This window comes from Heterodontus francisci, chromosome 29 (assembly GCF_036365525.1).
Source record: "Heterodontus francisci isolate sHetFra1 chromosome 29, sHetFra1.hap1, whole genome shotgun sequence".
In the NCBI taxonomy this organism is placed as follows: Eukaryota; Metazoa; Chordata; class Chondrichthyes; order Heterodontiformes; family Heterodontidae; genus Heterodontus; species Heterodontus francisci.
In genome coordinates, this window is record NC_090399.1 from 44270060 (window position 1) to 44342148 (window position 72089).

The window sequence follows — 72089 nt, forward strand, 5'->3', positions numbered from 1 at the left end:
CCTATACTGGGACAGGTACTGTTTAATATTACAACACACTGGTTACACAGTGAATGCTGTATCCAGTCCTATACTGGGACAGGTACTGTTTAATGTTACACCAGACTAGTGACACAGTGAGTGCTGTATCCAGTCCTATACTTGGATAGGTACTGTTTAATATTACACCAGACTAGTGACACAGTGAGTGCTGTATCCACTCCAATACTGGGACAGGGACTGTTTAATATTACACGAGACTAGTGACATAGTGAGTGCTGTATCCAGTCCTATACTGGGACAGGTAGCGTTGAATATTACACCAGACTAGTGACACTTTGGGTGCTGTATCCAGTCCTATACAGGGCCAGGTACTGTTTAATATTACACCAGACTAGTGACACTGTGAGTGCTGTATCCAGTCCTATACTGGGACAGGTAATGTTTAATATTACACGAGACTAGTGACACAGTGAGTGCTGTATCCAGTCCTATACTGGGACAGGTAGTGTTAAATATTACACCAGACTAGTGACACTGTGAGTGCTGTATCCAGTCCTATAATGGGACAGGTACTGTTTAATATTACACGAGACTAGTGACACAGTGAGTGCTGTATCCAGTCCTATATTGGGACAGGTAGTGTTTAATATTACACCAGACTAGTGACTCTGTGAGTGCTGTATCCAGTCCTATACTGGGACAGGTAGTGTTTAATATTACACCAGACTAGTGACTCTGTGAGTGCTGTATCCAGTCCTATACTGGGACAGGTACTGTTTAATATTACACCAGACTAGTGACACAGTGAGTGCTGTATCCAGTCCTATCCTGGGACAGGTACTGTTCAATATTACACCAGACTAGTGACACTGTGATTGCTGTATCCAGTCCTATACTGGGTCAGGTACTGTTTAATATTACACCAGACTGGTTACACAGTGAATGCTGTATCCAGTCCTATACTGGGACAGGTACTGTTTAATGTTACACCAGACTAGTGACACAGTGAGTGCTGTATCCATCCTATACTGGGACAGGTACTGTTTAATATTACACCAGACTAGTGACACAGTGAATGCTGTATCCAGCCCTATACTGGGACAGGTACTGTTTAATGTTACACCAGACTAGTGACACTGTGAGTGCGGTATCCAGTCCTATACTGGGACAGACACTGTTTAATATTATACCAGACTAGTGACACAGTGAGTGATGTATCCAGTCCTATACTGGGACAGGTACTGTTTAATATTACACCAGACCAGTGACACAGTGAGTGCTGTATCCAGTCCTATACTGGGACAGGCACTGTTTAATATTACACCAGACTAGTGACACAGTGAATGCTGTATCCAGTCCAATACTGGGACAGTTACTGTATAATGTTACACCAGACTAGTGACACAGTGAGTGCTGTATCCAGTCCTATACTGGGACAGACACTGTTTAATATTACACCAGACTAGTGACACAGTGAGTGCTGTATCCAGTCCTATACTGGGACAGGTACTGTTTAATATTACACCAGACTAGTGACACAGTGAGTTCTGTATCCAGTCCTATACTGCGACAGGTACTGTTTAATATTACACCAGACTAGTGACACAGTGAGTGCTGTATCCAGTCCTATACTGGGACAGGTACTGTTTAATATTACACCACAGTGGTGAAACAGTGAGTGCTGTATCCAGTCCTATACTGGGACAGGTGCTGTTTAATATTACACCAGACTAGTGACACAGTGAGTGCTGTATCCAGTCCTATACTGGGACAGACACTGTTTAATATTACACCAGACTAGTGACACGGTGAGTGCTGTATCCAGTCCTATACTGGGACAGGCACTGTTTAATATTACACCAGACTAGTGACACAGTGAGTGCTGTATCCAGTCCTATACTGGGACAGACACTGTTTAATATTACACCAGACTAGTGACACGGTGAGTGCTGTATCCAGTCCTATACTGGGACAGGCACTGTTTAATATTACACCAGACTAGTGACACAGTGAGTGCTGTATCCAGTCCTATACTTGGATAGGTACTGTTTAATATTACACCAGACTAGTGACACAGTGAGTGCTGTATCCACTCCAATACTGGGACAGGGACTGTTTAATATTACACGAGACTAGTGACATAGTGAGTGCTGTATCCAGTCCTATACTGGGACAGGTAGCGTTGAATATTACACCAGACTAGTGACACTTTGGGTGCTGTATCCAGTCCTATACAGGGCCAGGTACTGTTTAATATTACACCAGACTAGTGACACTGTGAGTGCTGTATCCAGTCCTATACTGGGACAGGTACTGTTTAATATTACACGAGACTAGTGACACAGTGAGTGCTGTATCCAGTCCTATACTGGGACAGGTAGTGTTAAATATTACACCAGACTAGTGACACTGTGAGTGCTGTATCCAGTCCTATAATGGGACAGGTACTGTTTAATATTACACGAGACTAGTGACACAGTGAGTGCTGTATCCAGTCCTATATTGGGACAGGTAGTGTTTAATATTACACCAGACTAGTGACTCTGTGAGTGCTGTATCCAGTCCTATACTGGGACAGGTAGTGTTTAATATTACACCAGACTAGTGACTCTGTGAGTGCTGTATCCAGTCCTATACTGGGACAGGTACTGTTTAATATTACACCAGACTAGTGACACAGTGAGTGCTGTATCCAGTCCTATCCTGGGACAGGTACTGTTCAATATTACACCAGACTAGTGACACTGTGATTGCTGTATCCAGTCCTATACTGGGTCAGGTACTGTTTAATATTACACCAGACTGGTTACACAGTGAATGCTGTATCCAGTCCTATACTGGGACAGGTACTGTTTAATGTTACACCAGACTAGTGACACAGTGAGTGCTGTATCCATCCTATACTGGGACAGGTACTGTTTAATATTACACCAGACTAGTGACACAGTGAATGCTGTATCCAGCCCTATACTGGGACAGGTACTGTTTAATGTTACACCAGACTAGTGACACTGTGAGTGCGGTATCCAGTCCTATACTGGGACAGACACTGTTTAATATTATACCAGACTAGTGACACAGTGAGTGATGTATCCAGTCCTATACTGGGACAGGTACTGTTTAATATTACACCAGACCAGTGACACAGTGAGTGCTGTATCCAGTCCTATACTGGGACAGGCACTGTTTAATATTACACCAGACTAGTGACACAGTGAATGCTGTATCCAGTCCAATACTGGGACAGTTACTGTATAATGTTACACCAGACTAGTGACACAGTGAGTGCTGTATCCAGTCCTATACTGGGACAGACACTGTTTAATATTACACCAGACTAGTGACACAGTGAGTGCTGTATCCAGTCCTATACTGGGACAGGTACTGTTTAATATTACACCAGACTAGTGACACAGTGAGTTCTGTATCCAGTCCTATACTGCGACAGGTACTGTTTAATATTACACCAGACTAGTGACACACTGAGTGCTGTATCCAGTCCTATACTGGGACAGGTACTGTTTAATATTACACCACAGTGGTGAAACAGTGAGTGCTGTATCCAGTCCTATACTGGGACAGGTGCTGTTTAATATTACACCAGACTAGTGACACAGTGAGTGCTGTATCCAGTCCTATACTGGGACAGACACTGTTTAATATTACACCAGACTAGTGACACGGTGAGTGCTGTATCCAGTCCTATACTGGGACAGGCACTGTTTAATATTACACCAGACTAGTGACACAGTGAGTGCTGTATCCAGTCCTATACTGGGACAGACACTGTTTAATATTACACCAGACTAGTGACACGGTGAGTGCTGTATCCAGTCCTATACTGGGACAGGCACTGTTTAATATTACACCAGACTAGTGACACTGTGAGTGCTGTATCCAGTCCTGTACTGGGACAGGCACTGTTTAATATTACACCAGACTAGTGACACAGTGAGTGCTGTATCCAGTCCTATACTGGGACAGGTACTGTTTAATATTACACCAGACTAGTGACACTGTGAGTGCTGTATCCAGTCCTGTACTGGGACAGGCACTGTTTAATATTACACCAGACTAGTGACACAGTGAGTGCTGTATCCAGTCCTATACTGGGACTGGTACTGTTTAATATTACACCAGACTAGTGACACAGTGAGTGCTGTATCCAGTCCTATACTGGGACTGACACTGTTTAATATTACACCAGACTAGTGACACTGTGAGTGCTGTATCCAGTCCTATACTGGGACAGACACTGTTTAATATTACACCAGACTAGTGACATAGTGAGTGCTGTATCCAGTCCTATACTGGGACAGACACTGTTTAATATTACAACAGACTAGTGACACGGTGAGTGCTGTATCCAGTCCTATACTGGGACAGGCACTGTTTAATATTACACCAGACTAGTGACACAGTGAGTGCTGTATCCAGTCCTATACTGGGACAGGTACTGTTTAATATTACACCAGACTAGTGACACAGTGAGTGATGTATCCAGTCATATACTGGGACAGGTACTGTTTAATATTACACCAGACTAGTGACACAGTGAATGCTGTATCCAGCCCTATACTGGGACAGGTACTGTTTAATGTTACACCAGACTAGTGACACTGTGAGTGCTGTATCCAGTCCTATACTGGGACAGTTACTGTTTAATGTTACACCAGACTAGTGACACAGTGAGTGCTGTATCCAGTCCTATACTGGGACAGACACTGTTTAATATTACACCAGACTAGTGACACAGTGAGTGCTGTATCCAGTCCTATACTGGGACAGGTACTGTTTAATATTACACCAGACTAGTGACACAGTGAGTGCTGTATCCAGTCCTATACTGGGACAGGTACTGTTTAATATTACACCAGACTAGTGACACAGTGAATGCTGTATCCAGTCCTATACTGGGACAGGTATTCTTTAATATTACACCAGACTAGTGACACAGTGAGTGCTGTATCCAGCCCTATACTGTGACAGGTACTGTTTAATGTTACACCAGACTAGTGACACTGTGAGTGCTGTATCCAGTCCTATACTGGGACAGACACTGTTTAATATTATACCAGACTAGTGACACAGTGAGTGATGTATCCAGTCCTATACTGGGACAGGTACTGTTTAATATTACACCAGACCAGTGACACAGTGAGTGCTGTATCCAGTCCTATACTGGGACAGGCACTGTTTAATATTACACCAGAATAGTGACACAGTGAATGCTGTATCCAGTCCTATACTGGGACAGACACTGTTTAATATTACACCAGACTAGTGACATAGTGAGTGCTGTATCCAGTCCTATACTGGGACAGGTACTGTTTAATATTACACCAGACTAGTGACACTGTGAGTGCTGTATCCAGTCCAATACTGGGACAGTTACTGTTTAATATTACACCAGACTAGTGACACAGTGAGTGCTGTATCCAGTCCTATACTGGGACAGGTACTGTTTAATATTACACCACAGTGGTGAAACAGTGAGTGCTGTATCCAGTCCTATACTGGGACAGGTGCTGTTTAGTATTACACCAGACTAGTGACAAAGTGAGTGCTGTATCCAGTCCTATACTGGGACAGGTACTGTTTAATATTACACCACACGAGTGACACAGTGAGTGCTGTATGCAGTCCGATACTGGGACAGACACTGTTTAATATTCCACCAGACTCGTGACATAGTGAGTGCTGTATCCAGTCCTATACTGGGACAGACACTGTTTAATATTACACCAGACTAGTGACACGGTGAGTGCTGTATCCAGTCCTATACTGGGACAGGCACTGTTTAATATTACACCAGACTAGTGACACAGTGAGTGCTGTATCCAGTCCTATACTGGGACAGACACTGTTTAATATTACACCAGACTAGTGACACAGTGAGTGCTGTATCCAGTCCTATACTGGGACAGGTACTGTTTAATATTACACCAGACTAGTGACACTGTGAGTGCTGTATCCAGTCCTGTACTGGGACAGGCACTGTTTAATATTACACCAGACTAGTGACACAGTGAGTGCTGTATCCAGTCCTATACTGGGACTGGTACTGTTTAATATTACACCAGACTAGTGACACAGTGAGTGCTGTATCCAGTCCTATACTGGGACTGACACTGTTTAATATTACACCAGACTAGTGACACTGTGAGTGCTGTATCCAGTCCTATACTGGGACAGACACTGTTTAATATTACACCAGACTAGTGACATAGTGAGTGCTGTATCCAGTCCTATACTGGGACAGACACTGTTTAATATTACACCAGACTAGTGACACGGTGAGTGCTGTATCCAGTCCTATACTGGGACAGGCACTGTTTAATATTACACCAGACTAGTGACACAGTGAGTGCTGTATCCAGTCCTATACTGGGACAGGTACTGTTTAATATTACACCAGACTAGTGACACAGTGAGTGATGTATCCAGTGCTATACTGGGACAGGTACTGTTTAATATTACACCAGACTAGTGACACAGTGAGTGATGTATCCAGTCATATACTGGGACAGGGACTGTTTAATATCACACCACAGTGGTGACACAGTGAGTGCTGTATCCAGTCCTATACTGGGACAGACACTGTTTAATATTCCACCAGACTAGTGACATAGTGAGTGCTGTATCCAGTCCTATACTGGGACAGACACTGTTTAATATTACACCAGACTAGTGACACGGTGAGTGCTGTATCCAGTCCTATACTGGGACAGGCACTGTTTAATATTACACCACACGAGTGACACAGTGAGTGCTGTATCCAGTCATATACTGGGACAGACAGTGTTTAATATTCCACCAGACTAGTGACATAGTGAGTGCTGTATCCAGTCCTATACTGGGACAGACACTGTTTAATATTACACCAGACTAGTGACACGGTGAGTGCTGTATCCAGTCCTATACTGGGACAGGCACTGTTTAATATTACACCAGACTAGTGACACAGTGAGTGCTGTATCCATTCCTATACTGGGACAGGTACTGTTTAATATTACACCAGACTAGTGACATAGTGAGTGCTGTATCCAGTCCTATACTGGGACAGGTACTGTTTCATATTACACCACACGAGTGACACAGTGAGTGCTGTATCCAGTCCGATACTGGGACAGACACTGTTTAATATTACACCAGACTAGTGACATAGTGAGTGCTGTATCCAGTCCTATACTGGGACAGACACTGTTTAATATTACACCAGACTAGTGACACGGTGAGTGCTGTATCCAGTCCTATACTGGGTCAGGCACTGTTTAATATTACACCAGACTAGTGACACAGTGAGTGCTGTATCCAGTCCTATACTGGGACAGGTACTGTTTAATATTACACCAGACTAGTGACACAGTGAGTGCTGTATCCAGTCCTATACTGGGACAGACACTGTTTAATATTACACCAGACTAGTGACACGGTGAGTGCTGTATCCAGTCCTATACTGGGACAGGCACTGTTTAATATTACACCAGACTAGTGACACAGTGAGTGCTGTATCCAGTCCTATACTGGGACAGGTACTGTTTAATATTACACCAGACTAGTGACACAGTGAGTGCTGTATCCAGTCCTATACTGGGACAGACACTGTTTAATATTACAACAGACTAGTGACATAGTGAGTGCTGTATCCAGTCCTGTACTGGGACAGGTATTGCTTAATATTACACCAGACTAGTGACACAGTGAATGCTGTATCCACTCCTATACTGGGACAGGTACTGTTTAATATTACAACACACTGGTTACACAGTGAATGCTGTATCCAGTCCTATACTGGGACAGGTACTGTTTAATGTTACACCAGACTAGTGACACAGTGAGTGCTGTATCCAGTCCTATACTTGGATAGGTACTGTTTAATATTACACCAGACTAGTGACACAGTGAGTGCTGTATCCACTCCAATACTGGGACAGGGACTGTTTAATATTACACGAGACTAGTGACATAGTGAGTGCTGTATCCAGTCCTATACTGGGACAGGTAGCGTTGAATATTACACCAGACTAGTGACACTGTGGGTGCTGTATCCAGTCCTATACAGGGCCAGGTACTGTTTAATATTACACCAGACTAGTGACACTGTGAGTGCTGTATCCAGTCCTATACTGGGACAGGTACTGTTTAATATTACACGAGACTAGTGACACAGTGAGTGCTGTATCCAGTCCTATACTGGGACAGGTAGTGTTAAATATTACACCAGACTAGTGACACTGTGAGTGTTGTATCAAGTCCTATAATGGGACAGGTACTGTTTAATATTACACGAGACTAGTGACACAGTGAGTGCTGTATCCAGTCCTATACTGGGACAGGTAGTGTTTAATATTACACCAGACTAGTGACTCTGTGAGTGCTGTATCCAGTCCTATACTGGGACAGGTAGTGTTTAATATTACACCAGACTAGTGACTCTGTGAGTGCTGTATCCAGTCCTATACTGGGACAGGTACTGTTTAATATTACACCAGACTAGTGACACAGTGAGTGCTGTATCCAGTCCTATCCTGGGACAGGTACTGTTCAATATTACACCAGACTAGTGACACTGTGATTGCTGTATCCAGTCCTATACTGGGTCAGGTACTGTTTAATATTACACCAGACTGGTTACACAGTGAATGCTGTATCCAGTCCTATACTGGGACAGGTACTGTTTAATGTTACACCAGACTAGTGACACAGTGAGTGCTGTATCCATCCTATACTGGGACAGGTACTGTTTAATATTACACCAGACTAGTGACACAGTGAATGCTGTATCCAGCCCTATACTGGGACAGGTACTGTTTAATGTTACACCAGACTAGTGACACAGTGAGTGCGGTATCCAGTCCTATACTGGGACAGACACTGTTTAATATTATACCAGACTAGTGACACAGTGAGTGATGTATCCAGTCCTATACTGGGACAGGTACTGTTTAATATTACACCAGACCAGTGACACAGTGAGTGCTGTATCCAGTCCTATACTGGGACAGGCACTGTTTAATATTACACCAGACTAGTGACACAGTGAATGCTGTATCCAGTCCAATACTGGGACAGTTACTGTATAATGTTACACCAGACTAGTGACACAGTGAGTGCTGTATCCAGTCCTATACTGGGACAGACACTGTTTAATATTACACCAGACTAGTGACACAGTGAGTGCTGTATCCAGTCCTATACTGGGACAGGTACTGTTTAATATTACACCAGACTAGTGACACAGTGAGTTCTGTATCCAGTCCTATACTGCGACAGGTACTGTTTAATATTACACCAGACTAGTGACACAGTGAGTGCTGTATCCAGTCCTATACTGGGACAGGTACTGTTTAATATTACACCACAGTGGTGAAACAGTGAGTGCTGTATCCAGTCCTATACTGGGACAGGTGCTGTTTAATATTACACCAGACTAGTGACACAGTGAGTGCTGTATCCAGTCCGATACTGGGACAGGTACTGTTTAATATTCCACCAGACTCGTGACATAGTGATTGCTGTATCCAGTCCTATACTGGGACAGACACTGTTTAATATTACACCAGACTAGTGACACGGTGAGTGCTGTATCCAGTCGTATACTGGGACAGGCACTGTTTAATATTACACCAGACTAGTGACACAGTGAGTGCTGTATCCAGTCCTATACTGGGACAGGCACTGTTTAATATTACACCAGACTAGTGACACAGTGAGTGCTGTATCCAGTCCTATACTGGGACAGACACTGTTTAATATTACACCAGACTAGTGACACGGTGAGTGCTGTATCCAGTCCTATACTGGGACAGGCACTGTTTAATATTACACCAGACTAGTGACACTGTGAGTGCTGTATCCAGTCCTGTACTGGGACAGGCACTGTTTAATATTACACCAGACTAGTGACACAGTGAGTGCTGTATCCAGTCCTATACTGGGACAGGTACTGTTTAATATTACACCAGACTAGTGACACTGTGAGTGCTGTATCCAGTCCTGTACTGGGACAGGCACTGTTTAATATTACACCAGACTAGTGACACAGTGAGTGCTGTATCCAGTCCTATCCTGGGACAGGTACTGTTTAATATTACACCACCCGAGTGACACATTGAGTGCTGTATCCAGTCCGATACTGGGACAGACACTGTTTAATATTACACCAGACTAGTGACATAGTGAGTGCTGTATCCAGTCCTATACTGGGACAGACACTGTTTAATATTACACCAGACTAGTGACACCGTGAGTGCTGTATCCAGTCCTATACTGGGACAGACACTGTTTAATATTCCACCAGACGAGTGACATAGTGAGTGCTGTATCCAGTCCTATACTGGGACAGACACTGTTTAATATTACACCAGACTAGTGACACGGTGAGTGCTGTATCCAGTCCTATACTGGGACAGGCACTGTTTAATATTACACCAGACTAGTGACACAGTGAGTGCTGTATCCAGTCCTATACTGGGACAGGTACTGTTTAATATTACACCAGACTAGTGACACAGTGAGTGATGTATCTGTCCTAGACTGGGACAGGAACTGTTTAATATTACACCAGACTAGTGACACAGTGAGTGCTGTATCCAGTCCTATACTGGGACAGGCACTGTTTAATATTACACCAGACTAGTGACACAGTGAGTGCTGTATCCAGTCCTATACTGGGACAGGTACTGTTTAATATTACACCAGACTAGTGACACAGTGAGTGCTGTATCCAGTCCTATACTGGGACAGGTACTGTTTAATATTACACCAGACTAGTGACACAGTGAGTGCTGTATCCAGTCCTATACTGGGACAGACACTGTTTAATATTACACCAGACTAGTGACACGGTGAGTGCTGTATCCAGTCCTATACTGGGACAGGCACTGTTTAATATTACACCAGACTAGTGACACAGTGAGTGCTGTATCCAGTCCTGTACTGGGACAGGCACTGTTTAATATTACACCAGACTAGTGACACAGTGAGTGCTGTATCCAGTCCTATACTGGGACAGGTACTGTTTAATATTACACCAGACTAGTGACACTGTGAGTGCTGTATCCAGTCCTGTACTGGGACAGGCACTGTTTAATATTACACCAGACTAGTGACACAGTGAGTGCTGTATCCAGTCCTATACTGGGACTGGTACTGTTTAATATTACACCAGACTAGTGACACAGTGAGTGCTGTATCCAGTCCTATACTGGGACAGGTACTGTTTAATATTACACCAGACTAGTGACACAGTGAGTGATGTATCCAGTCATATACTGGGACAGGTACTGTTTAATATTACACCAGACTAGTGACACAGTGAATGCTGTATCCAGCCCTATACTGGGACAGGTACTGTTTAATGTTACACCAGACTAGTGACACTGTGAGTGCTGTATCCAGTCCTATACTGGGACAGTTACTGTTTAATGTTACACCAGACTAGTGACACAGTGAGTGCTGTATCCAGTCCTATACTGGGACAGACACTGTTTAATATTACACCAGACTAGTGACACAGTGAGTGCTGTATCCAGTCCTATACTGGGACAGGTACTGTTTAATATTACACCAGACTAGTGACACAGTGAGTGCTGTATCCAGTCCTATACTGGGACAGGTACTGTTCAATATTACACCAGACTAGTGACACAGTGAATGCTGTATCCAGTCCTATACTGGGACAGGTACTCTTTAATATTACACCAGACTAGTGACACAGTGAGTGCTGTATCCAGCCCTATACTGTGACAGGTACTGTTTAATGTTACACCAGACTAGTGACACTGTGAGTGCTGTATCCAGTCCTATACTGGGACAGACACTGTTTAATATTATACCAGACTAGTGACACAGTGAGTGATGTATCCAGTCCTATACTGGGACAGGTACTGTTTAATATTACACCAGACTAGTGACACAGTGAGTGCTGTATCCAGTCCTATACTGGGACAGACACTGTTTAATATTACACCAGACTAGTGACACGGTGAGTGCTGTATCCAGTCCTATACTGGGACAGGCACTGTTTAATATTACACCAGACTAGTGACACAGTGAGTGCTGTATCCAGTCCTGTACTGGGACAGGCACTGTTTAATATTACACCAGACTAGTGACACAGTGAGTGCTGTATCCAGTCCTATACTGGGACAGGTACTGTTTAATATTACACCAGACTAGTGACACTGTGAGTGCTGTATCCATTCCTGTACTGGGACAGGCACTGTTTAATATTACACCAGACTAGTGACACAGTGAGTGCTGTATCCAGTCCTATACTGGGACTGGTACTGTTTAATATTACACCAGACTAGTGACACAGTGAGTGCTGTATCCAGTCCTATACTGGGACAGGTACTGTTTAATATTACACCAGACTAGTGACACAGTGAGTGATGTATCCAGTCATATACTGGGACAGGTACTGTTTAATATTACACCAGACTAGTGACACAGTGAATGCTGTATCCAGCCCTATACTGGGACAGGTACTGTTTAATGTTACACCAGACTAGTGACACTGTGAGTGCTGTATCCAGTCCTATACTGGGACAGTTACTGTTTAATGTTACACCAGACTAGTGACACAGTGAGTGCTGTATCCAGTCCTATACTGGGACAGACACAGTTTAATATTACACCAGACTAGTGACACAGTGAGTGCTGTATCCAGTCCTATACTGGGACAGGCACTGTTTAATATTACACCAGACTAGTGACACAGTGAGTGCTGTATCCAGTCCTGTACTGGGACAGGCACTGTTTAATATTACACCAGACTAGTGACACAGTGAGTGCTGTATCCAGTCCTATACTGGGACAGGTACTGTTTAATATTACACCAGACTAGTGACACTGTGAGTGCTGTATCCAGTCCTGTACTGGGACAGGCACTGTTTAATATTACACCAGACTAGTGACACAGTGAGTGCTGTATCCAGTCCTATACTGGGACTGGTACTGTTTAATATTACACCAGACTAGTGACACAGTGAGTGCTGTATCCAGTCCTATACTGGGACAGGTACTGTTTAATATTACACCAGACTAGTGACACAGTGAGTGATGTATCCAGTCATATACTGGGACAGGTACTGTTTAATATTACACCAGACTAGTGACACAGTGAATGCTGTATCCAGCCCTATACTGGGACAGGTACTGTTTAATGTTACACCAGACTAGTGACACTGTGAGTGCTGTATCCAGTCCTATACTGGGACAGTTACTGTTTAATGTTACACCAGACTAGTGACACAGTGAGTGCTGTATCCAGTCCTATACTGGGACAGACACTGTTTAATATTACACCAGACTAGTGACACAGTGAGTGCTGTATCCAGTCCTATACTGGGACAGGTACTGTTTAATATTACACCAGACTAGTGACACAGTGAGTGCTGTATCCAGTCCTATACTGGGACAGGTACTGTTCAATATTACACCAGACTAGTGACACAGTGAATGCTGTATCCAGTCCTATACTGGGACAGGTACTCTTTAATATTACACCAGACTAGTGACACAGTGAGTGCTGTATCCAGCCCTATACTGTGACAGGTACTGTTTAATGTTACACCAGACTAGTGACACTGTGAGTGCTGTATCCAGTCCTATACTGGGACAGACACTGTTTAATATTATACCAGACTAGTGACACAGTGAGTGATGTATCCAGTCCTATACTGGGACAGGTACTGTTTAATATTACACCAGACTAGTGACACAGTGAGTGCTGTATCCAGTCCTATACTGGGACAGACACTGTTTAATATTACACCAGACTAGTGACACGGTGAGTGCTGTATCCAGTCCTATACTGGGACAGGCACTGTTTAATATTACACCAGACTAGTGACACAGTGAGTGCTGTATCCAGTCCTGTACTGGGACAGGCACTGTTTAATATTACACCAGACTAGTGACACAGTGAGTGCTGTATCCAGTCCTATACTGGGACAGGTACTGTTTAATATTACACCAGACTAGTGACACTGTGAGTGCTGTATCCATTCCTGTACTGGGACAGGCACTGTTTAATATTACACCAGACTAGTGACACAGTGAGTGCTGTATCCAGTCCTATACTGGGACAGGTACTGTTTAATATTACACCAGACTAGTGACACAGTGAGTGATGTATCCAGTCATATACTGGGACAGGTACTGTTTAATATTACACCAGACTAGTGACACAGTGAATGCTGTATCCAGCCCTATACTGGGACAGACACTGTTTAATATTACACCAGACTAGTGACACAGTGAGTGCTGTATCCATTCCTGTACTGGGACTGGTACTGTTTAATATTACACCAGACTAGTGACACAGTGAGTGCTGTATCCAGTCCTATACTGGGACAGGTACTGTTTAATATTACACCAGACTAGTGACACAGTGAGTGATGTATCCAGTCATATACTGGGACAGGTACTGTTTAATATTACACCAGACTAGTGACACAGTGAATGCTGTATCCAGCCCTATACTGGGACAGGTACTGTTTAATGTTACACCAGACTAGTGACACTGTGAGTGCTGTATCCAGTCCTATACTGGGACAGTTACTGTTTAATGTTACACCAGACTAGTGACACAGTGAGTGCTGTATCCAGTCCTATACTGGGACAGACACAGTTTAATATTACACCAGACTAGTGACACAGTGAGTGCTGTATCCAGTCCTATACTGGGACAGGTACTGTTTAATATTACACCAGACTAGTGACACAGTGAGTGCTGTATCCAGTCCTATACTGGGACAGGTACTGTTCAATATTACACCAGACTAGTGACACAGTGAATGCTGTATCCAGTCCTATACTGGGACAGGTACTCTTTAATATTACACCAGACTAGTGACACAGTGAGTGCTGTATCCAGCCCTATACTGTGACAGGTACTGTTTAATGTTACACCAGACTAGTGACACTGTGAGTGCTGTATCCAGTCCTATACTGGGACAGACACTGTTTAATATTATACCAGACTAGTGACACAGTGAGTGATGTATCCAGTCCTATACTGGGACAGGTACTGTTTAATATTACACCAGACCAGTGACACAGTGAGTGCTGTATCCAGTCCTATACTGGGACAGGCACTGTTTAATATTACACCAGAATAGTGACACAGTGAATGCTGTATCCAGTCCTATACTGGGACAGACACTGTTTAATATTACACCAGACTAGTGACATAGTGAGTGCTGTATCCAGTCCTATACTGGGACAGGTACTGTTTAATATTACACCAGACTAGTGACACTGTGAGTGCTGTATCCAGTCCAATACTGGGACAGTTACTGTTTAATATTACACCAGACTAGTGACACAGTGAGTGCTGTATCCAGTCCTATACTGGGACAGGTACTGTTTAATATTACACCACAGTGGTGAAACAGTGAGTGCTGTATCCAGTCCTATACTGGGACAGGTGCTGTTTAATATTACACCAGACTAGTGACACAGTGAGTGCTGTATCCAGTCCTATACTGGGACAGGTACTGTTTAATATTACACCACACGAGTGACACAGTGAGTGCTGTATGCAGTCCGATACTGTGACAGACACTGTTTAATATTCCACCAGACTCGTGACATAGTGAGTGCTGTATCCAGTCCTATACTGGGACAGACACTGTTTAATATTACACCAGACTAGTGACACGGTGAGTGCTGTATCCAGTCCTATACTGGGACAGGCACTGTTTAATATTACACCAGACTAGTGACACAGTGAGTGCTGTATCCAGTCCTATACTGGGACAGGCACTGTTTAATATTACACCAGACTAGTGACACTGTGAGTGCTGTATCCAGTCCTGTACGGGGACAGGCACTGTTTAATATTACACCAGACTAGTGACACAGTGAGTGCTGTATCCAGTCCTATACTGGGACAGGTACTGTTTAATATTACACCAGACTAGTGACACTGTGAGTGCTGTATCCAGTCCTGTACTGGGACAGGCACTGTTTAATATTACACCAGACTAGTGACACAGTGAGTGCTGTATCCAGTCCTATACTGGGACTGGTACTGTTTAATATTACACCAGACTAGTGACACAGTGAGTGCTGTATCCAGTCCTATACTGGGACTGACACTGTTTAATATTACACCAGACTAGTGACACTGTGAGTGCTGTATCCAGTCCTATACTGGGACAGACACTGTTTAATATTACACCAGACTAGTGACATAGTGAGTGCTGTATCCAGTCCAATACTGGGACAGACACTGTTTAATATTACACCAGACTAGTGACACGGTGAGTGCTGTATCCAGTCCACACTGGGACAGACACTGTTTAATATTACACCAGACTAGTGACACAGTGAGTGCTGTATCCAGTCCTATACTGGGACAGGTACTGTTTAATATTACACCAGACTAGTGACACAGTGAGTGATGTATCCAGTCATATACTGGGACAGGTACTGTTTAATATTACACCAGACTAGTGACACAGTGAGTGCTGTATCCAGTCCTATACTGGGACAGACACTGTTTAATATTACACCAGACTAGTGACACAGTGAGTGATGTATCCAGTCATATACTGGGACAGGTACTGTTTAATATTACACCACAGTGGTGACACTGTGAGTGCTGTATCCAGTCCTATACTGGGACAGACACTGTTTAATATTCCACCAGACTAGTGACATAGTGAGTGCTGTATCCAGTCCTATACTGGGACAGGTACTGTTTCATATTACACCACACGAGTGACACATTGAGTGCTGTATCCAGTCCGATACTGGGACAGACACTGTTTAATATTACACCAGACTAGTGACATAGTGAGTGCTGTATCCAGTCCTATACTGGGACAGACACTGTTTAATATTCCACCAGACTAGTGACATAGTGAGTGCTGTATCCAGTCCTATACTGGGACAGACACTGTTTAATATTCCACCAGACTAGTGACATAGTGAGTGCTGTATCCAGTCCTATACTGGGACAGACACTGTTTAATATTACACCAGACTAGTGACACGGTGAGTGCTGTATCCAGTCCTATACTGGGACAGACACTGTTTAATATTACACCAGACTAGTGACACGGTGAGTGCTGTATCCAGTCCTATACTGGGACAGACACTGTTTAATATTACACCAGACTAGTGACACCGTGAGTGCTGTATCCAGTCCTATACTGGGACAGACACTGTTTAATATTCCACCAGACTAGTGACATAGTGAGTGCTGTATCCAGTCCTATACTGGGACAGACACTGTTTAATATTACACCAGACTAGTGACACAGTGAGTGCTGTATCCAGTCCTATACTGGGACAGACACTGTTTAATATTACACCAGACTAGTGACACAGTGAGTGCTGTATCCAGTCCTATACTGGGACAGACACTGTTTAATATTACACCAGACTAGTGACACAGTGAGTGCTGTATCCAGTCCTATACTGGGACAGGTACTGTTTAATATCACACCACAGTGGTGACACAGTGAGTGCTATATCCAGTCCTATACTGGGACAGACACTGTTTAATATTCCACCAGACTAGTGACATAGTGAGTGCTGTATCCAGTCCTATACTGGGACAGACACTGTTTAATATTACACCAGACTAGTGACACAGTGAGTGCTGTATCCAGTCCTATACTGGGACTGGTACTGTTTAATATTACACCAGACTAGTGACACAGTGAGTGCTGTATCCAGTCCTATACTGGGACAGGTACTGTTTAATATTACACCAGACTAGTGACACAGTGAGTGATGTATCCAGTCATATACTGGGACAGGTACTGTTTTTTATTACACCAGACTAGTGACACAGTGAATGCTGTATCCAGCCCTATACTGGGACAGGTACTGTTTAATGTTACACCAGACTAGTGACACTGTGAGTGCTGTATCCAGTCCTATACTGGGACAGTTACTGTTTAATGTTACACCAGACTAGTGACACAGTGAGTGCTGTATCCAGTCCTATACTGGGACAGACACTGTTTAATATTACACCAGACTAGTGACACAGTGAGTGCTGTATCCAGTCCTATACTGGGACAGGTACTGTTTAATATTACACCAGACTAGTGACACAGTGAGTGCTGTATCCAGTCCTATACTGGGACAGGTACTGTTTAATATTACACCAGACTAGTGACACAGTGAATGCTGTATCCAGTCCTATACTGGGACAGGTACTCTTTAATATTACACCAGACTAGTGACACAGTGAGTGCTGTATCCAGCCCTATACTGTGACAGGTACTGTTTAATGTTACACCAGACTAGTGACACTGTGAGTGCTGTATCCAGTCCTATACTGGGACAGACACTGTTTAATATTATACCAGACTAGTGACACAGTGAGTGATGTATCCAGTCCTATACTGGGACAGGTACTGTTTAATATTACACCAGACCAGTGACACAGTGAGTGCTGTATCCAGTCCTATACTGGGACAGGCACTGTTTAATATTACACCAGAATAGTGACACAGTGAATGCTGTATCCAGTCCTATACTGGGACAGACACTGTTTAATATTACACCAGACTAGTGACATAGTGAGTGCTGTATCCAGTCCTATACTGGGACAGGTACTGTTTAATATTACACCAGACTAGTGACACTGTGAGTGCTGTATCCAGTCCAATACTGGGACAGTTACTGTTTAATATTACACCAGACTAGTGACACAGTGAGTGCTGTATCCAGTCCTATACTGGGACTGGTATTGTTTAATATTACACCACAGTGGTGAAACAGTGAGTGCTGTATCCAGTCCTATACTGGGACAGATGCTGTTTAATATTACACCAGACTAGTGACACAGTGAGTGCTGTATCCAGTCCTATACTGGGACAGGTACTGTTTAATATTACACCACACGAGTGACACAGTGAGTGCTGTATGCAGTCCGATACTGTGACAGACACTGTTTAATATTCCACCAGACTCGTGACATAGTGAGTGCTGTATCCAGTCCTATACTGGGACAGACACTGTTTAATATTACACCAGACTAGTGACATGGTGAGTGCTGTATCCAGTCCTATACTGGGACAGGCACTGTTTAATATTACACCAGACTAGTGACACAGTGAGTGCTGTATCCAGTCCTATACTGGGACAGACACTGTTTAATATTACACCAGACTCGTGACACGGTGAGTGCTGTATCCAGTCCTATACTGGGACAGGCACTGTTTAATATTACACCAGACTAGTGACACTGTGAGTGCTGTATCCAGTCCTGTACGGGGACAGGCACTGTTTAATATTACACCAGACTAGTGACACAGTGAGTGCTGTATCCAGTCCTATACTGGGACAGGTACTGTTTAATATTACACCAGACTAGTGACACTGTGAGTGCTGTATCCAGTCCTGTACTGGGACAGGCACAGTTTAATATTACACCAGACTAGTGACACAGTGAGTGCTGTATCCAGTCCTATACTGGGACTGGTACTGTTTAATATTACACCAGACTAGTGACACAGTGAGTGCTGTATCCAGTCCTATACTGGGACTGACACTGTTTAATATTACACCAGACTAGTGACACTGTGAGTGCTGTATCCAGTCCTATACTGGGACAGACACTGTTTAATATTACACCAGACTAGTGACATAGTGAGTGCTGTATCCAGTCCTATACTGGGACAGGCACTGTTTAATATTACACCAGACTAGTGACACGGTGAGTGCTGTATCCAGTCCTATACTGGGACAGGCACTGTTTAATATTACACCAGACTAGTGACACAGTGAGTGCTGTATCCAGTCCTATACTGGGACAGGTACTGTTTAATATTACACCAGACTAGTGACACAGTGAGTGATGTATCCAGTCATATACTGGGACAGGTACTGTTTAATATTACACCAGACTAGTGACACAGTGAGTGCTGTATCCAGTCCTATACTGGGACAGACACTGTTTAATATTCCACCAGACTAGTGACATAGTGAGTGCTGTATCCAGTCCTATACTGGGACAGGTACTGTTTCATATTACACCACACGAGTGACACAGTGAGTGCTGTATCCAGTCCTATACTGGGACAGGCACTGTTTAATATTACACCAGACTAGTGACACTGTGAGTGCTGTATCCAGTCATATACTGGGACAGACACTGTTTAATATTCCACCAGACTAGTGACATAGTGAGTGCTGTATCCAGTCCTATACTGGGACAGACACTGTTTAATATTACGCCAGACTAGTGACACGGTGAGTGCTGTATCCAGTCCTATACTGGGACAGGCACTGTTTAATATTACACCAGACTAGTGACACAGTGAGTGCTGTATCCATTCATATACTGGGACAGGTACTGTTTAATATTACACCAGACTAGTGACATAGTGAGTGCTGTATCCAGTCCTATACTGGGACAGGTACTGTTTCATATTACACCACACGAGTGACACAGTGAGTGCTGTATCCAGTCCGATACTGGGACAGACACTGTTTAATATTACACCAGACTAGTGACATAGTGAGTGCTGTATCCAGTCCTATACTGGGACTGACACTGTTTAATATTACACCAGACTAGTGACACGGTGAGTGCTGTATCCAGTCCTATACTGGGTCAGGCACTGTTTAATATTACACCAGACTAGTGACACAGTGAGTGCTGTATCCAGTCCTATACTGGGACAGGTACTGTTTAATATTACACCAGACTAGTGACACAGTGAGTGCTGTATCCAGTCCTATACTGGGACAGACACTGTTTAATATTACACCAGACTAGTGACACGGTGAGTGCTGTATCCAGTCCTATACTGGGACAGGCACTGTTTAATATTACACCAGACTAGTGACACAGTGAGTGCTGTATCCAGTCCTATACTGGGACAGGTACTGTTTAATATTACACCAGACTAGTGACACAGTGAGTGCTGTATCCAGTCCTATACTGGGACAGACACTGTTTAATATTACACCAGACTAGTGACATAGTGAGTGCTGTATCCAGTCCTGTACTGGGACAGGTATTGCTTAATATTACACCAGACTAGTGACACAGTGAATGCTGTATCCACTCCTATACTGGGACAGGTACTGTTTAATATTACAACACACTGGTTACACAGTGAATGCTGTATCCAGTCCTATACTGGGACAGGTACTGTTTAATGTTACACCAGACTAGTGACATAGTGAGTGCTGTATCCAGTCCTATACTTGGATAGGTACTGTTTAATATTACACCAGACTAGTGACACAGTGAGTGCTGTATCCACTCCAATACTGGGACAGGGACTGTTTAATATTACACGAGACTAGTGACATAGTGAGTGCTGTATCCAGTCCTATACTGGGACAGGTAGCGTTGAATATTACACCAGACTAGTGACACTGTGGGTGCTGTATCCAGTCCTATACAGGGCCAGGTACTGTTTAATATTACACCAGACTAGTGACACTGTGAGTGCTGTATCCAGTCCTATACTGGGACAGGTACTGTTTAATATTACACGAGACTAGTGACACAGTGAGTGCTGTATCCAGTCCTATACTGGGACAGGTAGTGTTAAATATTACACCAGACTAGTGACACTGTGAGTGCTGTATCCAGTCCTATAATGGGACAGGTACTGTTTAATATTACACGAGACTAGTGACACAGTGAGTGCTGTATCCAGTCCTATACTGGGACAGGTAGTGTTTAATATTACACCAGACTAGTGACTCTGTGAGTGCTGTATCCAGTCCTATACTGAGACAGGTAGTGTTTAATATTACACCAGACTAGTGACTCTGTGAGTGCTGTATCCAGTCCTATACTGGGACAGGTACTGTTTAATATTATACCAGACTAGTGACACAGTGAGTGCTGTATCCAGTCCTATCCTGGGACAGGTACTGTTCAATATTACACCAGACTAGTGACACTGTGATTGCTGTATCCAGTCCTATACTGGGTCAGGTACTGTTTAATATTACACCAGACTGGTTACACAGTGAATGCTGTATCCAGTCCTATACTGGGACAGGTACTGTTTAATGTTACACCAGACTAGTGACACAGTGAGTGCTGTATCCATCCTATACTGGGACAGGTACTGTTTAATATTACACCAGACTAGTGACACAGTGAATGCTGTATCCAGCCCTATACTGGGACAGGTACTGTTTAATGTTACACCAGACTAGTGACACTGTGAGTGCGGTATCCAGTCCTATACTGGGACAGACACTGTTTAATATTATACCAGACTAGTGACACGGTGAGTGCTGTATCCAGTCCTATACTGGGTCAGGCACTGTTTAATATTACACCAGACTAGTGACACAGTGAGTGCTGTATCCAGTCCTATACTGGGACAGACACTGTTTAATATTACACCAGACTCGTGACACGGTGAGTGCTGTATCCAGTCCTATACTGGGACAGGCACTGTTTAATATTACACCAGACTAGTGACACTGTGAGTGCTGTATCCAGTCCTGTACGGGGACAGGCACTGTTTAATATTACACCAGACTAGTGACACAGTGAGTGCTGTATCCAGTCCTATACTGGGACAGGTACTGTTTAATATTACACCAGACTAGTGACACTGTGAGTGCTGTATCCAGTCCTGTACTGGGACAGGCACAGTTTAATATTACACCAGACTAGTGACACAGTGAGTGCTGTATCCAGTCCTATACTGGGACTGGTACTGTTTAATATTACACCAGACTAGTGACACAGTGAGTGCTGTATCCAGTCCTATACTGGGACTGACACTGTTTAATATTACACCAGACTAGTGACACTGTGAGTGCTGTATCCAGTCCTATACTGGGACAGACACTGTTTAATATTACACCAGACTAGTGACATAGTGAGTGCTGTATCCAGTCCTATACTGGGACAGGCACTGTTTAATATTACACCAGACTAGTGACACGGTGAGTGCTGTATCCAGTCCTATACTGGGACAGGCACTGTTTAATATTACACCAGACTAGTGACACAGTGAGTGCTGTATCCAGTCCTATACTGGGACAGGTACTGTTTAATATTACACCAGACTAGTGACACAGTGAGTGATGTATCCAGTCATATACTGGGACAGGTACTGTTTAATATTACACCAGACTAGTGACACAGTGAGTGCTGTATCCAGTCCTATACTGGGACAGACACTGTTTAATATTCCACCAGACTAGTGACATAGTGAGTGCTGTATCCAGTCCTATACTGGGACAGGTACTGTTTCATATTACACCACACGAGTGACACAGTGAGTGCTGTATCCAGTCCTATACTGGGACAGGCACTGTTTAATATTACACCAGACTAGTGACACTGTGAGTGCTGTATCCAGTCATATACTGGGACAGACACTGTTTAATATTCCACCAGACTAGTGACATAGTGAGTGCTGTATCCAGTCCTATACTGGGACAGACACTGTTTAATATTACGCCAGACTAGTGACACGGTGAGTGCTGTATCCAGTCCTATACTGGGACAGGCACTGTTTAATATTACACCAGACTAGTGACACAGTGAGTGCTGTATCCATTCATATACTGGGACAGGTACTGTTTAATATTACACCAGACTAGTGACATAGTGAGTGCTGTATCCAGTCCTATACTGGGACAGGTACTGTTTCATATTACACCACACGAGTGACACAGTGAGTGCTGTATCCAGTCCGATACTGGGACAGACACTGTTTAATATTACACCAGACTAGTGACATAGTGAGTGCTGTATCCAGTCCTATACTGGGACTGACACTGTTTAATATTACACCAGACTAGTGACACGGTGAGTGCTGTATCCAGTCCTATACTGGGTCAGGCACTGTTTAATATTACACCAGACTAGTGACACAGTGAGTGCTGTATCCAGTCCTATACTGGGACAGGTACTGTTTAATATTACACCAGACTAGTGACACAGTGAGTGCTGTATCCAGTCCTATACTGGGACAGACACTGTTTAATATTACACCAGACTAGTGACACGGTGAGTGCTGTATCCAGTCCTATACTGGGACAGGCACTGTTTAATATTACACCAGACTAGTGACACAGTGAGTGCTGTATCCAGTCCTATACTGGGACAGGTACTGTTTAATATTACACCAGACTAGTGACACAGTGAGTGCTGTATCCAGTCCTATACTGGGACAGACACTGTTTAATATTACACCAGACTAGTGACATAGTGAGTGCTGTATCCAGTCCTGTACTGGGACAGGTATTGCTTAATATTACACCAGACTAGTGACACAGTGAATGCTGTATCCACTCCTATACTGGGACAGGTACTGTTTAATATTACAACACACTGGTTACACAGTGAATGCTGTATCCAGTCCTATACTGGGACAGGTACTGTTTAATGTTACACCAGACTAGTGACATAGTGAGTGCTGTATCCAGTCCTATACTTGGATAGGTACTGTTTAATATTACACCAGACTAGTGACACAGTGAGTGCTGTATCCACTCCAATACTGGGACAGGGACTGTTTAATATTACACGAGACTAGTGACATAGTGAGTGCTGTATCCAGTCCTATACTGGGACAGGTAGCGTTGAATATTACACCAGACTAGTGACACTGTGGGTGCTGTATCCAGTCCTATACAGGGCCAGGTACTGTTTAATATTACACCAGACTAGTGACACTGTGAGTGCTGTATCCAGTCCTATACTGGGACAGGTACTGTTTAATATTACACGAGACTAGTGACACAGTGAGTGCTGTATCCAGTCCTATACTGGGACAGGTAGTGTTAAATATTACACCAGACTAGTGACACTGTGAGTGCTGTATCCAGTCCTATAATGGGACAGGTACTGTTTAATATTACACGAGACTAGTGACACAGTGAGTGCTGTATCCAGTCCTATACTGGGACAGGTAGTGTTTAATATTACACCAGACTAGTGACTCTGTGAGTGCTGTATCCAGTCCTATACTGAGACAGGTAGTGTTTAATATTACACCAGACTAGTGACTCTGTGAGTGCTGTATCCAGTCCTATACTGGGACAGGTACTGTTTAATATTATACCAGACTAGTGACACAGTGAGTGCTGTATCCAGTCCTATCCTGGGACAGGTACTGTTCAATATTACACCAGACTAGTGACACTGTGATTGCTGTATCCAGTCCTATACTGGGTCAGGTACTGTTTAATATTACACCAGACTGGTTACACAGTGAATGCTGTATCCAGTCCTATACTGGGACAGGTACTGTTTAATGTTACACCAGACTAGTGACACAGTGAGTGCTGTATCCATCCTATACTGGGACAGGTACTGTTTAATATTACACCAGACTAGTGACACAGTGAATGCTGTATCCAGCCCTATACTGGGACAGGTACTGTTTAATGTTACACCAGACTAGTGACACTGTGAGTGCGGTATCCAGTCCTATACTGGGACAGACACTGTTTAATATTATACCAGACTAGTGACACAGTGAGTGATGTATCCAGTCCTATACTGGGACAGGTACTGTTTAATATTACACCAGACCAGTGACACAGTGAGTGCTGTATCCAGTCCTATACTGGGACAGGCACTGTTTAATATTACACCAGACTAGTGACACAGTGAATGCTGTATCCAGTCCAATACTGGGACAGTTACTGTTTAATGTTACACCAGACTAGTGACACAGTGAGTGCTGTATCCAGTTCTATACTGGGACAGACACTGTTTAATATTACACCAGACTAGTGACACAGTGAGTGCTGTATCCAGTCCTATACTGGGACAGGTACTGTTTAATATTACACCAGACTAGTGACACAGTGAGTGCTGTATCCAGTCCTATACTGGGACAGGTACTGTTTAATATTACACCAGACTAGTGACACAGTGAGTGCTGTATCCAGTCCTATAGTGGGACAGGTACTGTTTAATATTACACCACAGTGGTGAAACAGTGAGTGCTGTATCCAGTCCTATACTGGGACAGGTGCTGTTTAATATTACACCAGACTAGTGACACAGTGAGTGCTGTATCCAGTCCGATACTGGGACAGACACTGTTTAATATTCCACCAGACTCGTGACATAGTGATTGCTGTATCCAGTCCTATACTGGGACAGACACTGTTTAATATTACACCAGACTAGTGACACGGTGAGTGCTGTATCCAGTCGTATACTGGGACAGGCACTGTTTAATATTACACCAGACTAGTGACACAGTGAGTGCTGTATCCAGTCCTATACTGGGACAGGCACTGTTTAATATTACACCAGACTAGTGACACAGTGAGTGCTGTATCCAGTCCTATACTGGGACAGACACTGTTTAATATTACACCAGACTAGTGACACGGTGAGTGCTGTATCCAGTCCTATACTGGGACAGGCACTGTTTAATATTACACCAGACTAGTGACACTGTGAGTGCTGTATCCAGTCCTGTACTGGGACAGGCACTGTTTAATATTACACCAGACGAGTGACACAGTGAGTGCTGTATCCAGTCCTATACTGGGACAGGTACTGTTTAATATTACACCAGACTAGTGACACTGTGAGTGCTGTATCCAGTCCTGTACTGGGACAGGCACTGTTTAATATTACACCAGACTAGTGACACAGTGAGTGCTGTATCCAGTCCTATCCTGGGACAGGTACTGTTTAATATTACACCACACGAGTGACACATTGAGTGCTGTATCCAGTCCGATACTGGGACAGACACTGTTTAATATTACACCAGACTAGTGACATAGTGAGTGCTGTATCCAGTCCTATACTGGGACAGACACTGTTTAATATTACACCAGACTAGTGACACCGTGAGTGCTGTATCCAGTCCTATACTGGGACAGACACTGTTTAATATTCCAGCAGACTAGTGACATAGTGAGTGCTGTATCCAGTCCTATACTGGGACAGACACTGTTTAATATTACACCAGACTAGTGACACGGTGAGTCCTGTATCCAGTCCTATACTGGGACAGGCACTGTTTAATATTACACCAGACTAGTGACACAGTGAGTGCTGTATCCAGTCCTATACTGGGACAGGTACTGTTTAATATTACACCAGACTAGTGACACAGTGAGTGATGTATCTGTCCTAGACTGGGACAGGAACTGTTTAATATTACACCAGACTAGTGACACAGTGAGTGCTGTATCCAGTCCTATACTGGGACAGGCACTGTTTAATATTACACCAGACTAGTGACACAGTGAGTGCTGTATCCAGTCCTATACTGGGACAGGCACTGTTTAATATTACACGAGACTATTGACACAGTGAGTGCTGTATCCAGTGCTATACTGGGACAGGTACTGTTTAATATTACACCAGACTAGTGACACAGTGAGTGCTGTATCCAGTCCTATACTGGGACAGGCACTGTTTAATATTACACCAGACTAGTGACACGGTGAGTGCTGTATCCAGTCCTGTACTGGGACAGGCACTGTTTAATATTACACCAGACTAGTGACACAGTGAGTGCTGTATCCAGTCCTATACTGGGACAGGTACTGTTTAATATTACACCAGACTAGTGACACAGTGAGTGCTGTATCCAGTCCTATACTGGGACAGGTACTGTTTAATATTACACCAGACTAGTGACACAGTGAGTGCTGTATCCAGTCCTATCCTGGGACAGGTACTGTTTAATATTACACCACACGAGTGACACATTGAGTGCTGTATCCAGTCCGATACTGGGACAGACACTGTTTAATATTACACCAGACTAGTGACACGGTGAGTGCTGTATCCAGTCCTGTACTGGGACAGGCACTGTTTAATATTACACCAGACTAGTGACACAGTGAGTGCTGTATCCAGTCCTATACTGGGACAGGTACTGTTTAATATTACACCAGACTAGTGACACAGTGAGTGCTGTATCCAGTCCTATACTGGGACAGGTACTGTTTAATATTACACCAGACTAGTGACACAGTGAGTGCTGTATCCAGTCCTATACTGGGACAGGCACTGTTTAATATTACACCAGACTAGTGACACAGTGAGTGCTGTATCCAGTCCTATACTGGGACAGGTACTGTTTAATATTACACCAGACTAGTGACACAGTGAGTGCTGTATCCAGTCCTATACTGGGACAGGTACTGTTTAATATTACACCAGACTAGTGACACAGTGAGTGCTGTATCCAGTCCTATCCTGGGACAGGTACTGTTTAATATTACACCACACGAGTGACACATTGAGTGCTGTATCCAGTCCGATACTGGGACAGACACTGTTTAATATTACACCAGACTAGTGACATAGTGAGTGCTGTATCCAGTCCTATACTGGGACAGACACTGTTTAATATTACACCAGACTAGTGACACCGTGAGTGCTGTATCCAGTCCTATACTGGGACAGACACTGTTTAATATTCCACCAGACTAGTGACATAGTGAGTGCTGTATCCAGTCCTATACTGGGACAGACACTGTTTAATATTACACCAGACTAGTGACACGGTGAGTGCTGTATCCAGTCCTATACTGGGACAGGCACTGTTTAATATTACACCAGACTAGTGACACAGTGAGTGCTGTATCCAGTCCTATACTGGGACAGGCACTGTTTAATATTACACCAGACTAGTGACACGGTGAGTGCTGTATCCAGTCCTATACTGGGACAGGCACTGTTTAATATTACACCAGACTAGTGACACAGTGAGTGCTGTATCCATTCCTATACTGGGACAGACACTGTTTAATATTCCACCAGACTAGTGACATAGTGAGTGCTGTATCCAGTCCTATACTGGGACAGGTACTGTTTCATATTACACCACACGAGTGACACAGTGAGTGCTGTATCCAGTCCTATACTGGGACAGGCACTGTTTAATATTACACCAGACTAGTGACACTGTGAGTGCTGTATCCAGTCCTATACTGGGACAGACACTGTTTAATATTCCACCAGACTAGTGACATAGTGAGTGCTGCATCCAGTCCTATACTGGGACAGACACTGTTTAATATTACACCAGACTAGTGACACGGTGAGTGCTGTATCCAGTCCTATACTGGGACAGGCACTGTTTAATATTACACCAGACTAGTGACACAGTGAGTGCTGTATCCAGTCCTATACTGGGACAGACACTGTTTAATATTACACCAGACGAGTGACACAGTGAGTGCTGTATCCAGTCCGATACTGGGACAGACACTGTTTAATATTACACCAGACTAGTGACATAGTGAGTGCTGTATCCAGTCCTATACTGGGACAGACACTGTTTAATATTACACCAGACTAGTGACACGGTGAGTGCTGTATCCAGTCCTATACTGGGTCAGGCGCTGTTTAATATTACACCAGACTAGTGACACAGTGAGTGCTGTATCCAGTCCTATACTGGGACAGGCACTGTTTAATATTACACCAGACTAGTGACACAGTGAGTGCTGTATCCAGTCCTATACTGGGACAGACACTGTTTAATATTACACCAGACTAGTGACACGGTGAGTGCTGTATCCAGTCCTATACTGGGTCAGGCGCTGTTTAATATTACACCAGACTAGTGACACAGTGAGTGCTGTATCCAGTCCTATACTGGGACAGGAACTGTTTAATATTACACCAGACGAGTGACACAGTGAGTGCTGTATCCAGTCCTATACTGGGACAGACACTGTTTAATATTACACCAGACTAGTGACACGGTGAGTGCTGTATCCAGTCCTATACTGGGACAGGAACTGTTTAATATTACACCAGACGAGTGACACAGTGAGTGCTGTATCCAGTCCTATACTGGGACAGGCACTGTTTAATATTACACCAGACGAGTGACACAGTGAGTGCTGTATCCAGTCCTATACTGGGACAGGCACTGTTTAATATTACACCAGACTAGTGACACAGTGAGTGCTGTATCCAGTCCTGTACTGGGACAGGCACTGTTTAATATTACACCAGACTAGTGACACAGTGAGTGCTGTATCCAGTCCTATACTGGGACAGGCACTGTTTAATATTACACCAGACTAGTGACATAGTGAGTGCTGTATCCAGTCCTGTACTGGGACAGGCACTGTTTAATATTACACCAGACTGGTGACACAGTGAGTGCTGTATCCAGTCCTATACTGGGACAGGCACTGTTTAATATTACACCAGACTAGTGACACAGTGAGTGCTGTATCTAGTCCTATGCTGGGACAGGCACTGTTTAATATTACACCACAGTGGTCACACAGTGAGTGCTGTATCCAGTCCTATACTGGGACAGACACTGTTTAATATTACACCAGACTAGTGACATAGTGAGTGCTGTATCCAGTCCTGTACTGGGACAGGCACTTTTTAATATTACACCAGACTAGTGACACAGTGAGTGCTGTATCCAGTCCTATCCTGGGACAGGTACTGTTTAATATTACACCACACGAGTGACACAGTGAGTGCTGTATCCAGTCCGATACTGGGACAGACACTGTTTAATATTACACCAGACTAGTGACATAGTGAGTGCTGTATCCAGTCCTATACTGGGACAGGCACTGTTTAATATTACACCAGACTAGTGACACAGTGAGTGCTGTATCCAGTCCTATACTGGGACAGGTACTGTTTAATATTACACCAGACTAGTGACACAGTGAGTGCTGTATCCAGTCCTATACTGGGACAGGTACTGTTTAATATTACACCAGACTAGTGACACAGTGAGTGCTGTATCCAGTCCTATACTGGGACAGGCACTGTTTAATATTACACCAGACTAGTGACACAGAGAGTGCTGTATCCAGTCGTATACTGGGACAGACACTGTTTAATATTACACCAGACTAGTGACATAGTGAGTGCTGTATCCAGTCGTATACTGGGACAGGCACTGTTTAATATGACACCACAATGGCGACACTGTGAATGCTGTATCCAGTCCTATACTGGGACAGGCACTGTTTAATATCACACCAGACTAGTGTCATAGTGAGTGCTGTATCCAGTCCTATACTGGGACAGACACTGTTTAATATTACACCAGACTAGTGACACAGTGAATGCTGTATCCAGTCCTATACTGGGACAGACACTGTTTAATATTACACCAGACTAGTGACACAGTGAGTGCTGTATCCAGTCCCATACTGGGACAGGCACTGTTTGATATGACACCACAATGGCGACACTGTGAATGCTGTATCCAGTCCTATACTGGGACAGGTACTGTTTAATATTACACCAGACTAGTGACACAGAGAGTACTGTATCCAGTCCTATACTGGGACAGGTACTGTTTAATATTACACCACCCTGGTGACACAGAGAGTGCTGTATCCAGTCCTATACTGGGAGGACTGCTGCTATCACTCTGGTTTGTGGTTTAGTCATTTGGATTCTTGCAACATTCCGAACTTTCCCTGGCCTGATTTGGAATGAATATTAAACTGACACTCTGGAGACTAAATGTCTTCTGCAGAATTTCGGAATTAGTTGATGTTTTACTGTCACCCATATCTTGTCTGAGCGAGTGAGTTGATCGGATAGACACAGGCATGCACTGGGCAATACAGAACAGCTCACCGAATGATAAAGATAGATTGACTGACACAGATATATGCAGCTGATGCAGACAGGTGCAGTCTGACACAGGCACTGACTGAAACTGATCGACACAGACTGAAACAGAATGACACAGATGTACACAGACTGATGCAAATGGACAGCTACAGACAGGCAGACACACACAAATGCAGGGTGACACATCGAGAAACACACAGGCACAGACTGCAACAGACTGACAAGCACCAAGAGACGTAAACAGAAACAGACACAGGCTGACACAATCAGACAGACTGAAGCAAATTGGCACAGACTAACAGTCTGATACAGACTCACACAGACTGACACAGGAAGCTGCAGACTAAAATAGACCATGACAGACTACAACAGACTGACATAGACATGTAGATGCACACAGAAACAACGAGGCCCAGACAGAAATAGAGAGACAGACACAGACAGAGACAGAAATAGCAACACATACAGTGTAATACTGATAGAGATATATGTAGACTGACGCCGACTGGACACCGACCGAGATAGACACCCAGACAGAAACTGAGCAACACAGCCAAAAACGGACTGTAAGAGAAATACAAATGGTGACAGACTGACAAATTCTCACAGACAGAAAAAGCCTATCATGGACGGTCACAGACAGAAACAGAGTCACAGACAGTCACAGAGAGAAACAGAGAGACACAGTCACAGAGAGAAACAGAATGACACAGACTATCACAGACAGAAACCGAGACACGGACAGTCACAGAAAGAAACAGATAGGCACAGACTGTCACAGAGAGAAACAGAATGACAGACTGTTACAGGCAGAAACAGAGACACAGACTGTACAGACAGAAACAGAGAGACAGCAACTGTCAAACACAAACAGAGAGAGGTACAGACAGTCACAGAGAGAAACAGAGAGACACAGTCAGGGAGAAACAGACTGACACAGACTATCACAGACAGAAACAGAGACACAGACTGTCACAGACAGAAACAGAGAGACAGCAACTGTCAAACACAAACAGAGAGAGGTACAGATAGTCACAGAGAGAAACAGAGAGACACAGTCAGAGAGAAACAGACTGACACAGACTATCACAGACAGAAACAGAATGACACAGACCGTCACAAAGAGAAACAAAATGACACAGACAGAAACAGAGAGACTCAGTCACAGAGAGAAACAAAGAGACAGAGACAGTCACGCAGAGAAACAGAATGACGGACTGTCACAGACAGAAAAGAGTCAAAGACAATCACAGACAGAAACAGAATGACACAGACAAACACAAACTCAGTCAACGGAGGTACATGTTGTGAGACATCAGCTTTATGTTCAAGAACTGAGGGTAACTGATCCAGGAGTCAGACTGCTGTTTATGTCTTAATATTAGCTTGACATCAGTAACAATATTGCCCAATGTCTGAATAACAATACTGGCCAAGCTTGCAGTAACAATATCCAATATCTAACTGTAAATGAGAGGTGGGTGTGTGAAAGGGTTAAACCCCTTTGTTGGGATCCGGCTGCTCAGTATCTTTCTATAAACGGGAGGGAATGTATGAAAGGGTTAATTCTCTCTGCTTGGCTGGAGCTCTCCTGACTGCCGACTGCTTAAGCTATAAACGGGAGGAGGGTTAAAGGCCAAGACTGTTTACTTTTTGTCAGGGGATTAGAGACTGAGGTTAAACAAGCCTGGGAGGTCCCTGCACCGTGTGCCTGACAGACAGCTGCTGGTCTTTGGGGTACGCCTGGTGTCTGAGAGCTGGCCGGTACACAGTGATCCCTTCTGGTGCCACTTGGCTCTCCGAGCCCAGACAGATGAATACAAAAGCCAACAATAGTCCCTGAAGCATACGGCAAACAGCTGGGCAGCTGAGCACCGATAGTGCAATTCAGCAAGTTATGTCAGTCTTGGTTCAGTCTCGGGTCGGAGTCCAAAGGTCGTGGGTTCAAATCCCACTCCAGGGCATTGCAGACAAAATCTAGGCCAACACACACAGTGCAGTACCGAGGGAGTGCTGCACTGTTGGAGGGTCAGTACTGAGGGAGTGCTGCATTATCGGAGGGTCGGTACTGAGGGAGTGCGGCACTGTTGGAGGGTCAGTACTGAGGGAGTGCTGCACTGTTGGAGGGTCGGTACTGAGGGAGTGCGGCACTGTTGGAGGGTCAGTACTGAGAGAGTGCAGGACTGTCGCACGGGCCGTCTTTCCAATGTCTCTGTGGGCCCATCAGTGAGACGTAAAAGATTCCGTGGCCCTGATTTTAAGAAATGGCACAGGAGGTCTCCCAGGTGTCCGAGGGCAAATATGAACCCCTCAGCCAACATCAGTGAAAAACCGCTCATCATCACCTTGCGGTGTGTGGGAGCTTGCTGTGCACAAATTGGCTGCTGCGTCTGCTGCATTACAACAGTGACTACACTTGGAAAGTGTTGGATTGGCTGTAAAACACTTTGGGAGACAAGCAGCCTTTATCCACTGAGTTAGCCTGGGATTTTACATCCCGCAATAGCAACCATCTGTGGACGGGCCCAGGACATCCACTGGCAGCCAAAGCATTGCTTCGCCAGTGCGTTAGGTACCCTTGTGCCCATCCAGCCTCTTGTGACATACAAATGGCCAAGCCAGGGTCAAGGTCAAAGGGCACAGGTTCAGGGCAGCTTCTCAATCCGTAGAGAGATATTAACCACCTCACTGCCGCCACAATGAGGTGGACTAAAGTGGGAAGTGGGGGAGAAGGTTTCAGCTGCAATTGGGTTAAAGGCGAGCCTCCTGCCTGAAAGCACACTGGTTCCTGGAGGTCTATCTGAGCAATAACAGAGCCCGAGGTCTAAAGCATCTCTCGGCCTATGAGCTAGAGAGTCTGTCACAGGCCTTCTGATCCTGCCCTCATCCTGAATGCTCCCACCCTCCACCAACTCCTCCTCTCCCCTCACCCTCTACTTTCCCCTTCCCCCCCCCGCCCATACCCTCCCATCCTCCCCCCCACTCCCCTTCCTCCTCCTCTCTCTCCCTCCACTTCCGCTGCCCCTCTTTTAACCTCCAGCCCCTCTCCTCTCTCCTCCTCCCCCTCTCCTCCCTTACCCTCCTCCACCAGTCACCTCCACCTCCCCTTCCCCATCTCGGTTTCCTCTACCTCCCTCGGGCCCCCCCCTCCACCTTCGCCTCACTTCCTTTATCCCTTCTGCCTCCCCCTCACCTTCCCTGCCCCCCCACCCTACCCTTCCCCTCCCAATCCCACAGCCCCTACCCTCCACCCTTTTCCTCACCCTCCCCTCCGCATCCACTGCCCCTCCTCTTCCCCATCCCCTTCGCCCTCCTCTCCACCCTCCTCTTCCACCTTCCCCCTCCCCTCCTCTCCCCTCCCCATCCCCCTCTCCCTCCCCTCCACCCTCCCCCTCACTCTCCCCTCCCCCTCCAAGTGACCACCAGCTATTAATTTACTGGGTCACTGTGAGCCAAGTAATAAATACCTACTGTATTTAAAATGACAACTATTTGGGAGCGACTTGCTGCAGCTTTCCCAGTGAATAACAGCAGCACAATTCCACTGCGAGCTGAAGCAGGAATTTGAAACCAGACACGCGTCCCGATGACTTCATGCATCCCGGGATAGAATTCCCTGCATTCGTGGCATTTTCAAATCCAGGAATGTCTCTGAGGCAGCCTGCCCACGGAGCAAGCTGCTCATAGCTCATCCCGGGGTGGGGGAGACTGCCTTGTGAAACCTGTCGGATTCACCCAGCGAGAAGTGCTCTGGAGAACTGATATGGTTGTCCCAGGTTAAGTGCACACTTACAGTGAAGAAGGTCAAAGAGCAGAGGTCACGATTCACAAAGAAACGCCAAGGTTAGGAGTGACAGTGAGACAAAACCCTGAGCAACACTGCGTCTGTAAGGCAAAAAAAATAAATTTTATTTACACATCACCCTCCACAATTGCACCACTTTACAATCAAATAAGAAGTGTAGCCAACTGTTGTAATGTTGGAAACTAGGCAGCCAATTTGCACACAGCAAGATCCCAGCAGCAGCAATGTCATAATGATCTGTCTTTTGGTGGTGATGATTGAGGGATAAAGATCAGCCAGCACACCGGGCAAACTCCCCTGCTCGGCTTGGAAATAGTGGGATCTTATACATCCATCTGAGAAGGCAGACGGGGCCTCCGTTGAACATCTCATCAGAAAGACATCACCTCCCACAGTGCAGCGCTCCCTCAGTACTGACCCTCTGACAGTGCAGCACTCCCTCAGTACTGACCCTCTGACAGTGCGGCACTCCCTCAGTACTGACCCTCTGACAGTGCGGCACTCCCTCAGTGCTGACCCTCTGACAGTGCAGCACTCCCTCAGTACTGACCCTCCGACACTGCAGCACTCCCTAGGTACTGACCCTCTGACAGTGCAGCACTCCCTCAGTACTGACCCTCTGACTGTGCGGCACTCCCTCAGTACTGACCCTCCGACACTGCAGCACTCCCTCAGTACTGACCCTCTGACACTGCAGCACTCCCTCAGTACTGACCCTCTGACAGTGCAGCACTCCCTCAGTACTGACTCTCTGACAGTGCAGCACTCCCTCAGTACTGACCCTCCGACAGTGCAGCACTCCCACAGTACTGACCCTCTGAGAGTGCAGCACTCCCTCAGTACTGACCATCTGACAGTGCAGCACTCCCTCAGTACTGACCCTCCGACAGTGCAGTACTTCCTCAGTACTGACCCTCTGACAGTGCGGCACTCCCTCAGTACTGACCCTCTGACAGTGCAGAACTCCGTCAGTACTGACCATCTGACAGTGCAGCACTCCCTCAGTACTGACCCTCCGACAGTGCAGTACTTCCTCAGTACTGACCCTCTGACAGTGCAGTACTTCCTCAGTACTGACCCTCTGACAGTGCAGAACTCCCTCAGTACTGACCCTCTGACAGTGCAGCACTCCCTCAGTACTGACCCTCCGACACTGCAGCACTCCCTCAGTACTGACCCTCTGACAGTGCAGCACTCCCTCAGTACTGACCCTCTGACTGTGCGGCACTCCCTCAGTACTGACCCTCCGACACTGCAGCACTCCCTCAGTACTGACCCTCTGACACTGCAGCACTCCCTCAGTACTGACCCTCTGACAGTGCAGCACTCCCTCAGTACTGACTCTCTGACAGTGCAGCACTCCCTCAGTACTGACCCTCCGACAGTGCAGCACTCCCACAGTACTGACCCTCTGAGAGTGCAGCACTCCCTCAGTACTGACCATCTGACAGTGCAGCACTCCCTCAGTACTGACCCTCCGACAGTGCTGTACTTCCTCAGTACTGACCCTCTGACAGTGCGGCACTCCCTCAGTACTGACCCTCTGACAGTGCGGCACTCCCTCAGTACTGACCCTCTGACAGTGCAGAACTCCGTCAGTACTGACCATCTGACAGTGCAGCACTCCCTCAGTACTGACCCTCCGACAGTGCAGTACTTCCTCAGTACTGACCCTCTGACAGTGCAGTACTTCCTCAGTACTGACCCTCTGACAGTGCAGAACTCCCTCAGTACTGACCCTCTGACAGTGCAGCACTCCCTCAGTACTGACCCTCTGACAGTGTGGCACTCCCTCAGTACTGACCATCTGACAGTGCAGCACTCCCTCAGTACTGACCCTCTGACAGTGCAGAACTCCCTCAGTACTGACCCTCTGAAAGTGCAGCACTCCCTCAGTACTGACCCTCCGACAGTGCAGCACTCCCTCAGTGCTGACCCTCCGACACTGCAGCACTCCCTCAGTACTGACCATCTGACAGTGCAGCTCTCCCTCAGTACTGACCCTCCGACACTGCAGCACTCCCTCAGTACTGACCATCTGACAGTGCAGCTCTCCCTCAGTACTGACCCTCCGACAGTGCAGCACTCCCTCAGTACTGACCCTCTGACAGTGTGGCACTCCCTTAGTACTGACCCTCTGAGAGTGCAGCACTCCCTCAGTACTGACCCTCCAACAGTGCAGCACTCCCTCAGTACTGACCCTCCGACAGTGCAGCTCTCCCTCAGTACTGACCCTCCGACAGTGCAGCACTCCCTCAGTACTGACCCTCTGACAGTGCAGCACTCCCTCAGTACTGACCCTCTGACAGTGCAGCACTCCCTCAGTACTGACCCTCTGACAGTGTGGCACTCCCTCAGTACTGACCCTCTGACAGTGTGGCACTCCCTCAGTACTGACCCTCTGACAGTGCAGCACTCTCTCAGTACTGACCCTCTGACAGTGCAGCACTCCCTCAGTACTGACCCTCTGACAGTGTGGCACTCCCTCAGTACTGACCCTCTGACAGTGTAGCACTCCCTCAGTACTGACACTCTGACAGTGTGGCACTCCCTTAGTACAGCGCTGGGAGTGTCAGCCTAGGTTATGTGCTCGAGTCTCTGGAGTGGGACTTGAAGCCACAGCCTCCTGACACAGAGGGGAAGGAGATGCCCACTGAACCATGGCTGACAGTGTTATTGAAGGTCAGGGTCAGGTCACTGAAGCCGTCGCCATTGATTTGTCCATGGTCGACGGGATGTTTCTTTACGAGAGGTGGTTTGGGGAAATGGCAAGAGGGTGGGTAGGTGGAGGTGATGGCGGAGGGAGGTCTTTTTGGGTCCCACATCCATTTATTTGCCTCTAAACATCCTTCCCCTTTCTTGAGTCAGACCCATCCGGATTCTCGGGGGCATTCCGCCTGTCTCCCACTGGAGTTAAAGACCCCTGAGTTTAACCTAACCCGAAGCTACAGTGGGAGCCCGGGAGACCCCCATGCCCCCAACAACCTCCAGCATTTCTCCTCACCCCCTCATGGTGTTATCAGCTGCCTTGGCATGGATTTGAGTTAAACATTGGGCGTTTTGCGTATATCAACGGGATAAAATTAAAAGGAAAAGGTTTTTCTGCCGCCCCTTCTGTTCCTGTGAACTGCCTGCTGTCCAGCAGTGTTGTAAAGTCAGTTGTTACCAATATAGGGGCCCAGATTGGCACAGAAAAAGGGTTGCTTGATCAGCCCCCATTCCCAGAGCTGCTGTCTGTGAGCCTGCCTTTCACTTCCAGTAAACCGGTGAAGGTTTAGGCCCCGCCTCAGGCTTCTGAGAAAGTAACTCATTAAATAAATTCAAACGCGGCAGCGTGTGTATCTGATCCTGTTGAATATGGTTCTTTTCACTGTGGAATGTGGCCTGGTGAAAAGGCCAATTGTGAAGCAGGGTTGGTGCGACAATGATCCTTTCATTGGGCTAGTCGAGAGAGCTCAGTGTGTGTATTTGTGTCGGCTCCTCTCTCCACTCACTTCCTCACTGCAGTCTTGGAATATTTCCATTCCCAGTAATCTTACCGGCCTCGTGGATTAACCCTTCCCGTTGCTGGGTGACTGACGTCCGAGCGAGTGCTTCAGACCCAAGATGCCCAGACCACCTCACCCCATGGATTTCTGAAGCCTCTTAAAGGTCTCCTCCTTTAAGACACTCCTTAAAAACTACCTCTTTGACCAAGCTTTCGGTCATCTGACCTAATATCTCCTTATGTGGCTCGGTGTCTGATTTTTTTTTATTTCGGTCATCTGACCTAATATCTCCTTATGTGGCTCGGTGTCTGATTTTTTTTTATAATGGCCTTGAGATGTTTTATTTCATTAAAGGCAAGTTGTTGTTATTCAAAGCAAGGGAGCAAGGCGGAAAGGTTTAGGGAGGGAATTCCAGGGCTTAGGGCCCAGGCAGCTGAGGGCACGGCCATCAAGGGTGGAGTGATTAAAATCAGGGATGTTCAAGAGGCCGGAATTCGAGGAGTGCAGATATATCGGAGGGTTGTGGGGTCTGGAGGAGAATACAGACATAGGGAGGGGTGAGGACAAGGAGGGATTTGAAAACAAGGATGGGAATTTTAAAATTGAGGGTGATGGGTGAACGGGTCTTGGTGTGCGAAAGCACACGGATAGCAGAATTTTGGATAACATCCATTTTCTGGAGGGTAGAATATGAGAGGCTGGGAGTGTTGTCATGCACATTATGACTCATGAGCTATTTGCAGCCAACTCCCCTTCATCTATGGCCCGTGGCGAAGACTCACTGCTCCTTTGGGCCTTTTAGGCTTCATTCTTGGCCCTTGGACAAACACGCTACTCCTCAGGCCTTTGAGACCCCAGTCACAGCCTTTAGGTAGACCCATTGGTCCTTTGAGGCTTTATTCATTGCCTGCCTGCCGGGAGCTGGGGGGGATGGGGTTGGGCTGGGCGGGGAGGGTGACGAGTGCCATCAGTGGAGCTGGGACTCAGTGCTGATCCCCTCTCCTTGTGCTGCTCGCCATCAAGATACAGTTTAGCCCGGCTTCCATCCAGGGTGTGAAGGGTCCCTGTTGGAGTTGAATGATTTAATAGAACTATTGACCCTGTAGGTTCTATCCAAGTGGGGAAGTACCTGACCGTTGCTGAGCAACTGATCGGCACTGGTATGACTGAGGTATGGGAAATCAGGCCTGCCGGCCCACTACCCCATGGTACAATGAGCTGCCGAATTATAGACAGTGCTCCCTCAAGAAAACATTGGTTTGCGTCAATCTGAGGGAATAACACTGAGTCCACTGCGTTTTGTTTCAGTTTGCTTTGTGTGAGCTGTGGCTCGATGGGCGGCGCTCACGCCTCTTGAGTCCGAAGGTGGCGGAGACCTGAGCACAAAATCCAGGCCGACACTCTTAGTGCAGTACTGAAGGAGAGCTACACTGTCGGAGGTGCGGACCTTTGGGTGACATGTTAAACCGAGGCCTCCCACCACCCTCCACCATCCCCCCTCACCCACCCCCACACCCCATCTGCCCTCTCAGGTGGGCAGAAAAGATCCTGTGGCCACGATTCGAAGAAGAGCAAAGGAATTCTCCCTCGAGCCCTGGGCCAATATTTGACCCTCAACCAACACCTAAAAGGGATGATGTGGTCATTATCACCTTGCTGTCTGTGGGAGCTTGCTGTGCACAAATTAGCTGCTACATTTCCTATAGTGACTCCACTTCAAGAAGTACTTCAATGACTGTAAAGAATTTTGGGGACACCCTGAGATTGTGAAAAGGACCACAGACGTCCTCTCTATCTTCTCTCGTTCTTAACTAACTGCATTGGATTGACGCTGATTCCCTCTTTAAGGCAGCCATCGCTGAGATTTCCCCATTGCCCAGCACCAGCTCCAGTACCGTCTGTAGTCTCAGTTCTTTTCCACTGACTGCTTTCCGACAAAGTCAATCTGCCCCCTTGTTATCTTTGGCAACTCCTGATGACACTGACACGGGTAGAGACAATCCCTCCGTCACTGTGAGCTACATAGAATCACGTGGAGATTACCACATGGCAACAGGCCAGCCAATCGTGTTGGCGTTTATCCTCCATGGCGCCTCTCAATTCCATCACCCGGAGTGGTGTACATCTTATTTTGTGGTCTACTGTCCTCCTTCAACTACCTACACCCAATGTTTTTAGGGTCATAGCAGCGGGAGCAGGCCATTCAGCCCCTCGAGCTCTTCCACTATTCAATGAGGTCGTGGCTGATCTGTACCTTAAATCCATCTACCCGCCTTGGTTTTGTAACCCTTAATTGATCCTTATTGAACAAAAATCTACCAATCTCAGTCTTGAAATTTTCGATTGACTCCCACCACCACTCCCCAGCCTCAAAAGCTTTTTTGGGAGAGGGGGAATGTTCCAGATTTCCACTCCCCTTTGTGTGAAGAAGTGCTTCCTGACATCATCTCTCAACCCTCTAGCTCTATGTTGCCATCTTTTAACGACACTGAGGCCCCATCTGCTCTCTCAGGTGGATGTAAAAGCTCCCAAGTTTACTCTGCAAAAGGGACCTCTCCAAATGTCCCGTCTAACAAATCCATTCTTGACCCCCATCATCACAAATGAGATTGCTTCCTGTCATTCCCAACCTCCTGAATCTCACGGATCTGAGAGTTAATATCCTCATCTTCCAGAGGAGAATAGGTGAATGTTCACTGGGAGGAACTCCTTTGCAAAGGCGAACGGGAATGGCTTGTGGAACGTCGCAGGGAACAGTGAGCCCTTTCTAAATGGGAGGCTGCAGCATGCCTTCCCATCGATTGCTTACTTTGGCTTCACCAGGATCTCGTTGCAAAGGGGACTCAGAATATAGCATAGAGTGAAAGACTCCACATAGCTTGTCGCCACGCACTGGTTTGAAGGCTGCACATTCCTGAAGTGGAGAGAGGGGAGAGGTGTGTGAAAAGAACTCCCTTTTTAGCTAAGATCAAATGTTTCCACCAGTACAGAAAACAATCGGCAGTAACTGTGAATCAGCAGCGAACAAGCCTTGCTTTTCCCTCCGGCATGCTGCCTCGGCCATAGCACTGTGATCACCTGGACTCCGAGACTTCCTCATAAACACATTCCTGGCATTCCCCAAATTGCCTAACAGTCCGGGCTTTGGTTGGGAGTGGGGTGAGGGGCTGCGGGGGGGAGTGTAGTGGTGGTGGGGTGGATGTGTAGGAAGACAGAGTTTAATGTAAACCAGGCTAATTACACAAAGAGTCACTTTAATATAGATTTCACTGAGCCTGAAAAGCCATTGTGGGTTTCATTATGGGATAGTCAGCAGTTAAAACGTTATTCACCCATTGTGGGTTTCATTATGGGATACGCAGCAGTTAAACAGTTATTCCCCATTGTGGGTTTCATTATGGGATAGTCAGCAGTTAAACAGTTATTCCCCATTGTGGGTTTCATTATGGGATACTCAGCAGTTAAACAGTTATTCCCCCATTGTGGGTTTCATTATGGGATACTCAGCAGTTAAACAGTTATTCCCCCATTGTGGGTTTCATTATGGGATACTCAGCAGTTAAACAGTTATTCCCCCATTGTGGGTTTCATTATGGGATACTCAGCAGTTAAACAGTTATTCCCCACTGTGGGTTTCATTATGGGATACTCAGCAGTTAAACAGTTATTCCCCCATTGTGGGTTTCATTATGGGATAGTCAGCAGTTAAACAGTTATTCCCCCATTGTGGGTTTCATTATGGGATAGTCAGCAGTTAAACAGTTATTCCCCCATTGTGGGTTTCATTATGGGATACTCAGCAGTTAAACAGTTATTCCCCCATTGTGGGTTTCATTATGGGATACTCAGCAGTTAAACAGTTATTCCCCCATTGTGGGTTTCATTATGGGATACTCAGCAGTTAAACAGTTATTCCCCCATTGTGGGTTTCATTATGGGATAGTCAGCAGTTAAACAGTTATTCCCCCATTGTGGGTTTCATTATGGGATAGTCAGCAGTTAAACAGTTATTCCCCCATTGTGGGTTTCATTATGGGATACTCAGCAGTTAAACAGTTATTCCCCCATTGTGGGTTTCATTATGGGATAGTCAGCAGTTAAACAGTTATTCCCCCATTGTGGGTTTCATTATGTGAGACTCAGCAGTTAAACAGTTATTCCCCCATTGAGGGTTTCATTATGGGATACTCAGCAGTTAAACAGTTATTCCCCCATTGTGGGTTTCATTATGGGATAGTCAGCAGTTAAACAGTTATTCCCCCATTGTGGGTTTCATTATGGGATACTCAGCAGTTAAACAGTTATTCCCCCATTGAGGGTTTCATTATGGGATACTCAGCAGTGAAACAGTTATTCCCCCATTGTGGGTTTCATTATGGGATAGTCAGCAGTTAAACAGTTATTCCCCCATTGAGGGTTTCATTATGGGATACTCAGCAGTGAAACAGTTATTCCCCCATTGTGGGTTTCATTATGGGATAGTCAGCAGTTAAACAGTTATTCCCCCATTGTGGGTTTCATTATGGGATACTCAGCAGTGAAACAGTTATTCCCCCATTGTGGGTTTCATTATGGGATAGTCAGCAGTTAAACAGTTATTCCCCCATTGAGGGTTTCATTATGGGATACTCAGCAGTGAAACAGTTATTCCCCCATTGTGGGTTTCATTATGGGATAGTCAGCAGTTAAACAGTTATTCCCCCATTGAGGGTTTCATTATGGGATACTCAGCAGTTAAACAGTTATTCCCCCATTGTGGGTTTCATTATGGGATAGTCAGCAGTTAAACAGTTATTCCCCCATTGTGGGTTTCATTATGGGATAGTCAGCAGTTAAACAGTTATTCCCCCATTGTGGGTTTCATTATGGGATACTCAGCAGTGAAACAGTTATTCCCCCATTGTGGGTTTCATTATGGGATAGTCAGCAGTTAAACAGTTATTCCCCCATTGAGGGTTTCATTATGGGATACTCAGCAGTGAAACAGTTATTCCCCCATTGTGGGTTTCATTATGGGATAGTCAGCAGTTAAACAGTTATTCCCCCATTGAGGGTTTCATTATGGGATACTCAGCAGTTAAACAGTTATTCCCCCATTGTGGGTTTCATTATGGGATAGTCAGCAGTTAAACAGTTATTCCCCCATTGTGGGTTTCATTATGGGATAGTCAGCAGTTAAACAGTTATTCCCCCATTGTGGGTTTCATTATGTGATACTCAGCAGTTAAACAGTTATTCCCCCATTGTGGGTTTCATTATGGGATACTCAGCAGTTAAACAGTTATTCCCCCATTGTGGGTTTCATTATGGGATAGTCAGCAGTTAAACAGTTATTCCCCCATTGTGGGTTTCATTATGGGATACTCAGCAGTTAAACAGTTATTCCCCCATTGAGGGTTTCATTATGGGATACTCAGCAGTGAAACAGTTATTCCCCCATTGTGGGTTTCATTATGGGATAGTCAGCAGTTAAACAGTTATTCCCCCATTGTGGGTTTCATTATGGGATAGTCAGCAGTTAAACAGTTATTCCCCCATTGTGGGTTTCATTATGGGATACTCAGCAGTTAAACAGTTATTCCCCCATTGTGGGTTTCATTATGGGATAGTCAGCAGTTAAACAGTTATTCCCCCATTGTGGGTTTCATTATGGGATAGTCAGCAGTTAAACAGTTATTCCCCCATTGTGGGTTTCATTATGGGATAGTCAGCAGTTAAACAGTTATTCCCCATTGTGGGTTTCATTATGGGATACTCAGCAGTGAAACAGTTATTCCCCCATTGTGGGTTTCATTATGGGATACTCAGCAGTTAAACAGTTATTCCCCCATTGTGGGTTTCATTATGGGATACTCAGCAGTTAAACAGTTATTCCCCCATTGTGGGTTTCATTATGGGATACTCAGCAGTTAAACAGTTATTCCCCATTGTGGGTTTCATTATGGGATACTCAGCAGTGAAACAGTTATTCCCCATAGTGGGTTTCATTATGGGATACTCAGCAGTTAAACAGTTATTCCCCCATTGTGGGTTTCATTATGTGATACTCAGCAGTTAAACAGTTATTCCCCATTGTGGGTTTCATTATGGGATACTCAGCAGTTAAACAGTTATTCCCCCATTGTGGGTTTCATTATGGGATAGTCAGCAGTTAAACAGTTATTCCCCCATTGTGGGTTTCATTATGGGATACTCAGCAGTTAAACAGTTATTCCCCCATTGTGGGTTTCATTATGGGATACTCAGCAGTTAAACAGTTATTCCCCCATTGCGGGTTTCATTATGGGATACTCAGCAGTTAAACAGTTATTCCCCCATTGCGGGTTTCATTATGGGATACTCAGCAGTTAAACAGTTATTCCCCATTGTGGGTTTCATTATGGGATAGTCAGCAGTTAAACAGTTATTCCCCCATTGCGGGTTTCATTATGGGATACTCAGCAGTTAAACAGTTATTCCCCCATTGCGGGTTTCATTATGGGATACTCAGCAGTTAAACAGTTATTCCCCATTGTGGGTTTCATTATGGGATACTCAGCAGTTAAACAGTTATTCCCCCATTGCGGGTTTCATTATGGGATACTCAGCAGTTAAACAGTTATTCCCCATTGTGGGTTTCATTATGGGATAGTCAGCAGTTAAACAGTTATTCCCCCATTGTGGGTTTCATTATGGGATACTCAGCAGTTAAACAGTTATTCTCCATTGTGGGTTTCATTATGGGATACTCAGCAGTTAAACAGTTATTCCCCATTGTGGGTTTCATTATGGGATACTCAGCAGTTAAACAGTTATTCCCCCATTGTGGGTTTCATTATGGGATACTCAGCAGTTAAACAGTTATTCCCCCATTGTGGGTTTCATTATGGGATACTCAGCAGTTAAACAGTTATTCCCCCATTGTGGGTTTCATTATGGGATAGTCAGCAGTTAAACAGTTATTCCCCCATTGTGGGTTTCATTATGGGATACTCAGCAGTTAAACAGTTATTCCCCCATTGTGGGTTTCATTATGGGATACTCAGCAGTTAAACAGTTATTCCCCCATTGTGGGTTTCATTATGGGATACTCAGCAGTTAAACAGTTATTCCCCCATTGCGGGTTTCATTATGGGATACTCAGCAGTTAAACAGTTATTCCCCATTGTGGGTTTCATTATGGGATAGTCAGCAGTTAAACAGTTATTCCCCCATTGTGGGTTTCATTATGGGATACTCAGCAGTTAAACAGTTATTCCCCATTGTGGGTTTCATTATGGGATAGTCAGCAGTTAAACAGTTATTCCCCATTGTGGGTTTCATTATGGGATACTCATCAGTTAAACAGTTATTCCCCCATTGCGGGTTTCATTATGGGATACTCAGCAGTTAAACAGTTATTCCCCATTGTGGGTTTCATTATGGGATAGTCAGCAGTTAAACAGTTATTCCCCCATTGTGGGTTTCATTATGGGATACTCAGCAGTTAAACAGTTATTCCCCATTGTGGGTTTCATTATGGGATAGTCAGCAGTTAAACAGTTATTCCCCATTGTGGGTTTCATTATGGGATACTCAGCAGTTAAACAGTTATTCCCCCATTGTGGGTTTCATTATGGGATACTCAGCAGTTAAACAGTTATTCCCCATTGTGGGTTTCATTATGGGATAGTCAGCAGTTAAACAGTTATTCCCCCATTGTGGGTTTCATTATGGGATACTCAGCAGTTAAACAGTTATTCCCCATTGTGGGTTTCATTATGGGATACTCAGCAGTTAAACAGTTATTCCCCCATTGTGGGTTTCATTATGGGATACTCAGCAGTTAAACAGTTATTCCCCATTGTGGGTTTCATTATGGGATACTCAGCAGTTAAACAGTTATTCCCCCATTGTGGGTTTCATTATGGGATACTCAGCAGTTAAACAGTTATTCCCCATTGTGGGTTTCATTATGGGATAGTCAGCAGTTAAACAGTTATTTCCCCATTGTGGGTTTCATTATGGGATAGTCAGCAGTTAAACAGTTATTCCCCCATTGTGGGTTTCATTATGGGATACTCAGCAGTTAAACAGTTATTCCCCCATTGCGGGTTTCATTATGGGATACTCAGCAGTTAAACAGTTATTCCCCATTGTGGGTTTCATTATGGGATAGTCAGCAGTTAAACAGTTATTCCCCCATTGTGGGTTTCATTATGGGATACTCAGCAGTTAAACAGTTATTCCCCATTGTGGGTTTCATTATGGGATAGTCAGCAGTTAAACAGTTATTCCCCCATTGTGGGTTTCATTATGGGATACTCAGCAGTTAAACAGTTATTCCCCATTGTGGGTTTCATTATGGGATAGTCAGCAGTTAAACAGTTATTCCCCATTGTGGGTTTCATTATGGGATAGTCAGCAGTTAAACAGTTATTCCCCCATTGTGGGTTTCATTATGGGATACTCAGCAGTTAAACAGTTATTCCCCCATTGTGGGTTTCATTATGGGATACTCAGCAGTTAAACAGTTATTCCCCATTGTGGGTTTCATTATGGGATAGTCAGCAGTTAAACAGTTATTCCCCCATTGTGGGTTTCATTATGGGATACTCAGCAGTTAAACAGTTATTCCCCATTGTGGGTTTCATTATGGGATAGTCAGCAGTTAAACAGTTATTCCCCATTGTGGGTTTCATTATGGGATAGTCAGCAGTTAAACAGTTATTCCCCCATTGTGGGTTTCATTATGGGATACTCAGCAGTTAAACAGTTATTCCCCCATTGTGGGTTTCATTATGGGATAGTCAGCAGTTAAACAGTTATTCCCCCATTGTGGGTTTCATTTTGGGATAGTCAGCAGTTAAACAGTTATTCCCCCATTGTGGGTTTCATTATGGGATAGTCAGCAGTTAAACAGTTATTCCCCCATTGTGGGTTTCATTATGGGATACTCAGCAGTTAAACAGTTATACCCCCATTGTGGGTTTTATTATGGGATACTCAGCAGTTAAACAGTTATTCCCCCATTGTGGGTTTCATTATGGGATAGTCAGCAGTTAAACAGTTATTCCCCCATTGTGGGTTTCATTACGGGATACTCAGCAGTTAAACAGTTATTCCCCCATTGTGGGTTTCATTATGTGATACTCAGCAGTTAAACAGTTATTCCCCCATTGCGGGTTTCATTATGGGATAGTCAGCAGTTAAACAGTTATTCCCCCATTGTGGGTTTCATTATGGGATAGTCAGCAGTTAAACAGTTATTCCCCCATTGTGGGTTTCATTATGGGATACTCAGCAGTTAAAAAGTTATTCCCCCATTGTGGGTTTCATTATGTGATACTCAGCAGTTAAACAGTTATTCCCCATAGTGGGTTTCATTATGGGATAGTCAGCAGTTAAACAGTTATTCCCCCATTGTGGGTTTCATTTTGGGATAGTCAGCAGTTAAACAGTTATTCCCCATAGTGGGTTTCATTATGGGATAGTCAGCAGTTAAACAGTTATTCCCCCATTGTGGGTTTCATTTTGGGATAGTCAGCAGTTAAACAGTTATTCCCCCATTGTGGGTTTCATTATGTGATACTCAGCAGTTAAACAGTTATTCCCCATAGTGGGTTTCATTATGGGATAGTCAGCAGTTAAACAGTTATTCCCCCATTGTGGGTTTCATTATGTGATACTCAGCAGTTAAACAGTTATTCCCCATAGTGGGTTTCATTATGGGATAGTCAGCAGTTAAACAGTTATTCCCCCATTGTGGGTTTCATTTTGGGATAGTCAGCAGTTAAACAGTTATTCCCCATAGTGGGTTTCATTATGGGATAGTCAGCAGTTAAACAGTTATTCCCCCATTGTGGGTTTCATTTTGGGATAGTCAGCAGTTAAACAGTTATTCCCCCATTGCGGGTTTCATTATGGGATACTCAGCAGTTAAACAGTTATTCCCCATTGTGGGTTTCATTATGGGATAGTCAGCAGTTAAACAGTTATTCCCCCATTGTGGGTTTCATTATGGGATACTCAGCAGTTAAACAGTTATTCCCCATTGTGGGTTTCATTATGGGATAGTCAGCAGTTAAACAGTTATTCCCCATTGTGGGTTTCATTATGGGATAGTCAGCAGTTAAACAGTTATTCCCCCATTGTGGGTTTCATTTTGGGATAGTCAGCAGTTAAACAGTTATTCCCCCATTGCGGGTTTCATTATGGGATAGTCAGCAGTTAAACAGTTATTCCCCCATTGTGGGTTTCATTATGGGATACTCAGCAGTTAAACAGTTATTCCCCCATTGTGGGTTTCATTATGGGATAGTCAGCAGTTAAACAGTTATTCCCCCATTGTGGGTTTCATTATGGGATACTCAGCAGTTAAACAGTTAATCCCCCATTGTGGGTTTTATTATGGGATACTCAGCAGTTAAACAGTTATTCCCCCATTGTGGGTTTCATTATGGGATAGTCAGCAGTTAAACAGTTATTCCCCCATTGTGGGTTTCATTATGGGATACTCAGCAGTTAAACAGTTATTCCCCATAGTGGGTTTCATTATGGGATAGTCAGCAGTTAAACAGTTATTCCCCCATTGTGGGTTTCATTATGGGATACTCAGCAGTTAAACAGTTATTCCCCCATTGTGGGTTTCATTATGGGATAGTCAGCAGTTAAACAGTTATTCCCCCATTGTGGGTTTCATTATGGGATAGTCAGCAGTTAAACAGTTATTCCCCCATTGTGGGTTTCATTATGGGATAGTCAGCAGTTAAACAGTTATTCCCCATTGTGGGTTTCATTATGGGATACTCAGCAGTTAAACAGTTATTCCCCCATTGTGGGTTTCATTATGGGATAGTCAGCAGTTAAACAGTTATTATCCCATTGTGGGTTTCATTATGTGATACTCAGCAGTTAAACAGTTATTCCCCCATTGTGGGTTTCATTATGTGATACTCAGCAGTTAAACAGTTATTCCCCCATTGTGGGTTTCATTATGGGATACTCAGCAGTTAAACAGTTATTCCCCCATTGCGGGTTTCATTATGGGATACTCAGCAGTTAAACAGTTATTCCCCCATTGTGGGTTTCATTATGGGATACTCAGCAGTTAAACAGTTATTCCCCATTGTGGGTTTCATTATGGGATAGTCAGCAGTTAAACAGTTATTCCCCCATTGTGGGTTTCATTATGGGATACTCAGCAGTTAAACAGTTATTCCCCCATTGTGGGTTTCATTATGGGATACTCAGCAGTTAAACAGTTATTCCCCATTGTGGGTTTCATTATGGGATAGTCAGCAGTTAAACAGTTATTCCCCATTGTGGGTTTCATTATGGGATACTCAGCAGTTAAACAGTTATTCCCCCATTGCGGGTTTCATTATGGGATACTCAGCAGTTAAACAGTTATTCCCCCATTGTGGGTTTCATTATGGGATACTCAGCAGTTAAACAGTTATTCCCCCATTGTGGGTTTCATTATGGGATACTCAGCAGTTAAACAGTTATTCCCCCATTGTGGGTTTCATTATGGGATAGTCAGCAGTTAAACAGTTATTCCCCCATTGTGGGTTTCATTATGGGATAGTCAGCAGTTAAACAGTTATTCCCCATTGTGGGTTTCATTATGGGATAGTCAGCATTTAAACAGTTATTCCCCCATTGTGGGTTTCATTATGGGATAGTCAGCAGTTAAACAGTTATTCCCCATTGTGGGTTTCATTATGGGATAGTCAGCAGTTAAACAGTTATTCCCCCATTGTGGGTTTCATTATGGGATACTCAGCAGTTAAACAGTTATTCCCCCATTGTGGGTTTCATTATGGGATAGTCAGCAGTTAAGCAGTTATTCCCCATTGTGGGTTTCATTATGGGATACTCAGCAGTTAAACAGTTATTCCCCCATTGTGGGTTTCATTATGGGATACTCAGCAGTTAAACAGTTATTCCCCCATTGCGGGTTTCATTATGGGATACTCAGCAGTTAAACAGTTATTCCCCATTGTGGGTTTCATTATGGGATACTCAGCAGTTAAACAGTTATTCCCCCATTGTGGGTTTCATTATGGGATACTCAGCAGTTAAACAGTTATTCCCCCATTGTGGGTTTCATTATGGGATACTCAGCAGTTAAACAGTTATTCCCCCATTGTGGGTTTCATTATGGGATAGTCAGCAGTTCAACAGTTATTCCCCCATTGTGGGTTTCATTATGGGATAGTCAGCAGTTAAACAGTTATTCCCCCATTGCGGGTTTCATTATGGGATAGTCAGCAGTTAAACAGTTATTCCCCCATTGTGGCTTTCATTATGAGATACACAGCAGTTAAACAGTTATTCCCCCATTGTGGGTTTCATTCTGGGATACTCAGCAGTTAAACAGTTATTCCCCCATTGTGGGTTTCATTATGGGATAGTCAGCAGTTAAACAGTTATTCCCCCATTGTGGGTTTCATTATGGGATAGTCAGCAGTTAAACAGTTATTCCCCCATTGAGGGTTTCATTATGTGATACTCAGCAGTTAAACAGTTATTCCCCCATTGTGGGTTTCATTATGGGATACTCAGCAGTTAAACAGTTATTCCCCCATTGTGGGTTTCATCATGTGATACTCAGCAGTTAAACAGTTATTCCCCCATTGTGGGTTTCATTATGGGATACTCAGTAGTTAAACAGTTATTCCCCCATTGTGGGTTTCATTATGGGATACTCAGCAGTTAAACAGTTATTCCCCCATTGCGGGTTTCATTATGGGATACTCAGCAGTTAAACAGTTATTCCCCATTGTGGGTTTCATTATGGGATACTCAGCAGTTAAACAGTTATTCCCCCATTGCGGGTTTCATTATGGGATACTCAGCAGTTAAACAGTTATTCCCCCATTGTGGGTTTCATTATGGGATACTCAGCAGTTAAACAGTTATTCCCCCATTGTGGGTTTCATTATGGGATACTCAGCAGTTAAACAGTTATTCCCCCATTGTGGGTTTCATTATGGGATAGTCAGCAGTTCAACAGTTATTCCCCCATTGTGGGTTTCATTATGGGATACTCAGCAGTTAAACAGTTATTCCCCCATTGTGGGTTTCATTATGGGATAGTCAGCAGTTCAACAGTTATTCCCCATTGTGGGTTTCATTATGGGATAGTCAGCAGTTAAACAGTTATTCCCCCATTGCGGGTTTCATTATGGGATACTCAGCAGTTAAACAGTTATTCCCCCATTGTGGGTTTCATTATGGGATACTCAGCAGTTAAACAGTTATTCCCCCATTGTGGGTTTCATTATGGGATACTCAGCAGTTAAACAGTTATTCCCCCATTGTGGGTTTCATTATGGGATAGTCAGCAGTTCAACAGTTATTCCCCCATTGTGGGTTTCATTATGGGATACTCAGCAGTTAAACAGTTATTCCCCCATTGCGGGTTTCATTATGGGATAGTCAGCAGTTAAACAGTTATTCCCCCATTGTGGCTTTCATTATGAGATACACAGCAGTTAAACAGTTATTCCCCCATTGTGGGTTTCATTCTGGGATACTCAGCAGTTAAACAGTTATTCCCCCATTGTGGGTTTCATTATGGGATAGTCAGCAGTTAAACAGTTATTCCCCCATTGTGGGTTTCATTATGGGATAGTCAGCAGTTAAACAGTTATTCCCCCATTGAGGGTTTCATTATGTGATACTCAGCAGTTAAACAGTTATTCCCCCATTGTGGGTTTCATTATGGGATACTCAGCAGTTAAACAGTTATTCCCCCATTGTGGGTTTCATCATGTGATACTCAGCAGTTAAACAGTTATTCCCCCATTGTGGGTTTCATTATGGGATACTCAGCAGTTAAACAGTTATTCCCCCATTGTGGGTTTCATTATGGGATACTCAGCAGTTAAACAGTTATTCCCCCATGGTGGGTTTCATTATGGGATACTCAGCCGTTAAACAGTTATTCCCCCATTGTGGGTTTCATTATGGGATACTCAGCAGTTAAACAGTTATTCCCCATTGTGGGTTTCATTATGGGATACTCAGCAGTTAAACAGTTATTCCCCCATTGTGGGTTTCATTATGGGATACTCAGCAGTTAAACAGTTATTCCCCATTGTGGGTTTCATTATGGGATAGTCAGCAGTTAAACAGTTATTCCCCCATTGTGGGTTTCATTATGGGATAGTCAGCAGTTAAACAGTTATTCCCCCATTGTGGGTTTCATTATGGGATACTCAGCAGTTAAACAGTTATTCCCCATTGTGGGTTTCATTATGGGATAGTCAGCAGTTAAACAGTTATTCCCCCATTGTGGGTTTCATTATGGGATACTCAGCACTTAAACAGTTATTCCCCATTGTGGGTTTCATTATGGGATACACAGCAGTTAAACAGTTATTCCCCCATTGTGGGTTTCATTATGGGATACTCAGCAGTTAAACAGTTATTCCCCCATTGTGGGTTTCATTATGGGATACACAGCAGTTAAACAGTTATTCCCCCATTGTGGGTTTCATTATGGGATACTCAGCAGTTAAACAGTTATTCCCCATTGTGGGTTTCATTATGGGATAGTCAGCAGTTAAACAGTTATTCCCCCATTGTGGGTTTCATTATGGGATACTCAGCAGTTAAACAGTTATTCCCCATTGTGGGTTTCATTATGGGATACACAGCAGTTAAACAGTTATTCCCCCATTGTGGGTTTCATTATGGGATACACAGCAGTTAAACAGTTATTCCCCCATTGTGGGTTTCATTATGCGATACTCAGCAGTTAAACAGTTATTCCCCCATTGTGGGTTTCATTATGGGATACTCAGCAGTTAAACAGTTATTCCCCCATTGTGGGTTTCATTATGGGATACTCAGCAGTTAAACAGTTATTCCCCCATTGTGGGTTTCATTATGTGATACTCAGCAGTTAAACAGTTATTTCCCCATTGTGGGTTTCATTATGGGATACTCAGCAGTTAAACAGTTATTCCCCATTGTGGGTTTCATTATGGGATACTCAGCAGTTAAACAGTTATTCCCCCATTGTGGGTTTCATTATGGGATAGTCAGCAGTTAAACAGTTATTCCCCCATTGTGGGTTTCATTATGGGATAGTCAGCAGTTAAACAGTTATTCCCCCATTGCGGGTTTCATTATGGGATACTCAGCACTTAAACAGTTATTCCCCATTGTGGGTTTCATTATGGGATACACAGCAGTTAAACAGTTATTCCCCCATTGTGGGTTTCATTATGGGATACTCAGCAGTTAAACAGTTATTCCCCCATTGTGGGTTTCATTATGGGATACACAGCAGTTAAACAGTTATTCCCCCATTGTGGGTTTCATTATGGGATACTCAGCAGTTAAACAGTTATTCCCCCATTGTGGGTTTCATTATGGGATAGTCAGCAGTTAAACAGTTATTCCCCCATTGTGGGTTTCATTATGGGATAGTCAGCAGTTAAACAGTTATTCCCCCATTGCGGGTTTCATTATGGGATACTCAGCACTTAAACAGTTATTCCCCATTGTGGGTTTCATTATGGGATACACAGCAGTTAAACAGTTATTCCCCCATTGTGGGTTTCATTATGGGATACTCAGCAGTTAAACAGTTATTCCCCCATTGTGGGTTTCATTATGGGATACACAGCAGTTAAACAGTTATTCCCCCATTGTGGGTTTCATTATGGGATACTCAGCAGTTAAACAGTTATTCCCCATTGTGGGTTTCATTATGGGATAGTCAGCAGTTAAACAGTTATTCCCCCATTGTGGGTTTCATTATGGGATACTCAGCAGTTAAACAGTTATTCCCCATTGTGGGTTTCATTATGGGATAGTCAGCAGTTAAACAGTTATTCCCCCATTGTGGGTTTCATTATGGGATACACAGCAGTTAAACAGTTATTCCCCCATTGTGGGTTTCATTATGGGATACTCAGCAGTTAAACAGTTATTCCCCCATTGTGGGTTTCATTATGGGATACACAGCAGTTAAACAGTTATTCCCCCATTGTGGGTTTCATTATGGGATACTCAGCAGTTAAACAGTTATTCCCCATTGTGGGTTTCATTATGGGATAGTCAGCAGTTAAACAGTTATTCCCCCATTGTGGGTTTCATTATGGGATACACAGCAGTTAAACAGTTATTCCCCCATTGTGGGTTTCATTATGGGATACTCAGCAGTTAAACAGTTATTCCCCATTGTGGGTTTCATTATGGGATACTCAGCAGTTAAACAGTTATTCCCCATTGTGGGTTTCATTATGGGATAGTCAGCAGTTAAACAGTTATTCCCCCATTGTGGGTTTCATTATGGGATACTCAGCAGTTAAACAGTTATTCCCCATTGTGGGTTTCATTATGGGATACTCAGCACTTAAACAGTTATTCCCCATTGTGGGTTTCATTATGGGATACACAGCAGTTAAACAGTTATTCCCCCATTGTGGGTTTCATTATGTGATACTCAGCAGTTAAACAGTTATTCCTCCATTGTGGGTTTCATTATGTGATACTCAGCAGTTAAACAGTTATTCCCCCATTGTGGGTTTCATTATGGGATACACAGCAGTTAAACAGTTATTCCCCCATTGTGGGTTTCATTATGGGATACTCAGCAGTTAAACAGTTATTCTCCATTGTGGGTTTCATTATGGGATACTCAGCAGTTAAACAGTTATTCCCCCATTGTGGGTTTCATTATGGGATACTCAGCAGTTAAACAGTTATTCCCCCATGGTGGGTTTCATTATGGGATTCTCAGCAGTTAAACAGTTATTCCCCATTGTGGGTTTCATTATGGGATAGTCAGCAGTTAAACAGTTATTCCCCCATTGTGGGTTTCATTATGGGATACACAGCAGTTAAACAGTTATTCCCCATTGTGGGTTTCATTATGGGATAGTCAGCAGTTAAACAGTTATTCCCCCATGGTGGGTTTCATTATGGGATACTCAGCAGTTAAACAGTTATTCCCCCATGGTGGGTTTCATTATGGGATTCTCAGCAGTTAAACAGTTATTCCCCATTGTGGGTTTCATTATGGGATAGTCAGCAGTTAAACAGTTATTCCCCCATTGTGGGTTTCATTATGGGATACACAGCAGTTAAACAGTTATTCCCCCATGGTGGGTTTCATTATGGGATTCTCAGCAGTTAAACAGTTATTCCCCCATTGTGGGTTTCATTATGGGATAGTCAGCAGTTAAACAGTTATTCCCCATTGTGGGTTTCATTATGGGATACTCAGCAGTTAAACAGTTATTCCCCCATGGTGGGTTTCATTATGGGATTCTCAGCAGTTAAACAGTTATTCCCCATTGTGGGTTTCATTATGGGATAGTCAGCAGTTAAACAGTTATTCCCCCATTGTGGGTTTCATTATGGGATACACAGCAGTTAAACAGTTATTCCCCATTGTGGGTTTCATTATGGGATAGTCAGCAGTTAAACAGTTATTCCCCATTGTGGGTTTCATTATGGGATAGTCAGCAGTTAAACAGTTATTCCCCATTGTGGGTTTCATTATGGGATACTCAGCAGTTAAACAGTTATTCCCCATTGTGGGTTTCATTATGGGATAGTCAGCAGTTAAACAGTTATTCCCCCATTGTGGGTTTCATTATGGGATACTCAGCAGTTAAACAGTTATTCCCCCATTGTGGGTTTCATTATGGGATACTCAGCAGTTAAACAGTTATTCCCCATTGTGGGTTTCATTATGGGATACTCAGCAGTTAAACAGTTATTCCCCATTGTGGGTTTCATTATGGGATACTCAGCAGTTAAACAGTTATTCCCCATTGTGGGTTTCATTATGGGATACTCAGCAGTTAAACAGTTATTCCCCATTGTGGGTTTCATTATGGGATACTCAGCAGTTAAACAGTTATTCCCCCATTGTGGGTTTCATTATGGGATAGTCAGCAGTTAAACAGTTATTCCCCCATTGTGGGTTTCATTATGGGATACTCAGCAGTTAAACAGTTATTCCCCATTGTGGGTTTCATTATGGGATACACAGCAGTTAAACAGTTATTCCCCCATTGTGGGTTTCATTATGGGATACTCAGCAGTTAAACAGTTATTCCCCATTGTGGGTTTCATTATGGGATAGTCAGCAGTTAAACAGTTATTCCCCATTGTGGGTTTCATTATGGGATACTCAGCAGTTAAACAGTTATTCCCCATTGTGGGTTTCATTATGGGATACTCAGCACTTAAACAGTTATTCCCCATTGTGGGTTTCATTATGGGATACACAGCAGTTAAACAGTTATTCCCCCATTGTGGGTTTCATTATGTGATACTCAGCAGTTAAACAGTTATTCCTCCATTGTGGGTTTCATTATGTGATACTCAGCAGTTAAACAGTTATTCCCCCATTGTGGGTTTCATTATGGGATACACAGCAGTTAAACAGTTATTCCCCCATTGTGGGTTTCATTATGTGATACTCAGCAGTTAAACAGTTATTCCTCCATTGTGGGTTTCATTATGTGATACTCAGCAGTTAAACAGTTATTCCCCCATTGTGGGTTTCATTATGGGATACACAGCAGTTAAACAGTTATTCCCCCATTGTGGGTTTCATTATGGGATACTCAGCAGTTAAACAGTTATTCTCCATTGTGGGTTTCATTATGGGATACTCAGCAGTTAAACAGTTATTCCCCCATTGTGGGTTTCATTATGGGATACTCAGCAGTTAAACAGTTATTCCCCCATGGTGGGTTTCATTATGGGATTCTCAGCAGTTAAACAGTTATTCCCCATTGTGGGTTTCATTATGGGATAGTCAGCAGTTAAACAGTTATTCCCCCATTGTGGGTTTCATTATGGGATACACAGCAGTTAAACAGTTATTCCCCATTGTGGGTTTCATTATGGGATAGTCAGCAGTTAAACAGTTATTCCCCCATGGTGGGTTTCATTATGGGATACTCAGCAGTTAAACAGTTATTCCCCCATGGTGGGTTTCATTATGGGATTCTCAGCAGTTAAACAGTTATTCCCCATTGTGGGTTTCATTATGGGATAGTCAGCAGTTAAACAGTTATTCCCCCATTGTGGGTTTCATTATGGGATACACAGCAGTTAAACAGTTATTCCCCCATGGTGGGTTTCATTATGGGATTCTCAGCAGTTAAACAGTTATTCCCCCATTGTGGGTTTCATTATGGGATAGTCAGCAGTTAAACAGTTATTCCCCATTGTGGGTTTCATTATGGGATACTCAGCAGTTAAACAGTTATTCCCCCATGGTGGGTTTCATTATGGGATTCTCAGCAGTTAAACAGTTATTCCCCATTGTGGGTTTCATTATGGGATAGTCAGCAGTTAAACAGTTATTCCCCCATTGTGGGTTTCATTATGGGATACACAGCAGTTAAACAGTTATTCCCCATTGTGGGTTTCATTATGGGATAGTCAGCAGTTAAACAGTTATTCCCCATTGTGGGTTTCATTATGGGATAGTCAGCAGTTAAACAGTTATTCCCCATTGTGGGTTTCATTATGGGATACTCAGCAGTTAAACAGTTATTCCCCATTGTGGGTTTCATTATGGGATAGTCAGCAGTTAAACAGTTATTCCCCCATTGTGGGTTTCATTATGGGATACTCAGCAGTTAAACAGTTATTCCCCATTGTGGGTTTCATTATGGGATACTCAGCAGTTAAACAGTTATTCCCCATTGTGGGTTTCATTATGGGATACTCAGCAGTTAAACAGTTATTCCCCATTGTGGGTTTCATTATGGGATACTCAGCAGTTAAACAGTTATTCCCCATTGTGGGTTTCATTATGGGATACTCAGCAGTTAAACAGTTATTCCCCCATTGTGGGTTTCATTATGGGATAGTCAGCAGTTAAACAGTTATTCCCCATTGTGGGTTTCATTATGGGATAGTCAGCAGTTAAACAGTTATTCCCCATTGTGGGTTTCATTATGGGATACTCAGCAGTTAAACAGTTATTCCCCATTGTGGGTTTCATTATGGGATACTCAGCAGTTAAACAGTTATTCCCCCATTGTGGGTTTCATTATGGGATAGTCAGCAGTTAAACAGTTATTCCCCATTGTGGGTTTCATTATGGGATAGTCAGCAGTTAAACAGTTATTCCCCATTGTGGGTTTCATTATGGGATACTCAGCAGTTAAACAGTTATTCCCCATTGTGGGTTTCATTATGGGATACTCAGCAGTTAAACAGTTATTCCCCATTGTGGGTTTCATTATGGGATACACAGCAGTTAAACAGTTATTCCCCATTGTGGGTTTCATTATGGGATAGTCAGCAGTTAAACAGTTATTCCCCATTGTGGGTTTCATTATGGGATACTCAGCAGTTAAACAGTTATTCCCCATTGTGGGTTTCATTATGGGATACTCAGCAGTTAAACAGTTATTCCCCATTGTGGGTTTCATTATGGGATAGTCAGCAGTTAAACAGTTATTCCCCCATTGTGGGTTTCATTATGGGATACTCAGCAGTTAAACAGTTATTCCCCATTGTGGGTTTCATTATGGGATACTCAGCAGTTAAACAGTTATTCCCCATTGTGGGTTTCATTATGGGATAGTCAGCAGTTAAACAGTTATTCCCCCATTGTGGGTTTCATTATGGGATAGTCAGCAGTTAAACAGTTATTCCCCATTGTGGGTTTCATTATGGGATACTCAGCAGTTAAACAGTTATTCCCCCATTGTGGGTTTCATTATGTGATACTCAGCAGTTAAACAGTTATTCCTCCATTGTGGGTTTCATTATGTGATACTCAGCAGTTAAACAGTTATTCCCCCATTGTGGGTTTCATTATGTGATACTCAGCAGTTAAACAGTTATTCCCCCATTGTGGGTTTCATTATGGGATACACAGCAGTTAAACAGTTATTCCCCCATTGTGGGTTTCATTATGTGATACTCAGCAGTTAAAAAGTTATTCCCCCATTGTGGGTTTCATTATGGGATACACAGCAGTTAAACAGTTATTCCCCCATTGTGGGTTTCATTATGGGATACTCAGCAGTTAAACAGTTATTCCCCATTGTGGGTTTCATTATGGGATAGTCAGCAGTTAAACAGTTATTCCCCCATTGTGGGTTTCATTATGGGATACACAGCAGTTAAACAGTTATTCCCCATTGTGGGTTTCATTATGGGATACTCAGCAGTTAAACAGTTATTCCCCATTGTGGGTTTCATTATGGGATAGTCAGCAGTTAAACAGTTATTCCCCCATTGTGGGTTTCATTATGGGATACTCAGCAGTTAAACAGTTATTCCCCATTGTGGGTTTCATTATGGGATAGTCAGCAGTTAAACAGTTATTCCCCATTGTGGGTTTCATTATGGGATACTCAGCAGTTAAACAGTTATTCCCCATTGTGGGTTTCATTATGGGATACTCAGCAGTTAAACAGTTATTCCCCCATTGTGGGTTTCATTATGGGATACTCAGCAGTTAAACAGTTATTCCCCATTGTGGGTTTCATTATGGGATAGTCAGCAGTTAAACAGTTATTCCCCCATTGCGGGTTTCATTATGGGATACTCAGCACTTAAACAGTTATTCCCCATTGTGGGTTTCATTATGGGATACACAGCAGTTAAACAGTTATTCCCCCATTGTGGGTTTCATTATGGGATACTCAGCAGTTAAACAGTTATTCCCCCATTGTGGGTTTCATTATGGGATACTCAGCAGTTAAACAGTTATTCCCCCATTGTGGGTTTCATTATGGGATACACAGCAGTTAAACAGTTATTCCCCCATTGTGGGTTTCATTATGGGATACTCAGCAGTTAAACAGTTATTCCCCCATTGTGGGTTTCATTATGGGATACACAGCAGTTAAACAGTTATTCCCCCATTGTGGGTTTCATTATGGGATACACAGCAGTTAAACAGTTATTCCCCCATTGTGGGTTTCATTATGGGATACTCAGCAGTTAAACAGTTATTCCCCCATTGTGGGTTTCATTATGGGATACACAGCAGTTAAACAGTTATTCCCCCATTGTGGGTTTCATTATGGGATACTCAGCAGTTAAACAGTTATTCCCCCATTGTGGGTTTCATTATGGGATACACAGCAGTTAAACAGTTATTCCCCATTGTGGGTTTCATTATGGGATACACAGCAGTTAAACAGTTATTCCCCCATTGTGGGTTTCATTATGGGATACTCAGCAGTTAAACAGTTATTCCCCATTGTGGGTTTCATTATGGGATAGTCAGCAGTTAAACAGTTATTCCCCCATTGTGGGTTTCATTATGGGATACTCAGCAGTTAAACAGTTATTCCCCCATTGTGGGTTTCATTATGGGATACACAGCAGTTAAACAGTTATTCCCCATTGTGGGTTTCATTATGGGATACTCAGCAGTTAAACAGTTATTCCCCATTGTGGGTTTCATTATGGGATACTCAGCAGTTAAACAGTTATTCCCCCATTGTGGGTTTCATTATGGGATACTCAGCAGTTAAACAGTTATTCCCCATTGTGGGTTTCATTATGGGATACTCAGCAGTTAAACAGTTATTCCCCATTGTGGGTTTCATTATGGGATAGTCAGCAGTTAAACAGTTATTCCCCCATTGTGGGTTTCATTATGGGATACTCAGCACTTAAACAGTTATTCCCCCATTGTGGGTTTCATTATGGGATACTCAGCAGTTAAACAGTTATTCCCCATTGTGGGTTTCATTATGGGATAGTCAGCAGTTAAACAGTTATTCCCCCATTGTGGGTTTCATTATGGGATACTCAGCACTTAAACAGTTATTCCCCATTGTGGGTTTCATTATGGGATACACAGCAGTTAAACAGTTATTCCCCCATTGTGGGTTTCATTATGGGATACTCAGCAGTTAAACAGTTATTCCCCCATTGTGGGTTTCATTATGGGATACACAGCAGTTAAACAGTTATTCCCCCATTGTGGGTTTCATTATGGGATACTCAGCAGTTAAACAGTTATTCCCCCATTGTGGGTTTCATTATGGGATAGTCAGCAGTTAAACAGTTATTCCCCCATTGTGGGTTTCATTATGGGATAGTCAGCAGTTAAACAGTTATTCCCCCATTGTGGGTTTCATTATGGGATACACAGCAATTAAACAGTTATTCCCCCATTGTGGGTTTCATTATGGGATAGTCAGCAGTTAAACAGTTATTCCCCCATTGCGGGTTTCATTATGGGATAGTCAGCAGTTAAACAGTTATTCCCCCATTGTGGGTTTCATTATGAGATACACAGCAGTTAAACAGTTATTCCCCCATTGTGGGTTTCATTCTGGGATACTCAGCAGTTAAACAGTTATTCCCCATTGTGGGTTTCATTATGGGATTGTCAGCAGTTAAACAGTTATTCCCCATTGTGGGTTTCATTATGGGATACTCAGCAGTGAAACAGTTATTCCCCCATTGTGGGTTTCATTATGGGATACTCAGCAGTTAAACAGTTATTCCCCCATTGTGGGTTTCATTATGGGATAGTCAGCAGTTAAACAGTTATTCCCCCATTGTGGGTTTCATTATGGGATACTCAGCAGTTCAACAGTTATTCCCCCATTGTGGGTTTCATTATGGGATAGTCAGCAGTTAAAAAGTTATTCCCCCATTGCGGGTTTCATTATGGGATAGTCAGCAGTTAAACAGTTATTCCCCCATTGTGGGTTTCATTATGAGATACACAGCAGTTAAACAGTTATTCCCCCATTGTGGGTTTCATTCTGGGATACTCAGCAGTTAAACAGTTATTCCCCCATTGTGGGTTTCATTATGGGATAGTCAGCAGTTAAACAGTTATTCCCCCATTGTGGGTTTCATTATGGGATAGTCAGCAGTTAAACAGTTATTACCCCATTGTGGGTTTCATTATGGGATACTCAGCAGTTAAACAGTTATTCCCCCATTGTGGGTTTCATCATGTGATACTCAGCAGTTAAACAGTTATTCCCCCATTGTGGGTTTCATTATGGGATACTCAGCAGTTAAACAGTTATTCCCCCATGGTGGGTTTCATTATGGGATACTCAGCAGTTAAACAGTTATTCCCCCATTGTGGGTTTCATTATGGGATACTCAGCAGTTAAACAGTTATTCCCCCATTGTGGGTTTCATTATGGGATACTCAGCAGTTAAACAGTTATTCCCCCATTGTGGGTTTCATTATGGGATAGTCAGCAGTTAAACAGTTATTCCCCATTGTGGGTTTCATTATGGGATACTCAGCAGTTAAACAGTTATTCCCCATTGTGGGTTTCATTATGGGATACTCAGCAGTTCAACAGTTATTCCCCCATTGTGGGTTTCATCATGTGATACTCGCAGTTAAACAGTTATTCCCCCATTGTGGGTTTCATTATGGGATAGTCAGCAGTTAAACAGTTATTCCCCCATTGTGGGTTTCATTATGGGATACTCAGCAGTTAAACAGTTATTCCCCATTGTGGGTTTCATTATGGGATACTCAGCAGTTCAACAGTTATTCCCCCATTGTGGGTTTCATCATGTGATACTCGCAGTTAAACAGTTATTCCCCCATTGTGGGTTTCATTATGGGATACTCAGCAGTTCAACAGTTATTCCCCCATTGTGGGTTTCATCATGTGATACTCGCAGTTAAACAGTTATTCCCCCATTGTGGGTTTCATTATGGGATACTCAGCAGTTAAACAGTTATTCCCCCATTGTGGGTTTCATCATGTGATACTCGCAGTTAAACAGTTATTCCCCCATTGTGGGTTTCATTATGGGATACTCAGCAGTTAAACAGTTATTCCCCATTGTGGGTTTCATTATGGGATACTCAGCAGTTAAACAGTTATTCCCCATTGTGGGTTTCATTATGGGATACTCAGCAGTTCAACAGTTATTCCCCCATTGTGGGTTTCATCATGTGATACTCGCAGTTAAACAGTTATTCCCCCATTGTGGGTTTCATTATGGGATACTCAGCAGTTAAACAGTTATTCCCCCATTGTGGGTTTCATTATGGGATACTCAGCAGTTCAACAGTTATTCCCCCATTGTGGGTTTCATCATGTGATACTCGCAGTTAAACAGTTATTCCCCCATTGTGGGTTTCATTATGGGATAGTCAGCAGTTAAACAGTTATTCCCCCATTGTGGGTTTCATTATGGGATACTCAGCAGTTAAACAGTTATTCCCCATTGTGGGTTTCATTATGGGATACTCAGCAGTTCAACAGTTATTCCCCCATTGTGGGTTTCATCATGTGATACTCGCAGTTAAACAGTTATTCCCCCATTGTGGGTTTCATTATGGGATAGTCAGCAGTTAAACAGTTATTCCCCCATTGTGGGTTTCATTATGGGATACTCAGCAGTTAAACAGTTATTCCCCATTGTGGGTTTCATTATGGGATACTCAGCAGTTCAACAGTTATTCCCCCATTGTGGGTTTCATCATGTGATACTCGCAGTTAAACAGTTATTCCCCCATTGTGGGTTTCATTATGGGATAGTCAGCAGTTAAACAGTTATTCCCCCATTGTGGGTTTCATTATGGGATACTCAGCAGTTAAACAGTTATTCCCCATTGTGGGTTTCATTATGGGATACTCAGCAGTTCAACAGTTATTCCCCCATTGTGGGTTTCATCATGTGATACTCGCAGTTAAACAGTTATTCCCCCATTGTGGGTTTCATTATGGGATAGTCAGCAGTTAAACAGTTATTCCCCCATTGTGGGTTTCATTATGGGATACTCAGCAGTTAAACAGTTATTCCCCATTGTGGGTTTCATTATGGGATACTCAGCAGTTCAACAGTTATTCCCCCATTGTGGGTTTCATCATGTGATACTCGCAGTTAAACAGTTATTCCCCCATTGTGGGTTTCATTATGGGATAGTCAGCAGTTAAACAGTTATTCCCCCATTGTGGGTTTCATTATGGGATAGTCAGCAGTTAAACAGTTATTCCCCCATTGTGGGTTTCATCATGTGATACTCGCAGTTAAACAGTTATTCCCCCATTGTGGGTTTCATTATGGGATAGTCAGCAGTTAAACAGTTATTCCCCCATTGTGGGTTTCATTATGGGATACTCAGCAGTTCAACAGTTATTCCCCCATTGTGGGTTTCATCATGTGATACTCGCAGTTAAACAGTTATTCCCCCATTGTGGGTTTCATTATGGGATAGTCAGCAGTTAAACAGTTATTCCCCCATTGTGGGTTTCATTATGGGATACTCAGCAGTTCAACAGTTATTCCCCCATTGTGGGTTTCATCATGTGATACTCGCAGTTAAACAGTTATTCCCCCATTGTGGGTTTCATTATGGGATAGTCAGCAGTTAAACAGTTATTCCCCCATTGTGGGTTTCATTATGGGATACTCAGCAGTTAAACAGTTATTCCCCATTGTGGGTTTCATTATGGGATACTCAGCAGTTAAACAGTTATTCCCCATTGTGGGTTTCATTATGGAATACTCAGCAGTTCAACAGTTATTCCCCCATTGTGGGTTTCATCATGTGATACTCGCAGTTAAACAGTTATTCCCCCATTGTGGGTTTCATTATGGGATAGTCAGCAGTTAAACAGTTATTCCCCCATTGTGGGTTTCATTATGGGATACTCAGAAGTTAAACAGTTATTCCCCCATTGTGGGTTTCATTATGTGATACTCCGCAGTTAAACAGTTATTCCCCATTGTGGGTTTCATTATGGGATACTCAGCAGTGAAACAGTTATTCCCCCATTGTGGGTTTCATTATGGGATATTCAGCAGTTAAACAGTTATTCCCCCATTGTGGGTTTCATTATGGGATACTCAGCAGTTAAACAGTTATTCCCCCATTGTGGGTTTCATTATGGGATATTCAGCAGTTAAACAGTTATTCCCCATTGTGGGTTTCATTATGGGACACTCAGCAGTTAAACAGTTATTCCCCCATTGTGGGTTTCATTATGGGATATTCAGCAGTTAAACAGTTATTCCCCCATTGTGGGTTTCATTATGGGATATTCAGCAGTTAAACAGTTATTCCCCATTGTGGGTTTCATTATGGGATAGTCAGCAGTTAAACAGTTATTCCCCCATTGTGGGTTTCATTATGTGATACTCAGCAGTTAAACAGTTATTCCCCCATTGTGGGTTTCATTATGGGATAGTCAGCAGTTAAACAGTTATTCCCCCATTGTGGGTTTCATTATGGGATACTCAGCAGTTAAACAGTTATTCCCCCATTGTGGGTTTCATTATGGGATACTCAGCAGTTAAACAGTTATTCCCCCATTGTGGGTTTCATTATGGGATAGTCAGCAGTTAAACAGTTATTCCCCCATTGTGGGTTTCATTATGGGATACACAGCAATTAAACAGTTATTCCCCCATTGTGGGTTTCATTATGGGATACTCAGCAGTTAAACAGTTATTCCCACATTGTGGGTTTCATTATGGGATAGTCAGCAGTTAACCAGTTATTCCCCCATTGTGGGTTTCATTATGGGATACTCAGCAGTTCAACAGTTATTCCCCCATTGTGGGTTTCATTATGGGATACTCAGCAGTTAAACAGTTATTCCCCCATGGTGGGTTTCATTATGGGATAGTCAGCAGTTAAACAGTTATTCCCCCATTGCGGGTTTCATTATGGGATAGTCAGCAGTTAAACAGTTATTCCCCCATTGTGGGTTTCATTATGGGATACACAGCAGTTAAACAGTTATTCCCCCATTGTGTGTTTCATTATGGGATACACAGCAGTTAAACAGTTATTCCCCCATTGTGGGTTTCATTATGGGATACTCAGCAGTTAAACAGTTATTCCCCCATTGTGGGTTTCATTATGAGATACACAGCAGTTAAACAGTTATTCCCCCATTGTGGGTTTCATTCTGGGATACTCAGCAGTTAAACAGTTATTCCCCATTGTGGGTTTCATTATGGGATAGTCAGCAGTTAAACAGTTATTCCCCCATTGTGGGTTTCATTATGGGATAGTCAGCAGTTAAACAGTTATTCCCCCATTGTGGTTTTCATTATGGGATACACAGCAGTTAAACAGTTATTCCCCCATTGTGGGTTTCATTATGGGATACTCAGCAGTTAAACAGTTATTCCCCCATTGTGGGTTTCATTATGGGATAGTCAGCAGTTAAACAGTTATTCCCCCATTGTGGGTTTCATTATGGGATAGTCAGCAGTTAAACAGTTATTCCCCCATTGTGGGTTTCATTATGGGATACACAGCAGTTAAACAGTTATTCCCCCATTGTGGGTTTCATTATGGGATACTCAGCAGTTAAACAGTTATTCCCCCATTGTGGGTTTCATTATGGGATAGTCAGCAGTTAAACAGTTATTCCCCCATTGTGGGTTTCATTATGGGATACTCAGCAGTTCAACAGTTATTCCCCCATTGTGGGTTTCATTATGGGATAGTCAGCAGTTAAACAGTTATTCCCCCATTGCGGGTTTCATTATGGGATAGTCAGCAGTTAAACAGTTATTCCCCCATTGTGGGTTTCATTATGAGATACACAGCAGTTAAACAGTTATTCCCCCATTGTGGGTTTCATTCTGGGATACTCAGCAGTTAAACAGTTATTCCCCCATTGTGGGTTTCATTCTGGGATACTCAGCAGTTAAAAAGTTATTCCCCCATTGTGGGTTTCATTATGGGATACTCAGCAGTTAAACAGTTATTCCCCCATTGTGGGTTTCATTATGGGATACTCAGCAGTTAAACATTTATTCCCCATTGTGGGTTTCATTATGGGATACTCAGCAGTTAAAAAGTTATTCCCCCATTGTGGGTTTCATTATGGGATACTCAGCAGTTAAACAGTTATTCCCCATTGTGGGTTTCATTATGGGATACTCAGCAGTTAAACAGTTATTCCCCCATTGTGGGTTTCATTATGGGATACTCAGCAGTTAAACAGTTATTCCCCGTTGTGGGTTTCATTATGGGATACTCAGCAGTTAAACAGTTATTCCCCCATTGTGGGTTTCATTATGGGATAGTCAGCAGTTAAACAGTTATTCCCCCATTGTGGGTTTCATTATGGGATACTCAGCAGTTAAACAGTTATTCCCCCATTGTGGGTTTCATTATGGGATAGTCAGCAGTTAAACAGTTATTCCCCCATTGTGGGTTTCATTATGGGATAGTCAGCAGTTAAACAGTTATTCCCCCATTGTGGGTTTCATTATGGGATAGTCAGCAGTTAAACAGTTATTCCCCCATTGTGGGTTTCATTATGGGATACTCAGCAGTTAAACAGTTATTCCCCCATTGTGGGTTTCATTATGGGATAGTCAGCAGTTAAACAGTTATTCCCCCATTGTGGGTTTCATTATGGGATAGTCAGCAGTTAAACAGTTATTCCCCCATTGTGGGTTTCATTATGGGATACACAGCAGTTAAACAGTTATTCCCCCATTGTGGGTTTCATTATGGGATACTCAGCAGTTAAACAGTTATTCCCCCATTGTGGGTTTCATTATGGGATAGTCAGCAGTTAAACAGTTATTCCCCCATTGTGGGTTTCATTATGGGATACTCAGCAGTTCAACAGTTATTCCCCCATTGTGGGTTTCATTATGGGATAGTCAGCAGTTAAACAGTTATTCCCCCATTGCGGGTTTCATTATGGGATAGTCAGCAGTTAAACAGTTATTCCCCCATTGTGGGTTTCATTATGAGATACACAGCAGTTAAACAGTTATTCCCCCATTGTGGGTTTCATTCTGGGATACTCAGCAGTTAAACAGTTATTCCCCCATTGTGGGTTTCATTCTGGGATACTCAGCAGTTAAAAAGTTATTCCCCCATTGTGGGTTTCATTATGGGATACTCAGCAGTTAAACAGTTATTCCCCCATTGTGGGTTTCATTATGGGATACTCAGCAGTTAAACATTTATTCCCCATTGTGGGTTTCATTATGGGATACTCAGCAGTTAAAAAGTTATTCCCCCATTGTGGGTTTCATTATGGGATACTCAGCAGTTAAACAGTTATTCCCCATTGTGGGTTTCATTATGGGATACTCAGCAGTTAAACAGTTATTCCCCATTGTGGGTTTCATTATGGGATACTCAGCAGTTAAACAGTTATTCCCCCATTGTGGGTTTCATTATGGGATACTCAGCAGTTAAACAGTTATTCCCCATTGTGGGTTTCATTATGGGATACTCAGCAGTTAAACAGTTATTCCCCCATTGTGGGTTTCATTATGGGATACTCAGCAGTTAAACAGTTATTCCCCATTGTGGGTTTCATTATGGGATACTCAGCAGTTAAAAAGTTATTCCCCCATTGTGGGTTTCATTATGGGATACTCAGCAGTTAAACAGTTATTCCCCCATTGTGGGTTTCATTATGGGATACTCAGCAGTTAAACAGTTATTCCCCATTGTGGGTTTCATTATGGGATACTCAGCAGTTAAAAAGTTATTCCCCCATTGTGGGTTTCATTATGGGATACTCAGCAGTTAAACAGTTATTCCCCCATTGTGGGTTTCATTATGGGATACTCAGCAGTTAAACAGTTATTCCCCATTGTGGGTTTCATTATGGGATACTCAGCAGTTAAACAGTTATTCCCCATTGTGGGTTTCATTATGGGATACTCAGCAGTTAAACAGTTATTCCCCATTGTGGGTTTCATTATGGGATACTCAGCAGTTAAACAGTTATTCCCCCATTGTGGGTTTCATTATGGGATACTCAGCAGTTAAACAGTTATTCCCCATTGTGGGTTTCATTATGGGATACTCAGCAGTTAAAAAGTTATTCCCCCATTGTGGGTTTCATTATGGGATACTCAGCAGTTAAACAGTTATTCCCCCATTGTGGGTTTCATTATGGGATACTCAGCAGTTAAACAGTTATTCCCCCATTGTGGGTTTCATTATGGGATACTCAGCAGTTAAACAGTTATTCCCCCATTGTGGGTTTCATTATGGGATACTCAGCAGTTAAACAGTTATTCCCCCATTGTGGGTTTCATTATGGGATACTCAGCAGTTAAACAGTTATTCCCCATTGTGGGTTTCATTATGGGATACTCAGCAGTTAAACAGTTATTCCCCCATTGTGGGTTTCATTATGGGATACTCAGCAGTTAAACAGTTATTCCCCCATTGTGGGTTTCATTATGGGATACTCAGCAGTTAAAAAGTTATTCCCCCATTGTGGGTTTCATTATGTGATACTCAGCAGTTAAACAGTTATTCCCCATTGTGGGTTTCATTATGGGATACTCAGCAGTTAAACAGTTATTCCCCATTGTGGGTTTCATTATGGGATACTCAGCAGTTAAAAAGTTATTCCCCCATTGTGGGTTTCATTATGGGATACTCAGCAGTTAAACAGTTATTCCCCCATTGTGGGTTTCATTATGGGATACTCAGCAGTTAAACAGTTATTCCCCATTGTGGGTTTCATTATGGGATACTCAGGAGTTAAACAGTTATTCCCCCATTGTGGGTTTCATTATGGGATACTCAGCAGTTAAACAGTTATTCCCCATTGTGGGTTTCATTATGGGATACTCAGCAGTTAAACAGTTATTCCCCCATTGTGGGTTTCATTATGGGATACTCAGCAGTTAAACAGTTATTCCCCCATTGTGGGTTTCATTATGGGATACTCAGCAGTTAAACAGTTATTCCCCATTGTGGGTTTCATTATGGGATACTCAGCAGTTAAACAGTTATTCCCCCATTGTGGGTTTCATTATGGGATACTCAGCAGTTAAACAGTTATTCCCCATTGTGGGTTTCATTATGGGATACTCAGCAGTTAAACAGTTATTCCCCCATTGTGGGTTTCATTATGGGATACTCAGCAGTTAAACAGTTATTCCCCATTGTGGGTTTCATTATGGGATACTCAGCAGTTAAACAGTTATTCCCCATTGTGGGTTTCATTATGGGATAGTCAGCAGTTAAACAGTTATTCCCCCATTGTGGGTTTCATTATGGGATACTCAGCAGTTAAACAGTTATTCCCCCATTGTGGGTTTCATTATGGGATACTCAGCAGTTAAACAGTTATTCCCCATTGTGGGTTTCATTATGGGATACTCAGCAGTTAAACAGTTATTCCCCCATTGTGGGTTTCATTATGGGATACTCAGCAGTTAAACAGTTATTCCCCATTGTGGGTTTCATTATGGGATACTCAGCAGTTAAACAGTTATTCCCCATTGTGGGTTTCATTATGGGATAGTCAGCAGTTAAACAGTTATTCCCCCATTGTGGGTTTCATTATGGGATACTCAGCAGTTAAACAGTTATTCCCCATTGTGGGTTTCATTATGGGATACTCAGCAGTTAAACAGTTATTCTCCATTGTGGGTTTCATTATGGGATACTCAGCAGTTAAACAGTTATTCCCCCATTGTGGGTTTCATTATGGGATACTCAGCAGTTAAAAAGTTATTCCCCCATTGTGGGTTTCATTATGGGATACTCAGCAGTTAAACAGTTATTCTCCATTGTGGGTTTCATTATGGGATACTCAGCAGTTAAACAGTTATTCCCCCATTGTGGGTTTTATTATGGGATACTCAGCAGTTAAACAGTTATTCCCCATTGTGGGTTTCATTATGTGACACTCAGCAGTTAAACAGTTATTCCCCATTGTGGGTTTCATTATGGGATAGTCAGCAGTTAAACAGTTATTCCCCCATTGTGGGTTTCATTATGGGATACTCAGCAGTTAAACAGTTATTCCCCATTGTGGGTTTCATTATGTGACACTCAGCAGTTAAACAGTTATTCCCCATTGTGGGTTTCATTATGGGATAGTCAGCAGTTAAACAGTTATTCCCCCATTGTGGGTTTTATTATGTGACACTCAGCAGTTAAACAGTTATTCCCCATTGTGGGTTTCATTATGGGATAGTCAGCAGTTAAACAGTTATTCCCCATTGTGGGTTTCATTATGGGATAGTCAGCAGTTAAACAGTTATTCCCCATTGTGGGTTTCATTATGGGATAGTCAGCAGTTAAACAGTTATTCCCCATTGTGGGTTTCATTATGGGATAGTCAGCAGTTAAACAGTTATTCCCCATTGTGGGTTTCATTATGTGACACTCAGCAGTTAAACAGTTATTCTCCATTGTGGGTTTCATTATGTGACACTCAGCAGTTAAACAGTTATTCCCCATTGTGGGTTTCATTATGGGATAGTCAGCAGTTAAACAGTTATTCCCCATTGTGGGTTTCATTATGTGACACTCAGCAGTTAAACAGTTATTCCCCATTGTGGGTTTCATTATGGGATAGTCAGCAGTTAAACAGTTATTCCCCATTGTGGG